The sequence below is a fragment of the Chelonia mydas genome, chromosome 4 (assembly GCF_015237465.2).
Source record: "Chelonia mydas isolate rCheMyd1 chromosome 4, rCheMyd1.pri.v2, whole genome shotgun sequence".
NCBI classification, from domain to species: Eukaryota; Metazoa; Chordata; order Testudines; family Cheloniidae; genus Chelonia; species Chelonia mydas.
Genome location: NC_057852.1, coordinates 35,739,103 through 35,800,050, shown reverse-complemented (window position 1 = coordinate 35,800,050; position 60,948 = coordinate 35,739,103). Strand labels below are relative to the sequence as shown.

Here is a 60,948-nt window from a genome sequence, read left to right as displayed (position 1 = left end):
ATGTGTGGCTGTTTTAAAGATACTCTTCTATTCTTTTAGAAATACACTAAGTTGTTTTTTTCTCCCACAGAGCAAAATAGTGAAAGTAAAACAGTAACAACGGACATTACAAAAGCTTTGTTAGAGATCTGAAAGACTCATGGAATCTCCCTATCCTTGTCCCTAACGACTGCCATAAGCCCCTTGAAGGAAAGCTTTGCCCTACATTTTTGGCTTAGTAATGCAGAAACACAGGGGGGTCCATATGACTCTTTCTTGAGTCTTGTCTTGGTTTGGCTACACTGGTGATTGCAACATTAAGAATAGCAATACTGAACACTTTTGAGTGCTAGCAGCCTTTTAAAATCACTACATCAAACAACTTCGCTCACATGAAGTCTAGTTTCAGAGTAGCAGCCATGTTAGTCTGTATCTGCAAAAAGAAAAGGACGACTTGTGGCACCTTAGAGACTAACAAATTTATTTGAGCATGATGAAGTGAGCTGTAGCTCACAAAAGGTTATGCTCAAATAAATTTGTTAGTCTCTAAGGTGCCACAAGTCGTCCTTTTCTTTTTATGAAGTCTAGTTGACAGTGCTGAATATGTCCAGCGCACGTGACCAGTGGTTTAATGGTATCTGTGGGATTTTATGAAAGCACATAGCATAAGCCTTTTGAACGGAAACTGTTTGTTTGGTTTACTGGTGGAATTGCTTGCATTATTCTGCGCAGCAACTTGACCACAAAGTGACACAACTGATCCTCTGTCCTGATGAGGCTGCCTGGGTGGTTCTACAGTAAAAATCTACCACCTTTGAACCACCAACTAAAAATGGTCTTCAAAAATTGGGGTGGTGGTGATCATTTGCAATCACCTGCGCCCTAACTTATTGAAAACAAAACTCCTCTGACTAAAACACTAATCTCCAACATAAATTCTTTCAGGCAGTCACCTAAGTCAGTGAACCTGACATCCTACTGAGAAAAAACGTAAGGACAATGTGATATTTGCATCATGAGATCAGGATTATCCACCCGTTTTGGCTACTTCTAATCCCCTGTAATAGCAGAGATGACAGCTTTTGGCAGAATTTAGTAGATCAGACAAATGGGAAGGGGTCAACAGTGAATTTTAGCAATTATGAGACGTATTAACAGTGACTAAAACAAAGGAACACTGCAGTCTAAGATTGTGCATGTTCCCTCTTATTGCTCTACTACTGCATCTTGTTAGACTTTCCTTTCACAAACAGCTCTCTCACTATGCGGGGCAGTATTGTCCAATAGTTACAAAAGGAAATTGCAAGTCAAGGTGATCGTGTATCATCACTGCTCTACCGCTGTGCAATTTTGGGCAACACACTAAAATCCCTCTGCTTTCTTAATCTGCAGTGGCTAATTTACCTACAATACTTCCTGCAGGAAGAAGGGTGAATCTTGAAGAGACACTACTAGTTCAAATTTGACTCCAAGTTCAGGACTTCTATTAGAAATGTTCCCATTACAATAAAAACTCATGGACACTTTTTTAAAAAAACCCCTACAAACTATTAGTTGCAACCTTAAGTTTACAATATTGACTAGTTTTTCAGTTGTACAGTAAACAGTGCATGTTGACTTGAAATAACCTATAAAGAAAGAAGTGAAAAGCGACTTTACTTTCATTTTCCAAATTGAGCGGAAACTCCCTCCCCCGTTTTTTACCCAAAGCCCATATATAAAGATGACTTTGGTAACTTACTCAAACAAAAAGAACTTCTCTTAAAAAAAGCAGAAATACATTAACACTTGATCAGCTTCTCTCTTAAAACAGAGACAAAAGGAGGAAGTCGGTAACTGACATGATGAAGTAAAGATATTTCCATCCTTCAAAAATCAATTTTAAATTATACTTGTGTAAATTTATACAGTTTCAAGGGTGTGAGCATACATATTGCAGAGCTGTTTCAATGGCTGTTTAAAAGCAGTTTGTCTCATTCAGCAATCTTTCTTAAATTATTTTAAGAATAATACTGACTCCACTGTCATTTTTAAGTCAAAATGATTGTGACTCATTTAACTGTGAAAGTGGAATGCTACTAATAACCATGGTTAAAAGTATGTGTGTCACTATAATAAAATAATCTGTAGTCCAAGTTATATCTTCCCCTTCTTGCTGATTTTCTACTTCCTCAGCAATCAAGACCCTTTGTCATCAACAGTAGTTCTCTTGTGACCACGGTTTGCAGAACAGGGTTTTTAAACAGAAGAAAGTGACAAAGGTTGTGTGGGTTAGTTTTCATGTAAAAAAAAAAAGTTTATTTACAGCTTGAGAAAGTTGCCCTTCCTTAGAATTCAGTATATGAATATGTCAAGAAAAAAATTACACAGTAGTTGCTTACACCAAAACAAAAATATACATTTGATGTGTACAAACTCTTAAAAAACATATTAGAGGCATTGCAAATGTAGATATTACATTAAAATATTTCCAACAACATAGCTACAACTTAAATTAAGAAATGGAATGTTAAATACATTAAAAGATTTAGCTGTTTCCTAAAGTGTCATTGTATGTACATATTTAGTCAAAGTGTCTGGTATTTTAATTTTAGATAAAAGGCATGAGGAAGATCAAACTGCCATGAACCTGCCATATTATAGGGGCTCAGATATCTAAATGCTTTAGACACTATATACTTAGTTATTTCTGATGATGTAGCTTTTTGTAACTTTGAGGAAGTGCATTGCCTTTATGCTAAAAATAAAGAGCCACACATGAAAATCCTTATTCAGAAAGACGCTAGAGAGGAACATACAATTTACATTAGGAGAGTAAAGCTTTACTGCTAGCTCAGGAAAAAACACATTTACAGTTGTGCTTTACACAGTTTCTCCAGTTAGTTTTTGTTTTACATAATTCATAATCAAAATGTAAGGGGAAATTATGCATCAGATTCCACATGGTCAGCGGTAACTGAAGGCCTGCTTAAGTTTCAGCCCATATCAGCGGTGGTAACTATCCAGTTACAAAGCACAGGAAAGCTCGAAAAGTTCAATGTACTGTTTTGTAACTGGAAAGGATGTGTATTCCTGTTTGTGTTAATATAGCCACGGGAACTCTGTTTTAGGATCTCTTTCTTTCAAACCTAGCAGAGAAGTGATTTTTTCCATATACTGACAGGTTTCAGAGTAACAGCTGTGTTAGTCTGTATTCGCAAAAAGAAAAGGAGTACTTGTGGCACCTTAGAGACTAACCAATTTATTTGAGCATAAGCTTTCGTGAACGAAAGCTTATGCTCAAATAAATTGGTTAGTCTCTAAGGTGCCACAAGTACTCCTTTTCTTTTTCCATATACTACAAGTCTGTTCACATGATGCTGCCTTTAAGAATTATTCATACAAAGCTGAAGAAATTGTAAGTATTCCACAAGTTAAAAATGTCTCTAAACACTTTGGTACTAGCAGCATTTGATGAGTTGCAAGTGAAAAAAACTGAACCTTTGGTCCTCTAAATTTTCCTTTAACTTTCAAATTTCAAAATTTTCTGTTAAAGTACAGAAAAGCAGCTATAAAAAATCTTTAGGTAGCATACTTTCACTAAACATAATACATCATTTTACATGACAAATCTTGTAAAAAAAATTTCTATTGGATATGCCACTGGAATCATTATGTTTGGTACAAGAAAATAATTCAAATAAAAAAAAGGTAAGAAATAAGTTGAGGTAATAAACCAATTGCAAATAGACAATTTCACATGTGATAAACTATTGACTCTGCCTCCCTATGTTAAAGAACAAATCAAATACATAATGGAAAAAGGCAATTTATAAAAGTAATCTCTCACCGCTTTCACATTCTCAGACTTTAAGGTCAGAAGGGACCATCATGATAATCTAGTCTGACCTCCTGCACATTGCAGGCCACAGAACCTTATCCACCACTTAATACATTCAAATATTAAGATAACTTATGTAGCATATTTATTTTCAAGATAAATATTAGCCCAATGACAACATGTAAAACAAAATCAGGAGAAATATATTGAAACAAAGTGGTTACTTAAAATATAGTTTATGTCAAGCTGAGAATCTTAAATTAGTGCAGATAATTTTATATGAATCCCAAATTTCCAGAAATATACAAGACAGAATCAACCCAGTATTTTCATAAACATTATAAGGTAGATGATAAAATTGCACTTAATTTCTGAAGTAACTCAGATAACCAATCATTCCAATTCCTTGCTAAAGAGCATTACAATATGGTTTCCTTCCTTTTCTTACACAAGACTCAAATTCTGTACACTCCATTTAACTTTAAACATTTTGCCATTAATAACAGCCACACAATTTCACTATCTGTCTTGTTGATCAGCATCGGATTTATTTATGTCTGACACAGACAGTTCTATTACAGGATTCACAAATCCAGCATACTCTGAATTGCCATTATCATCCATCTCAGCACTAACAAAATCATTCTCCCACTCCAAGCCATTTGAATCATCAGAAGCTGAGGCTGGATTACTTCCTGTCTTCTTGCTGCTAAATTTTAGTGCTGCTCGGAGTATATCTTCTTCTGTTTTAGAGCGCTCTCTCAATGGAATCATTCTGTTCATGCCTGCAATTTAAGATAACTTTTTAAGCCATAACTTTATTTTTTTGGGGGGGATGGGTTTGGGGGAGGGGGGGAAGGAAGAGAGACAGGACACCATAGGAAGAGGAGAATGTGTCACCACATTTTTGCTAAAATATTAAATGCTAACAAAAGCACATTTAGAGCCAGATTCTGATACTTTTGCTCTTACTGACTAGTACCTCACTCTGCAAGCAGTCTTGTTCATGTCAATGCAAGTAAGGGCATCAATACCTTCTTTAGTCGTTAATTGGCCAAGGAAATTGATTACCTATTTGATAATGAAACTATTTTCTAGCCTTTTTTTTTAAATTAAAGAAAGCAGGAAGAATGGCTAAATACGATCAGGTTTTGTTGATAGTCTTTCCCACTAACCAATCTGCTGCCCTTTCTACTTGACAGGTATGTATGTATTCTGAACACATACAAACATATTAAAAACTTTCTGGTTCCATGAAATTTCTGTGAAAGCTACTAACTCCTATTAAATCATATGATCTGTAGTAATGTATCTGCTTGTAGCTTCCTGACACAGTGATATCAGAAGAAATCTTCACCAAGTGAAACAGATTCTGAAGTTCAGAAATTGTGTTTCCCTAGACACAGATACCATTTTGCTTTGTACAAAAAGGACACATTCAAGATACATACACAAACTAAGCCAAGTTGATCAGAAATCTGCATAACATGTTAGAGATTTTTCAAAAGAAAGGGATGTTAGCAATGCTGAATCATCTCCAGAGGTGTATAAACTGTCTCCTCTGCCAATGGAAAGAAGTGAAAGCTTGAAGAGGCAATAAAAGATTTACTGTGCCTCCGTTCTCATTATGGTCAGGTTTACGCTACCCTCCTACTTAAATCCCTCTCATTTTAAACTTGGATTACTGCAGTGATTCTGCTTCAGTATGCTATTTATATAATAAACATCCTTTATCACTTGAGATTCCAGGAAAAAGTTTACATCCACTCACTGGGTACTTGTGAAGTTTAGCAATATTTCAATGTGTTTGTTCCTTTGCTACTGATACTTCACTGAAGGTGTCATCAGTAAAGATACACAATACCCTTTAACAAGTTATACTGTTAACAGGGTGAAATGACAGTGTAACTTTATTGCAGTTCCATGTTAACTGTATATGATAACTTGTTTACCATAAAGATATTCAGAGCAAGAATAGAAAATATCAGTAAATTCATAGATTCCAAGGCCAGAAGGGACCATTGTGATAATTTAGCCTGACCTCCTGTATAACACAGGCCATAGAACTTCCACAAAATAATTCCTAGATCAAATCTTTTAGAAAAACATCAAATCTTGATTTTAAAAATATCAGTGACGGAGAATCCTCCAAAACCCTTGGTAAATTGTTCCAAAGGTTAATTACTCTCACCATTAAAAGTTTAGCCCTATTTACAGTTTGAATTTGTCTAGCTTCAACTTCCAGCCATTGAATCATGTTATACTTTTCCCTGCTAGACTGCAGAATCCATTATTAAATGTGTGTTCCTCATGTAGGTACTTACAGTCTGTAATCAAGTTACCCCTTAACCTTCTCTTCGTTAAACTAAATATATTGAGCTTCATTATCATGGCTCTTCTCTGAACCCTCTCTAATTTATCAATATTCTCCTTGATTTATGGACACCAGAACTGGACACAGTATTTCAGCTGTGGTTGCACCGGTGCCAAATACAAAAGTTATTTTACATCTATACCCCTACTTGAGACTCCCTTGTTTATGCATTCCAGGACTACGTTAGCTCTTTTGGCCACAGTGTCACACTGGGAGTTCATATCCAGCTGATTATCCACCACAACACACAAATCTTTTTCAAAGTCACAGGCTCCCTCTGAGTCCTAGCTTCCCAGAATAGAGTTCCCCCTCCCATAAATATGGCCTATGTTCTTTGTTTCCAGATGTATACTGTGACGTTATTGACATGAACTGTGACCGTATAGATTATTGCAACCAGGGTCTTATGATTGCACCAGGTCTTGTACAGAGGAGGTCAAGTGGGGTGTCTATGGAAAGGTTGTAGTTTGCTGGTTATGATTATGCTGTCTGTATGCGTGTCATTTTTGTATTTGAAGTTATGAATATTGGCTATGTACTTGTATCTCAATGTGTTTGATTCTAAGTAGCCTCAATGAAGCATTTGGTCAGCTTCCTGAGAAAAGACTATTCTCAGTAAGTGCCCTATCAAGAAACACTTAACTGACAATGGACTTCGGGAGACGTCAATCCACATCTGAGCTTTCCTGAGAACATTCAAACTAACATGTAAACAATGGCGTCGGACTGCAAAAAGCTGAATCATTTATGGACACGTGACTTGCCCAGGTGGCTACAAACTCCATCTTGTTGCTGTGACTTTGCACAGAAGAACAAAGGGGTTTCTGGCCACAAGAGAGAATATAAAAGGCCCTGGAAGCCTCTCCATTTTGTCTGCAGCTGGCTCAAGAGATGGCCTCTCCACCCCCAAGAGATGCCTGAAAGAAACTGGAACAAAAGACAGTAACTATGGGGGTGAGAGTGATTGCTGGACTCAGACTAGGAAGGAGTCCAGTCTGTGAAAGAAGCTTGTTGGGACATCTCTGAGGGTGAGATTCACCTGTATTCAGTTTCCTACTGTATTAGGCTTAGATTTGCTTGTTTTGTTTTATTTTGCTTGGTAATTTACTTTGTTCTGTCTATTTCTTGGAACCACTTAAATCCTACTTTTTATACTTAATAAAATCACTTTTTTCTTATTAATTAACCCAAAGTAAGTAATTAATACCTGGGGGAGCAAACAGCTGTGCATCTCTCTCTATCAGTGTTATAAAGGGCAGACAATTTATGAGTTTACCCTGTATAAGCTTTATACAGAGTATAACTGATTTGGGGTTTGGATCCCATTGGGAGCTGGGTGCTAAAGACAGGAGCACTTCTTAAGCTGTTTGCAGTTAAGCATCAGCTTTGGGGCATGTGGTTCAGACCCTGGATCTGTGTTGGAGCAGACTGGCATGTCTGGCTCGACAAGGCAGGGTTCTGGAAGCCCAAACTGGCAGAGAAAACAGGCTCAGAGGTAGTGTCAGCACATCAGGTGACAGTCCCAAGAGGGTTTCTGTGATCGAACCTGTCACATATATTTTGGGTTTTAATATGGCTATATGTTATTGTTTGCTTGGTAAACTGGCCTCCAGCAATCCAGATCACTCGTAATCAGTGACCTGTCCTCCTCATTTTTTACCACTTCCCCAATCTGTGTCATCTGCAAACTTTATCAATGATGATTTTATGTTTTCTCCCAGGTCATTGATAAAGATGTTAAATAGCATAGGGCCAAGAACCAATTCCCACAGGACCCTACTGGAGATATACGCACTCAATGATCCCCCTTTTATACTTACATTTTGAGACCCATCATTTATCCAGTTTGTAATCCATTTAATGTGTGCCATGCTAATTTTATACCATTCTAGTTTTTTAATCAAAATGTTGTGCGATACCAAGTAAAATGCCTTACAGAAGTCCAAATAGATTACATCAACACTATTACCTTTATCAACCAAACTTTGTAATCTCATCAAAAAAAGATGTCAAGTTAGTTTGACAGGATCTATTTTTCATAAACTTATACTGATTTGCATTAATTACATTACCCTCCTTCAGTTCTTTATTAATCGAGTCCCATATTAGCTACTCTGTCTTGCCTGGGACTGATGACAGGCTGATGGGCCTATGAATACCTAGGTCATCCCATTTACCCTTTTTAAAAATTAGCTTTCTTCCAGTCTTCTGGAACTTCCCTGGTATTCAAAGACTCATTGAAAATCAACATTAACAGTCTAAAGAGCTCCTCAGCATGCTCTTTTAAAACTCTTGGATGCAAGATATTTAGACCCGCTAATTTAAAAATGTCCAACTTTAGTAGCTTCTGTTTTAACAGCTTCCAAAGACACTAGTGAAATGGAAAGCGTGTTACCAGCACTGTATACACCTGGGAGAATTCCGCAACACTGCACTCATGCAGAATTCATGTCCCCTGCAGAAAATACATTCTGCCGGAGAGACACTGCAGTTACATCTTTCGTCTACCGGGGCTGCTGTGGCACCAGAACAAAGGACAGCCGGCTCACTGGATGTAGCAGGCAGCAGTGGATAGGAAGGCCGAGAGGCTGCGTTCCTCACAGTTCCCTGCCTGTGGGGCCAGGTGAGAAGGCATGGGATATGGGGGGGGACAGGGACACATGGGGACAGAGAAGATGTGCTTGATTGAATGGGAGAGACTACAGGTCAGTCAGGGTCTGCACAGAGAACGATCCTCCACTCCCTAACATTCCCTCCCCTCCCCCCCCCTCCCCCCCCCCCCCCCCCCAAAAAAAAAAAAACCCCCATTCCATACTTCTCCCACCCACACCCAACAACATTCCAGGTTCACTCCAGGCTCCTTCCCAGCAATTACTTCCATCTCTATCAGCTCCTCCATTACCCCGACTCCCCCTAAGTCTTTGCACTGCTTCTGAGGGGTCCAGGAAATAAGTTCCTGTATTGTAGTTTAAATGAATTACTCAAAAGTTCTGTATTAATATGTGCAGTAAATCTATTTGTCCAAAAACATTTCCTGAATCTTTTTTGTTGTCTGTATTATTACAGACATACTTGCTGACAGGTATTTTGAAATAAATTACCAAAATAATTGAAACTAGTGTGATTATATTGTGTTATTTTGACAAATAAAATATGCAGAATTTTAAAATATTGTGCACAGACTTCTTAATTTTTTGGCACAGAATTCCCCCAGGAGTAACGTTAAGATGAAACTGCATCATCTGTTTCCCCCCAAAATTCAGAACAGAAATATTTCTTGAACACTCTGCCTTTTTGCATTATTACTGATAATGCTACCATTTCCCTCTAGTAATGGACTAATACCTTTGTCAGGATTCTTTATATATTTTAAAAAACTCCTTATTTTCCTTAACTCTGCTGGCCCTGGATACAAGGAGAAATTTCATACCTTTCCTTATCAAATTTTCTACAATTCCTAATTTCTGATTGTAGCCATTACTATGAACCTCCCCCTTTCTTCCATTTGTTTTAGATATTTTTTTTATAGCTGCCTTCACTTCTCCATTAAACCACGCTGGTTTTTTAACCAGGACAGCCTTCTTCCTCAGTTGTGGATTTTTGAGCATCTAATAAAGTTCTTAAATGACTCCCAATCATCATTCACATTTTTCTAATTAAATTCTTCCTTCCAGCAGATTTGGCTTACAGTTGTTTTCAGCTTTGTGAAATTGGCCCTATTGAAGTACTAACTAAATATATATATGTGTGTGTGTGTGTGTGTTTCTTATTTTTTACTAGACTGGACTTTCTTCTGTTTGCACATTATAAATGTGATCAAGTCATGATCACTTGTACCTAAGCTGTAAACTTTTACTTCTGAGATCAGTTTCTCTTTATCTAGAATTCCCCTGTGTTGGCTGCAACACTTTACCAAATTACTATACCAAACAGGATTAAATATGCTGCAAATATATACAGTGATACCACAACTTTACTATATTGTCTATTCTTCATGGTACTCATCTGATTTATGATGTATCCTCATCTCCTTCCCTTGGTCTACTCTTGGTCTATAGGGCAGGGATTCTCTCTTTTGTGTTTGTAGCGCACCCAGCACAATGCTGCCCCAATCCCAATGGGGGTCTTTGGGCACTATCATAATATAAATATTTACCACCACCACTAATCATCTAATTTGAAGATGAAGTAAAAAGGTATATAGACAAACTTAGACATTTCCAGAAGCCTTAGTTCAGAGCTCCCTAACTTGGAAACTTCTTTTGGTCACGCAAAGTGTAATTCCCTCACAAGGTTTATTCTAGTTAGGTGGCCACTAGGCAGAGACCCATTTTAAAAATTGGTATACTTTTGGTCTACAATCAAACAATCCCTTGTTCATTAAGAGCAAAAATGTATAACCAGATCATATATAAGAACTTGAGCACGCAAAGTTTTTCCCATACCCTTCTAACTTTTCTGGCTTTTTGTGGTATGAGATCAAATCTCTTCCTTACACACGTCTTTTGACAGCACCCATGAACACAGTACCTAAACAGCCTATGCGGGTCAAATGGACAGATATCTTTGCTGATACTTCTCAGACATTCATCCACACTGCGTCAGTGGTGCTGACAACTGAGAGACCTGGACGGGGTGGATAGAATCCATTCAGATGGTCATGCTCAGTCTTTTCTAATTGTTTTCAGGGCACTGAAACTATGCCTTCTCCCCTGCAGGGATTTCTCAAGGATCTACCTTGCCATTTTTTCTATTCAAGATTTAACATGCCTGGGGAGCCCATGCGATGATATGGGTTGCAGTGTGATCAGCCATCACATTCAACTTTAAATATACGCTCCCTTTTCATATGTTCCAGATACCACCATTGGCAGAATCACTCAATGACTGGCAAAAAGTGGGATCTCAATTATAACTACTTGAATACTTAGTTTTGAATGTTGGCAATTTTTCATCAAATTATATGTGAATAAATTTTCCATTATTTAGCCAGCTGGCTAGAGATCAACACAATCAAAATGGAAGTGATGTTTCTGGCAAGGGTCGCAATAAAATGCCAGTTTAATCTGTAACTGCTTTATCAGTTGAAGACTGCCAACCATTGCAGTCCACAAGTTTGTGGTCTAGTTAGATTTATTGCTTGGAGATTGCCAACATTTTTTCAGTCACCACAACAGCATTTCCCCCCTCAACTATAGCTGGTGAAAACTGCACCTCCCCTTCAGATGTAACCCACCTTGTTCATCTATGCTTTTGTAATCACTTGGTTGGATATAGCAGTGGGCTTTACCAAAGACTGTAAAAGGAACCCAGAAGCTTGAGGAAGTCCAAAATGCAATTTTCCCCTGCCTTCTGTGTGGGGCAGGCCAAGGAGAGCAAATAAAATCTACTCTCCGCACTGGCTGCCAATCCACTAATGGATGAAGTTCAAGGTACTTAATACTATATACAAAAAAATCATCATCTAGGCTCAGGTTACTTCAGCAGAAATTCCCCAATACAGAAATATGCTCATATATGAACCTGGATATTTTTAGAGAGCTCAAAGAAAATTCTGCCTTTCAAAAGTGAATTTAAGACCAAGTCGTAGATTTTCTCCAGATCACTACATTTTTGGGTTGTGTGTGAAGAATGGAAACCCCACGTAAATGGTAAGGAATATATTTACCTTTAAACAGTGCATACCCGTGTGCCTACCCGTTAAATTAATTATTTTTACATCCTAGGTAGTGTAACAACAAAAGCAAGCAGCAGTAATAGATTCCTGATGCTACTTGCTCACAAGGGGGCAGTATTTCTTTACTGTTATATTTTGTTGCAGGTTTACTACTAATAAGGTTACCATGCAATGTTGAAACCTGAAGCAAATTTGCTAAAGACTCTAAGGAACTTAGTTTTCATTGCTCTGACAGGTGAAAATATTAGAGTTATTCTAATAAACTTGTTTAAGCTAATCTTCCTATGACAAAATCATCATCTTCACCAACAGTGTGATCTTAAAAGAGAATAAAGCACACATTTAAAAAAGCATGCTCAAAATGTTTTAAGCCATTTTCTTCTTTAGAAGAAACAGCATTTTTTGGTGTTGTCAAACTGCATACAATGCATAAGTCACTGAAATGGTTAAAGTTTTTGACCTATATAAGAGTGTATGACAAACACTACTGTATGATAGAGTAAGTACCTTCTTCATCTTCCCACTCTAAATCTAGTGAAGTGCTGTCATCATTTCCACTTGTTGATTTTGTTTTGGTCATTAAGTCACAGCTGCTCTCCGTGTTTGGTGTCAGAATGGTAGCATCAGATGAAAGTCCTACATCAAGAAGGTGTTTTTAATTCAAATACATATTTGGGTTCAAGATTTAATAGCCAAAACTATCACACATCCACAGCAACTTTTACTTAGAATCTAAGCACCTTGCAAACTAACTAAAATTGAGCCTCAGCATCACTATTCGATGAATCACTTCCATCCACCAATGTAATGAAATGTATCCTCCTTTGGGAGGGCATACAGCAGCTTTTTAACAGTTCACAACATTAAACAATTAAGGTAGGACAGTGAAGAATACTGTATCCAATTAAAACTACACAGGGATTTAGATGTAGAATGCAATTATCCAAGTTGGAATCTGGCCAGGGTTAACAAGGATTTCTAGAGTTCTACGGGATCCTGAATTACAAGTAGCCAGATACTCTTTTAATACTTCAGAGACTGCGCTTCCAACAATGCAGAGCCCATTAATAAGAAGGGGGTATTGGGTCAGAACTGATTCAAGGGTGAGAGTACCATATACAGCAATGGCTTTCAACCTTTTCTCATTTGCGGACCCCTAAAAAATTTGAAACGGAAATCTTAGATAGTCTGCAGACCCTCAGGAATCTGCAGACCACAGGTTGAAAACCACCGATATACAGGACCTTCTCCTGCAACACCTAGGTGTTCTCTGGATGTCTCTGTGGGACACTGCTGCTTCAGTGCCTAGAAAACCCTGGAGAGCCAGCAGAAGTCAGCCTAAGGAGCTCAGTTTGGGTGCTAGTTCAAAACTCGTTTTATTAGATGAAACAACTTTGAGTGCTGGGTACAGTATAGGCACCTGTCTGAAGGGTATATGAGGTACATCTCCAGATGCCTCCACAGATCAAAAATCCAAGAGGAACAGAAGTTCCTACCTTGTCTTATACAGAAATATAGACCCAAACATGGGAAAACAAGGAGATTTTTCTTCGGAGAAGGATATTCAAACACAATTTGCTCCACAGTTAATTATAGAACATCTAATTTCAAAATGTATTTTGAAAATCACTTACTGCTACTTCGAAAAGCTTCATAGTGGAGCTTTATATTTCTCAAAGAACAATCAAACTCCTCCTCTGCCACTGAGCTGTAAAAACAACATTTTGCTTATTACCGGTACATCCAGAGGTATGTATCAGTGAAAAAGCCTAGCATTTACAGTTTTCTAGCATATTTATAGGTTCACCATTTTAAAAAGTCTATATGAATTAGCATCTTTCAATAGGTTCTCATATCTCACTTTTCATGGGGATCTCACAGAGCATTGCAGAGGGCACCCTCTTGTTAACCTTAGGAAATCATGTCTGCTCACACAGTTTTAGCTGCCATCTTTATGCAGATGAGTTGCAAAATTACAACCATTCCATATTTGTCTCCTTCCTTCCAATCCTGCATCCCTGCTCTCTAACATCTCCTTGATAATTTGCAGGTAAGTAACATGGCTAAAACTGGACTCCCTGAACCTTCCTCCCAAATCCACTCCTCTTCCCTCATTCTCTGTCACCACCTTCATCTCGGTCATCTCAGACCCATAACCTGGCAGTTTATCTTTGACTCCTCCCTCTCTCATTTACCCTATACATCCAGTATCCAAATCCTCATTTTCTTCCTCCATGGTATTTCAAAAATCCCCACTCCTGCACCCCATGCACAAAACTAAAACTAGTTCAGGCCTTCTTCATCTCTCACTGTGATTACTGCAACCATATTCTCTCTGGTCTCCTTAACAAGTATATAATTCCCCTCTGATCCATTCAAAACGTGGCTGCGTGGCTCACTTTCTTTGCCCATTTGCTCCCAATATTGTTTCTTTGATTTCTTCCACATACCTCTCCCCAAACTAGTGCTAATAAGAAACAAAATGTTTTGTGACAGCAGAGAGCACAAAGCTCTGACACCATTCTATTAATGTTTGATTAACTTACATTTATAATGCAGATTTCAAACTTGAATCATGAAAGACATCAGAGAAAGGGATAACTCGCATAACTCTAGACTGGAATAGCATTTTGAATGCATTATTCCAGTAACTCCAGAGGATGGCAGTAGGAATGCAATCTATCCTTGCTATATGGCGTGTAAATATGATGACGACATGCAAGAATGGCTACTTTTTAGTGGCGAGCGGAAAACAGCATTTTCAGAATTAAAATATCCCCTTACTTGAAACAGCCAGACATCTTGAAGCTCTGGAGAAGAGCGCAAATGACATGTTTGGGGGAAGATGGGAAAAAATACGCCCTCAGATGCTGAAAACTCCCCCACTACTAGTCATTAATAAAAAAACCCAGTATTTTGTTTCACATCTTACCTTTGATATTCTCCATTATTAGCTGCTGGTGCTCGCTGCATAATCCTCTGTACTCTATGTGGCTACCAAACAAAGTGTAAGTTATTATATATCAGGAAGTTTTCAAGAATCACTCTGAAAAAATAGACTTAATACCCTTCGTATCATCGTTAAAAATATTAAAACAAGTTTCAACCTCCTGGGATTGACTACGTCCCTGTTGCAAGGCCTAAAAATGTTATCCCGGTTCCCTCAATTCAGCTGTGAAAGAGACAGGACTTTGATTATATTAATACAGATTCTTAAGTAGGTGAAGTATTTGTTAGATAAAAATAACTTTTTCTTTCTCATCTCAGAGGATGAATATATTCTCTCCACAGCAGTATCAGTCCCTTCTAACTGGAAGGGAAAGAGCCTTCTTCATTTTAACCAATTTTGCACACAAGAAATGTGATCATGAGGCACCATCCTACTTGCAAACATGAATATAGCAGTGGTTATTCACCATAGCGTCTTTCCTTCTTAGTTATTCTTATCTCAGCATAGTACTTTCTAAAAGCAGTTGAGATACGATGATTTGGATGTTTTGTTCAGTCCTTAGTATGTGTTCAGTAGAAAACATCTTTAATCTGACAAAGAAAATCTTCTTTTATCTCAGCACAAGGAATATTGCCACATATATTTCTATACCAGGATAAAGTGTTTGATTTGCATGAACAAAAACGTTACTATTTGTTGGTTCCTTTAAATTATACAGTTTAAAGCCTTCCTTGTATCCTTATGTGTAAACAGATTGAGAATGAGATACAACCTAGTAATAGGATTCCTTTTATGGCCTCAAGATGTGTATGTTATGGGCATAGGGTTTCACCATTTTTGAACAGTTTTTGGTTTTAAGATGACTAACATCTCCATCCCCACAATCCCAGAGAGAAAAATTTGGGGATAAAAATGTAAGGCCATCCAGGTACCTGCTGGGCAGTTTCATAACTGATTTAATTAAATTAATCTGTGTGACTTCACTTTGATTATATTGAAAGCTGAAACGAAATGAGCAAGTTTAATTTTTAGTAGCTAGAGCCCTGGTGTGTAGCAAATATATTTTCTCAGGTACATAAAGGAGAGAAAAAGGACAAAAAAGTGCGAGTAGTAAAACAAAAGATTCATTCAAGCACCACATGGCTATAGCAGAGCTCCTTCTGAAGGGCTGAATGGGTCTAGTGAAAATTTTTATTTAATACAAAACTCCAATATGACAATGCCTTTTCTTGGCACAAAAGCATTTTCCCACTGTGGAGTATTTGGAATGTAATGTATTAGCACAACTAGATTCTGAATGCAGTGATGAACTGGGAAGTTACGGAGAAAGTGCATTTCTTATTGGTACTTGGTGAATGAGAGAAAGTGGATTGAAGGAAGGAAAGGATCACATATATTAAGCCAAATTGGATGTTTGGTTTCTACTTTATGAAGTAGATCCATCTTTAAACTTATTCTATAAATTAGAAGGTAAGTCCCAGGATATGCAAGTATTTCAAAATTATTGTTTTGCTTTGCAGAACTCGATTATGTCACCTGTTCTCAATTTAGTACCTTAGCCTCTATTTCTATTGGAAACAAATGAACTATAAAAGATGTATTTAACATAAGCAACAGTGGTCAAAATCAGGTTCAGATGTTGCCATATTTCCAATGATTCACCTGTTTGTTGAATTAACAGACTGATGCCTGGCGCAAGCATGGAGTTTCAGGCAGGCAGAGTTGGATTGTGAATTTTATATAAATGAATTCTAGTTTATTTGGACCATGTCAGAACTTGAGCTCATATCCCTGAAATGTGCTTTTAAGATGGCTAAAACAAGATTAGAACTCTACTGTTTTCTTCTAATTGTAGCCACATGACTATATTTTTAAATAAAAAAACAAAAATAAGATTTAGAGACTTTTTGAAGAGTAACTAATTTCCTCCCCATCTCCACTCCCCGTTGATTAATGTCATTCAACCTTTTTCAACAAGGTAGTCTGTTTAAAAACAAAAAGGTATATTATATATGTCCTAGGATCTGGATAAGAAAGACCAGTTTTCAGAACAGGGCATTTGGTAGGGTTTCTCCCAAAGAACTTTTACAGTCCTATGCATAAAACAAAATTACTGGTGATGACCTGAAAGAGACCAAATACAGAAGAATAAGAAAAAGCAGAAGGCGAGAAAAACCCATTGAGAAAGAACAGAGAACACAATAATAGGAAAAAAAAGAGAAAAGAAATGCAGAACAGAAAGGCATCTTGAAATGATCTGGGAACATTTGATATTGGAAGAAAACTAAATCTCATCTTTGCCCTACAGTGTCCCATGCACTGTGAGCTGGCCATGACGGTCATGTCAGACTCTTGCTGGTAACACTGTTCATTTAGTGAGCTACTGCATTAACTTTTCAATAAGAAAAGGTTGAATGGTAGTTAGTCCTAAAATGGGCTCCGACCTAATATCTTGTTGACTGCAGGGATTAATTTTTCATAAGTTTTACTTTCTTCAGAGAGTCTACCGAGGGGTTTTTAAAACTGTCTGTAATTAACATGTACACTGTGTTTGGGAAGTTTTGTTCTCTTGGGCATACCGTAACCGCTGCCACAAACAGCATTTAAATGGTTGTTGAAAAAAGTTAGACATACAGTTCTAAGTGTTCTTTTAAATTTGCAGACACTTCATATAATTAGACAATTTATACTCATCTTTTAGCTAAGGAATTGAGATGAAAAATATATGTACTAACACTTATGGGTTAAAATACAGTATTATTCATATAATCACACTTGCATGAAGAAGTCAAAGTATCACAGAAGACAGACCAGCAACTGTCTACTGGATAAACAGAAAACAAAAAGCCATTTTTCTTTTTTAAGGTTATCAGCTGACCCCAATCTCAATAGCAACAGGCACTAGGCATTTAACACTGCTACTATTCACAGGCACAAATGTTTTATGCAACACATGCGCTACTCTGCTATAAAAATACTTGATACTAGACTTCAGGGACTATGCATGAAAACAGACACTACTACAAACCAAGCTGCATCTCAGAAATTACTTCTGAGAAAATAAATGAAACTATGACAGTCTGTGTACAAAAAAATATAGAACAGAAGCTCTGATATGTATTGGGGTCTTTTTCCCCTCACCTCCAAGAGCTTTTTCTGCTTTGCTGCCCTGGCTGCTTCACGCTGTGCAGCATATAAAGCCTCTTCTTCTAGTCTTAACTTCTCCTCTTGTAAGGCTAACTGTATATGAACAAAATAATAAGGGTTAACAAAAGCAGAACCTATCTATCTTCCTATGAATAAAAACATAAGTTTACCAAATTAAAAGAAAAAGTTACTCATAAAAAGACAAACAAAAAGCAAACTATCAGACTGTATAGTCAGAAACCATTTTCTTGATCATAATTATATGCAAAGTATTGCGAGTCTGCAAGTTTCTTCTTTCAAACAACTATTGAAATTGAGTCGGATATACATTTCCCTATTAAAACAAAGACTCCTGGGAAAACAGTGAGCTGTTTTAAATAAATAAGGGCGTTTTACCGAGGACCATATAAATTATATAAATAGTTTTAAACATGAGATGCATTTGTATTTAAAGAGGTGTTTATCTGGAAGTGATAATTAATGGGATATGATATGGAAATTAGTGAATGGGATATGATGTTAAAAGCAGACATGATGAATTAGGTTCTTTCATTTAAAAAAAAGTTTTCGCCCCTCTCCACGAAATAAGCTGAATAAAATACATAGCACATTTTTCCTTTCCAAAGGAAAAAGGCTGGCATAGTTTGAATTTAACAGCTCTCTATAGAGGACTATCTACCTTATTTATTATATTTTCCATTTAATTAAGCAGTAAAAGAATTAAGTGATCATCTTCCATACACATTTAATTGCACAGCTACAGTACCTGGACAACTAAAAATCCTGTTAACTGATAAATGCAAGAACAATGATTTGCCACAAGTTAAAACTTGTTTTGCTTCATTTTTAAATAGGCCATTATTTGTAATCATAAAATTATCCAAGTCATAGAACCATCACAATTATCTACCTCTGACTGAAGTTTCATATCAAATGCTCTCTGTTTTTCAGCAATGGAATCATAATGTCTCTCTCTCAGAGCAGCAATTTCTTCCTCCGTCAGAGGTCTGAAGAGGGAGAAAAAACAGAGGCACTCTTTAGTAAATTATTAGTTAGACTGGAAACTAATAAGACAAGGCTAATAAATGGAAGTACACTAATGAGGCAAAGAAGGAAGCAGTTAATTTAGAATTCTAAATTGTTCAGCCAGCCTTTTGACCTGAAGTTCTAACTGGATTGGCCAGCCACAGTTAATCCAAACACAGGAGCAGGCTGAAAGTACAGTTCATATCTAAAACAAGGTTTAAAGTTACAGGGCTTACCTAAACAAACAGTTAATGCACAGCAAACTGGGGTGTAAATCTACCTAATACTAGTATGCCATGCACTAACTGTCATGTGGACCCTGTTACTGTGCATTAAATCTTCCCTAGTGAAATGGGAGTAGATCAAAGCACACTCTAGGGAACTTTTAGAGTGTGGTCCACACAGACAGTTAATGCACAGCAAGGTACATTTACACCCCAGCTTGTCAAGCATTACTATTTATCTCTACATACACAGATATATTCCCCACGAAAACACATTTTATTGAAGGCAATGTGATTTAAGTGTATTTAAATGAAATCGCGTTCCCCCAAAAAAGAATTCACCCTTTATAAAAATTATGCCCCTTTTAAGAGAAGGATAAAAGCCTCAAAATTAAGATTGAAAGATTCCAACTAATTTCTCAGTGCAGTATGACCTTTCACTCACTGCTGTCCCATCCTATTTAATTATGTCCCCTTTTTCTAATCTCTAATAGAAATATTGGACATATTTTTATTACACATTATTTAATACGTAGTAAAGATTTCAAAAGGAAAGTAATCCCGGGTAACTGAAGTTATATCAGAGCTCAAAATATTCTCTCAGATCAAAGTGTAGGAGAAGCAGAACAATGTTTTTATTAAAGAACTGGAATGGAAGATCTGTTTCATGTTGATTAAAATTATGTAAATGTATGTGCACTTTGTATTATGTAGCAACTAAGCAATGAACACTGTGTTTCACAGGGAGGAAGGTCCCACAAGTTGTTGTGCCAACACAGCGCCCGATGAAGTTGCAGAATCAAGCGATAATGTTGCAGGATATATTAAATGTTATAGCATGTTGGATACGAATTCATGGAATAGAAAGATTTTATAATTTTAGGAACTTGTTATTGTAACTTTTGTATATACTTTTGCAAATATTAGGGGACCAAGTTAAGATTGAGTGAGTGGTATAAGCCTGTAGGATTATAGAGCAGTGGAGAATTCACTGGAACCTTGTCCGTGGTCCAGATTTTCCGCCACAACTAGTGGAATGTTTGTCAATAAACTAATTTTTGTGGGATGTTAGAAGGGGAGTTTTTTTTTTTTTTTTTAAACTGACCTAAAGTACAAAACCCAAAGCTACAGGTTTAAAGAGGCAAGATATTTACGAAAGTCAGGTAAAGGAAATGCAGACAAAGCTTCTGCATTGTTTTATCTTTGTATGCCTAAATAAAGGCCACTTGCTTTTAACTTTGCATCAGTAGTTTAAATAAAGTATATGTTTAATAAACTCAAACATCAGCAATCTTGCTGTATATTATACAGATCTACCTTCAATTAATTTACTAACATGCATTTAAGTTTAAAAATATTTTTATGCATAATCACTGAAATATACTTTTAGAAAATATCTACACTGTGAACAAAGTTGAATACCTGTGAGGAAAAGAAAAGCCAAGTGTCATAGCCTTTAAAAGAAGTTGAAACTTTTAAAATTTAGAAGGATACTTCAGAAAAATCTTAAATATCTTGTTCTAGACTACCGAAAAAAAATTGTTGCTTTATACTGATTTATTTGAAGTCCTTCTATTGACTCAGATGCCAACCTTGCTTTGAGATTTTTTAGGGGTGTTTATGAAAAAAATTAAGGATGTTGCTTGGATCAGCTGCCAGTGCCAAAGGTAAATACAGGTAGGGGGTCGAGCCTAGCACTTTGAATGCTTGTGGTGAATTTTAGATACACTTTTGTGAATGTTAGAGCTATAGGGACTGTCCCCCCACCTCACCCAGAAACTGGGACCTTTCCCTTTCCCCACCTCCAGAACCAGTCCAGGACCTCTACCCCTGCCTCCCCACCTCCACGAAACCGGGACCTTTCTACAGCCCTCCTTATTGTATTCTTTACCCTCACTCTCAAGCATGGAGAAGGGGAGGATCAGTCTTGGGAAAGCTACCTAAGGTCCTTAATTACCTTGGCCAAACCTGGGCCTGGACCTGCTTCCTAGGATGATCTTCCTCCATTGCATTCCCTCTCTGTCCTCTTCTGCCACTGCCTCTCTGGCTTTTCGACCCCCGCAGGCTGTGCAGTGAGAGTCTGACAGCAGGCAAACTCCGGTGACTGACTGCGGAGTCTGGGGTGCTAGATTCAATACTCAAGCCACAGGCTGCCACAATTGCACAGAGCACTCTAAAGGTACACTACTCAGGGATAAAAGAGCCATGGCACAGCTGTGGCTGACCCAGGTCAGCTGATTTGGGCTTGTGGGTCTTAAATTGCTATGTAGATGTTTGGGCTGGGGCTGGAGCTCGAGCTCTGGGACCCTCCATCCTCGCCCATTCAAGATCACTGTGTCTTGCTTCCTATCATCCTCACGGCACAGTCTATTCATGTGCCCCAAAGGCAGTGAAGAAGAACATCCCCCTGTGGTTGTGGTGCTATTTGCTGTTTTAGTCAGATCCAAGTGGTTGTGAATGCCACATAAATGTAAACTTTGCAAAACTAGTAGATTTAAGGTGTAGGTTCATCATTTCAGAATTAAATATAAAAATCAGGTGGGTTACAAAAAATTAGGGATTTATTGTTGACTAAATTCCATTAAAAAGTATTTTAAACTATATTAAAATAAATTACCACTCCAAGTATTAATATCTTGTAAGTGCACAGTTATCCACTGAAGTTGGGTAACTGTCTGGCATTAGAATTTTCAGGCATCAGTTAAGTGAAAAGTCAGCATGAATTTTGCTGGTCATATGTAACTTGACTGACATGGTAGAAGAGGACATAAGCTACTAAAAAAAGCTCTTGAAACACGTCTTACCTATGACTGCTTCCTGGGCTTTCTCCCTGTTAAATTATAAATAAAATTAATGTAATTAAGATAATCCATTACCTACTTCTTAATATACAAACTAACCAATCCACATTTATTTAAAAAAAAAAAAAAACAACACCACCACCAAACTTTCATAGACAAAAGTTTAAAGATCAGAAGCAATACACAAATGTAATTAGAGATCCAACAGAATGAGTTACAAGCATCCTCTTTTTCCATCTTCACCTTTCTCAGTTACAGGCAGCTAGTCTCAGCCTGTCTGCACTGTGATAGAATGCTGGCAGCCTGTGAAAGGAGGGTATTTCTTGGATAGGTAGATCACAAGGCAGGTCCTCTCTTATGGTCTCCAGCTTGTTTTGGCCATTAAAGAGTTTGTGGGATTAGGTTTCTCCCCCAACCCTCTTTTCCCTTTTACATGATAGACAGCAACATGCAGAAACTACATGGGACATACAGATCAGGCTGATGGGCCATTTGTTAAATAGCACAACTTATTACCACCCTTTGCTCTTTATCCAGGAGTAAAACCTGGGCAACTTTGGTACTGTCCATGGATGAAGAGAGCTCCATAGCTGCTGCCTGAAAAACTTCAGATTCCTGAAGACCTCATGGTGAAGATTCCACTCTTCCTAGTCTGTCAGCTTAGCTAGTCTCCCCTTACGTCACCCTTTTCCCAGACGTGAAGCACTCTTGCTGGAAAAGGGTGTTTTTCAGCCCATGTGAAAAACACATTAGTTTCCCTCTGAAGCATTTTGGACCTAGGGACCTCCGTGTTTGTTGACATGACTGGCCAACATATTGTCCATCATCATCAGCACATGCTTGTTCGGAAGCGAAGTTGTGAGGCCTATTTTGGTCCTTTGGAATGGTTTGTGGCTTGAGCCAATTTATGTACAAGCAGGTTGAGAGAACTGCATAAAACTTGAATTGGCATTCCCCCATTGTGTTGCCCAGACAGCAACTTCCATGTTTTCATATTCTGGTCTGGCTTGGATACAGCACCAGAATCTTCTACTCTGTACCAACCAGATCAGTGATATGTTTACCTCATTCTGCGTTAGCCTGGGAGGAGGTGACCTCAGCAACTTGGGTCTTTGTTTCAGGTCAGTCTGCACTATAAACTTAACTTCGTATAACATCATTCAGGGGTGTGAAAAATCCACACTGAGCGACGCAGTTATATTGACCTAACCTCCAGCGTAGACAGTGTTAGGTCAACGGGAGAGCTTCTTCCATCAAAACAGCTACTGCCTCTCATGGAGGTGGATTAACTATGCCGACGGGAGAAGCTCTTCACTAAAGCACTGCAGCAGCACAGCTGAAACTTTTTAAGTGTAGACTTGCCCTCAGTCACTGAAAGGCACACATTTCTGCCTAGGAATTTCATGAGGGAAGAATTGCATCAGAAGCAAATTTTCTTTTTTTGGCTTTTTCCTTTGCTGTTTGTCCAGCATAACACCTTTACTGAGGCTGGGCAGTGAAGCTAACTACTGTAGTACCCCAGGAGAGAGATCTGCTCCAGTCAAAATGGTGTACAAGTTTTGTCAAGTTCTAGGGCTACTAGCCCTCAAGAGGCACTAAAGAACCTATTAGATTAATTTTAGAAAGGTCTATAATTCTTTTTTTAAAAACTTGACAAGAAAAAACACTAAGCCATGCCAGAAGCAGTCCATTTTCCAATTTTCCATTTGAGAAAACTGGTGGGCTGTTCAGAAGCCAGTGACTGACACATGCCACATTTTTTTTTAAAGAACGTTTTTTAAAGCCATTGTGCAAGGACACTTCTAAGCAGCAGTCACAGAACTATCTGCACTTCACAGATGGTTGAAAAATGCCACTTTTGACCTAGTTCCTCAGAACACTTGAACTGTGCTGGTATCCATTATAAACCCACACCTTGTAGATTACTGCTTATGTACAGACAGTGGAACCACAAGGGATGCCAATCCTGTTTACTGAAGGTGCAAAAGAGACCAGTAAGGGTTACTATTTAAATTTTGCACTACCAAAATCTGAACAAGTTCATTCTTAGATAGCAAAAACTAGCAGAGCAAGTGTAGTCTGTATACCCTATATGCAGTAATTTCACTCTTGTGCCATGTCGTCAAATGCATTTTGGGTCACCTGGACAGCGTTCAACTACCTCCAGGTCCCTGAGAAGTTCTATAACTGTACCTCCCAAATGGTATTTATTGTGTCTTTATTTTTATTTTTTTGGAGTTGCCAGGGAGTTGGGAAACGAGGCTTGTTGACACAGAAATCCTCTCTTTACTACTTTCCTTCAAAAACCTTAAGTTGCAATGAAGGATGGACTGAAAGCAACAAACTGTAGCACTGGTGAACTACTTCCTTGTGTTAGGCTTCAGAAATGAAGGGGAGCATTACCAAAGAGTAACTCCAATGCACACATTCCTAGATGGGACTAAAGACACTGACTACAGTGCTTTTACCAGTTCAAGTTAGAGCCTATAACAGTTCAGGTGCCAAACTCAAATTCTCTGTATAAAAGCATGCTGTACTGCCACTACTCAATTTTGGGGAATGTTTGTGCTTTTATCAAAATGCTTTTATCAAAAAGATTACAGTTAGCCAAGTATTCCTACTCTTATGTAGGATACATCTAAAGACTGAATCTTTATCATGTATAATTTTTTTCATAATTCTCATTATAATAATCCTGCACTTCCCTTTGCAGCCCCACTTCTCTTCATCCCCCGCAACCAGAGGAATATTATTTACTACTATCCTAGCGGAAGAAAATCAAGCTCTGATAGCGTCAAAGAAATACCAGCAACTCTTCTATGAAGAGACCAATGCAGAAGTTAGCTGTAGCCAGAAGGGTTAGCAAGATGTGGATCTTGGGACTACAAACAGAAGTGTGAAAGTGTGTTGAATTACTGAGAGCCGTACTGTGAAACCCAAGTACTTACCTCATCACTTTCCACTAGATTCTCAAACTGCAAAGAAAAACAACACAGAGTATACAAGGTTACTGACAAGCAGACATTGTGATACAAACACCGCACTTCAATCAACACATAAAAATCAGTATAATTACAACAGCTTTACCTATTAGGCACATTTTGTGGAAACGCTGCTCCAATTAAAGCTGAAGACAATAATATTCAATTATCAAATCTTCTACTTTGTGAAGAGCTATTGCTTTTGGAGTGTGACCAGCTTCCCTACAAACATTGCTTGTAAGTTGTTTTCTTCTACACAGAATGTAATAATTAAGAGGATAAGAGTTAGAATAAAAAGTTTTGTTGCATTTGATATTATACAGTGCCCAAGCAACTCTGTTGGGAGGATAATTTATGGTTTTATTAGTTAATGACTGATGAATTCTCTCAGTCATGTATTCTGATATGAATAAGAGCCGTAAAACTATCAGTCACAGGCACTACAAACACAGAAGTACTGTATATTAGTATGAAAGTGCACCAAAGCCAAAAGCTGTAATGCAAACTACCTCTAACACTAAAATATTAAAATAAATGAAATTCATGACATGTTTTCTGAAAAATATTCAGAGGGCAAAAATGATGAAGTTTATTTTAACTTATAAAAACAAATAAATTGCCTATACAAAAGCTCTAGGCACTGTTGACATCCCTTAAGAAATAAATACAAGCTTTCCTCAGCCAAAGATGGAAAATCCTCTCTTCCAGTTATGGATCCTAACATGGTCCCAGTCTCCCCTCCCACAACCTGCCTCCTGAAAAGCTGCAGCATAGATGTACCTCTTCCCCAGAGAGACCTTGATTCATCCCTTTCCACTTTGGGGATATACTGTAACAAATTCAGGTGGAATAATCAGTTACTTGAAACAGAAGCCAGGATTCTAAGCAAGATGACAACTTTGCATATCAAGGAATAAGAGCCCATAAAAACATCAGGATGCTTTAAAAAGGGATCTAAGCACAGAAGGCTGACTTCAAAATATATGCAGCCTTATAAGTTGCACAAGCCACTGCAGTAGATTGACCTATCACAAAGACCAAAATAAAACCAACAGAAGCCATCCAGCGCTGTTTCCTACATCTTTAGTGGAGTCAATCTACTAGCATCAGTGGGCAGCACAGCCTGTAAGAGTTCCTATAAGGTACAGAATAACTACTATAAATGGGAAGGGAGAAACTGATCTAAGCCATCTCGGAGGTTAAGAAAAGGACAGAACCTTCTTTCCACTATCAGTCTGCTGCTGCAGGGAACACTCACAGACAGATTTATGCTGCAGAAGGGGAGATTTTTCTGTCCACATAACCTTCTATTTCCCTTGCTGACAACCAAGTAAGGTAGCAATTGTAGCTACTACAAATTTATCCCCAACAATGCCAGGTTCCATCTTTGAGGAAAGAGCTATCCTCAAGTTCTTGGGACAAGGGCATGTGCGCTATATTGACATGTTCTATGAACACACTCAACTCTGTTATTCCCATGAAGCTGACAGATTAGGCAAGTGACAGACTCTGCCCTTAGCTAAACTGATAGTCTTTGATTGTGCAACTACAGAGATGCTTCCTTGCTTGAAAGTCAGGATTTTCCTGTCAACACAGAGTACCCTCCACAGCTGGTGGATCTTGAGAGATCAGATCAGATTCTGTGATCCAGCAGACTAAATTAGGATGCATTTATAATGGCAAAAATGTGATACATTTCACTCCCAGTATAGCAGTAGTGGAAGCTGTAGTAAAGTCAGGACTTGAGAATTTTTGCTACTGTCTCATCTGTTGCTGGACAGGGCACAAAAAACTAATACTTTGATTCCTCTATGCATTATAGTTTAGAATACTGACATGCCTAAGTCTTTTTACTTGACCAAGAGAAGTGGCAAGACAATTGCTATTTCATGATTCACTTAGTGCTTTAGTCTGATATAGTGTTAAGAGGTTCCATTTTACACAAACAATGACAAGTGCCAGAAAGTCTGGTTGGGGTGCAACGTTTAAAAAACGTTTTCCAGGCTTAGGAAAAAAAGTACTTACCTCTATAGTGAAGTGTTCTCCAGTTGAACATGTTCTAAAATACTTTGATCTAGAAAATAAACCCATAATTTCATTGCAGGTTAGTAGTTCTATAGTTCAAATATCTTCTCAAAATATTCTAAAAATTATTTATGACACAATGAAATCAGGTCTGATAGTTACATCAGTACCATTTTAATTACAAAATTAGAAGCGGTTCAAGAGCAAAATACTTCAAAAGCCATTGTGAGTTCATTTTAATGTTAAGGCTTAAGCCAATTTATTATCGTCAATTATTAATTGAGCTATATATTAACTGATGCACTATATTACAGGGGAGACAAACTGGAGTGTGAAAACTACTTGCGTCTGAGGATGTAAAAATGTTTTTTTTCAAATTGGAAGGTGTAAAAAGAATTACTCCTTCACTGGGAAAGGAGTTTATGTATCAGGATGCTGATCGCTTTGCATTTGCTGCCATTGAGCATTTTTATTTTTAAACTGTGTTAACCAGTTTTAGTACATTTTGCCTATTTCCCTCAAGACAGATGATTCTGGACAGCCTCTGAAAAACTCATTGCTCATGGTATGACACATTATGCCTGCTAGCTGTGTTCTATGTAACAAATGCCAGCTTGTAGAGTGTCATTCTTTGACTGTTTACTGATGTAGTAGGGGGCTAACATTTTATATCCCTTGTTTTTGCAGAAAGATAACTGATTTATCCAAAAAAGCATCAAGAAACAAGTTGATAAACCAGCACCATTTGACTTGCCAGTTCTCCATGGACCACAGTTTGGGAACCAAATGACATTTTTGGCAGACGGTGGTTGCGCATAGCAACTACAGAAACGCAAGCCTTTCTCTGATTCACTGACTGACTTAAGTATATCTTAAGGAGGTTCTCCACTCCAAAGTAATGAGTCAGGCGAGTATAATTTGAAGTTTATCCAAGACTTTCAACCAAGACTTTTTTTTTCAGGCTATCACCCCTTAAGTCAGAATATAGGCTCTCAAATAGCAGACCACTGCTGATTTAGGTATGGTTGTATCAATATATTATAAATTCTAGCACAGGCGTAAATAAAAACTACCGTTCTGTCCAGAAATAACTTCCAGGGTAACCCAACCATGACTGCTCTTATTCATTGTTAGAGGAGCTTTTCTAGACCTTCAGCTCCCAAAATGTTCTGCACCACAGAGAAAGAGCACATGTGCACACACACCACACCTTTAAAAAAGAAATGGTGAAATTAAGAAAAGAAAAATTTAGGCTGACACTAGGAAAACTTCCAGACTGGTGAGATGTACTAGGCTATGGAATGGTCTCCCAGGGTTGTGAGAAAACAGCTATGTTACAGCAAGCCCAATGGACTGTAACAAGTCTGGGAGGGCCCAAAGAAAGCCCAGTTCCTTGAGTGATGTAACTGGGTTGGAAAGAACAGACAATATGCTGCAGCCCAGAACTCCACATAACCCCACTTTTTTTTTTTTTTGCATACAAAAAAAAGTGTAATTGATCCAGCCACCCCCACCCCCAGCTCCCACCCATGAGTGCAGCCCTTAAGAGGCAGATTCCTCAGCCAAGTATCAGCAACATAACTGTCACGTTGACCACACTGAAGGCAGAATATTGAAGGAAAACAAATTAATTAGGTTACATGCCTCCATCAGGGTTTGCAGTTAGAAATCAATGGGCCCTAAGTTACTTCAGTGACTTTGAAAATCCTTATATGCCTAACTTTAGCCTTCTGTTTTTGAAATTTTCAGCCTGTGTGTTTAAAAAAGTTCACATTAAGTTTAACATTGAAGTCTAAATAACTTTTCATAGTTAACATGGAAGCAATTTTGTTTTGAAGTAAAAGATTTTATGCCACTAAGGAAGTTTTTTTTGTTTAACTAAAAATACAATGTTTGCCTTGATGCTGTAAACGCTCAGGCACAAGCTAAACTTTAAGCACAAGCAGGCCGACTGAAGTCAGTGGGACTATTCATGAGCATAGTCATGTACCTGAAGTGTTTCCAGAATCAGGGTCTTAATTTTCAATTTTGATTTCTGCCAATACCAACTTTGCAAAATTCAAGAAACATACCCTACCAGTAGTGGCATTTTAAAAACTGTATTTATGATTCAGTTCATTATTATTTAGTTTGTTAAGTTTTAATCTAAAGTTGCAATAGCACAAGTTTCCAAATAATTTTTAAAAAGACTCAGATTAATGATTTGTTTTTACCAAAAAACCAAAAGAAAACAAAAAATCCCCCAAGCCATTTAAATTGCTCCCCCATGTTGCTTTCATTTTCAGCTCACAATAGCAGCATGTTTGAAAACGGTCTCCAGAATGCATACCTCCTGTTTTAAATTGAATAATTGTCTAAAGCAGTGGTTCCCAAACTTGTTCCACCGCTTGTGCAGGGAAAGCCAGCATGTCCCTCGGCCCGCGCCGCTTCCAGCAGCTCCCATTGGCCTGGAGCAGTAAACCGCGGCCAGTGCGAGCAGCGATCGGCCGAACCTCCGGACGGGGCAGGTAAATAAACTGGCCCGGCCCACCGGGGGCTTTCCCTGAACAAGCGGCAGAACAAGTTTGGGAACCACTGGTCTAAAGGGATGGATAAAAAGCAACAGAAGAAGCATCTTGTGTCACTTGGCTCTGTTGCTCCCTCTTATTTACAGAAATGATAAGTGTGGGCCTTAGCCTTTGAGGAACTCAGTGCCCTGAAATCCCACTAAGGTTATGGACGACATGAGGGCACTGGGCACCTCTCAGGGTAGGGCCCAGAGTGAACAAGGAAGGAGTGGGGAAAATGTTGCTTTCATCACCCCTTACCATTTGTCTCACTTGAGCTGAAATTAAAGAATAGATTAGTACATCATTAGTGTGCATATGTATATTATGTTATGATATTCTATATTTAAATACGGATACTTTTGATTATTTTCTTGAAAGAACTTTTAAAAGAAAAGGTTACAGTATTGCTTCACTTCTCCATCTCTTGCAGCTCATACAAAATCATGACCTTTTTGACATTACAGGTTAGCCAATTAAACCTTTAAAGTTGACAAAACGCTGTATGGGAAAAAGACATACAGGGTTCACATTTACACTCCATAGAAGGAGTAAATAAGCTAAATACAATCCTATTTAAGTACTGATGCAGGGGGATTTTTATATTAAAATCTTGTTAATAAAATTAGATATGCAAGAACATGGACATATGGAAAGTTATTCAAAAAAATTTAAACTGATTTTGTTTTTTACATAAGTGATAAAAATGTTTATACTTTAATCTTATCATGGAAATGACAGCAAAAGAATGCCAGGAGCTCCAATTATACTTATTCCCCACAGCTGCCTTTTATGAACGATGTGATCTCTCTAGGAGCAAAGAGAAAAAGCTTATGATTGAGGACAGGGACAAACTAGACCTGACCTATTTTTTAATTACAGCTGGAGGCCACAGACATTAAGTTTTATTTGAAGAGCAATATTAACAGAAATTTGTTTCAGGACACAATTAAAAATGGTAATTTTAAAAAGGACCAAATTCTGTAGCTTAGCAGGCAGCTTAAGCAACCTTTCTTGTTGTTTCCACTGAGAATTCAATTACTACAGTAATTCATATAGTAGACATTTTGCTAAAAAGTTATTTTAAAATTTCATACAATTTGCAATTTCATACAAAGAAATTCAAATAAGATTAGTGTCTGTGAAGTGCTTTGCAAGCCTCATATATAAATGCACTAAAGTGCAAAGTAAACAGTATTACAAGAGATCTCTCCAATTTTATAGTTAGAGACCTCACTGCATACAACAATGAAGGTGAAGCACTAATTTCCTCAGAGATGCTGAACCTTCTCCCAGAAGTGATTACCATTACCTTCAACGAGAGCAGCATCAGATCCCATAAGTATGGATCTGTGTACATTAACAGTATGGTTTGGAACCTGGGATTTCTGCCAATTTTATCAGTTAACATTCACTTTACACAGCATTTGCTACAGAGGTCTTCAGAATTCCTAAACCTTCTCAACTTATACCATAATATTCTCTCTCCCCACCCCCAGTTCTATGAAACATCTACAAGATTCACAACTTTCTAACGTCTTTCCCTTTCTCAGTTGCCCATATCCTACTGGAAAAAATAAATCTTTCTAGACTGAAAGCTTTCATGTTGGATATCAGCAGAGAGGTGATTATTTTTAATCTTTGGGCAAAATATTTGTTCAGCATATACTAAAGGAAAATATTTATTAAATATCTATAGAAATATATTAAAGACCTTCCCCCACAGACTACACTTAGATTTTTACAGATGTTAATTGATTCATATTTGGCTTACGCTGCAGATATCAAGACCCCCAAAAGAACACAAATTTGAACAGTCAGTTTATTAATTTATGAACTTTTTTCTAAATACAAGCACAGTAGAATTTTTGATCAACCAAAAGCCACAGTTGTTCAAAATGTTGATAAAAACATAAAATGTTTTAACTTTTGATCAAGCTAAACTCCAAGTCAGTTTAAAGCTATTGAATTTGGGGGAGTGTGCGCGCGCATGCACAGGTGTGCATGCCCAACCTGTTCTTAAAAAAAAAATAAAAAAAATCCAAGGATGGGGATTCCACAACCTCCTTTGGAAGCCTATTCCAGTGCTTAACTATCTTTATCGTTAGAACATTCTTCTTAATATTTAATCTCCCTGACTGCAGATTAAACACATTATTTCCTGTCCTACCTTCAGTGGCCATGGAAAACAAATGATTAACATGCTCTTAATAATAAAATAATAATAATAGCCCTTAACATATTTGAAGACTTATCAGGTCCCCCTTCAGTCTTCTTTTCTCAAGACTAAATATGTCTAGTTTGTTTTTTTTTAAACCTTTCCTCAGAGGTCAGGTTTTCTAAACCTTTAGTATTTTTGTTACTCTTCTTTGGACTCTCTCCGATTGATTCGTATCTTTTTTAAAGTGTGGTGCCCAGAATTGGACACAATACTCCAGCTGAAGCCTCACCAGTGCAAAGTACAGTGGGACAATTACTTTCATGGGTAACATACAACACTTGTTAACATGCCCCAAAATGATATTAGCCTTTTCCACAACTGCATCACACTGCTGACTCATTCGTGATCCACTAGAATCCCTCTAGATCCTTTTTGGCAGTACTAGCCAAAGTTATTCATTTCATAGTTATGCATTTTATTTTTCCTTCCTAAGAACAGCACTTCGCACTTGTCTTTACTAAATTTCACCTGGTTTAATTCAAATCAAACCTCCGATTTGTCAAGGTCATTTTGAATCCTAATCATCTCCTCCAAAGTGCTTGCAACGCCTCCAAACTTGGTGTCATCTGCAAATTTTATAAGCACGCTCTCCCCTCCATTATTCAAGTCATTGATGAAACTATTGAACAGTACTGAATCCAGGACTAACCCCTACGGAGTCCCACTAGATACATCCTCCCAGTTTGACAGTGAACCATTGATAACTACTCTTTGAGTATGGTCTTTCAACCAGTTGTGCACCCACTTTATAGTAATTTCATTAGACTTCGTTTCCCTAGTTTGCTTATGAGAACATCATGGGGGAACTGTGCCAAAAGCCTTACTAAAAATCAAGATATATCACAATTACTCTTTCCCCTGTCCACTAGACCAGTAACCCTGTCGAAGAAGATTAGGCTGATTTGGCATGATTTGTTCTTGCTGACTGGCTATTCCTCATAACCCTATTATCCTCTAGGTGCTTACAAAGTAAGTGTTTAATAATTTGTTCCAGTATCTTCCCAGGTACCAAAGTTAGCCTGACTGGCCTATAATCCCCCAGGTCCTCATTGTTCCCCTTTTTAAAGTTAGGTTTGTCTTTCTCCCGTCCTCTGGAAACTCATCCATCCTCCATGAGTTCTCAAAGATAATTGCTAATGGTTCTGAGATTGCTTCAGTTAGTTCCTTAAGTACAAATTTCATCAGGCCTCCCTGACTTGAGTATGTTTAACTTATCTAGATATTCTTTAACTCATTCTTTCCTGATATTGGCTTGCATAAACGTTAATTGTGTTTAGCATCTGTTTATCATTAACCTTTTTCACGAAAACTGAAACAAAACTGGCATTAAGCACCTCAGCATTCTTGATGTCATCTTGTATTAGGTCTCCTTCGAGCCTTAAGTGGAGGACCTACACTTTCCCTCATCTTTCTCTTGCTCCTAATGTATGTAAAGAAGCTCTTCTTTTCGCCTTTTACGTCCCTTGCTAGGTGTAAGCACTAGTGTAGACAGGCTCTGAGTGCTGGGAGCTAATCCCCTTGTGGAGTGGATTACCAGGAGCGCTGGGAGAGCTCGCTCGCGCACGACCATACTCGCACAGAGCTTTGAAGTTTCCAGTGTAGGCATACCCCGAATAAAAGTGGTATAACTTGTTGTGCAGAAACTTGTCAGTGTAGACAAGGCCTTATTGTGCCTTGGCCTTTTTTTTTGTTCTGAGATGCTTGTGCTATTCTTTTATACGTCTCCTTAGCAATTCATCCCTAGTTCTACTTCTTATAAGATTCTTTTTTGATTTTCAGTCCATTAAAGAGCTCCTGATATGAAAAATAGTAAAAAACCAATATGTCTAAAATGGCTGTCTCCCTGGTTACTTCCTCCACTTTCTGAAACAAAAAACTGCCCCCAATGCATTCCAAGAATTTACTGAAAACTAATGGTAGCTGTGCAGTCAAAGGGGCACTTGGGAACTATATGTCAGAATGCTAAATTCACACCCTCTCTGGACACTGCTAAATCACCTTTACCAGAGATTACTTTTATTCCCGGGGTCATAATTACTGTAGGAGAACAAAGGATTTACCTTGTGAAAATACCAGAAGGATCCAATTCCCAATAGAAAGTTTTCAGTTTAATTTCATAAGTAGCATTAGAGTCCTAGGGCTAATTTACATTAGAAAATAAGATCAACCAAGCTACATTGCTCAAGGGCATGAAGAATACACACCCCTGAGTGGCATAGTGAAGCTGATCTAAGTCCCTGTGTAGATTGTGCTAGGTCGATGGAAGAATTCTTATCGCCTCTTAGGGAGGTGGACTACCTATACCTCCCTAAGGCGAAGCCCTCCCATTGGTGTAGGTAACGTCTACAATGAAGCGCTACAGGGGCACAACTGCAGCATCTCAAATGTAGACAAGCTCCTCAAGCCTTCCACAAGGTTTTGCTAAGACTTCAAGTTGAAACCGTGGGTGTCAAGTTCTCCCATTACCTCTTTAGAGGAAGGAGAAAACCAGCCAGCTCAAACAAGAGGGAACCGAGGCTCACACAAGTTAGGTGAGTTTTAGCACCCCTAGGTATGATAGAGGCTTAACAGACCAGCCAGCTGGTGGCCGTAAGAAATGGTTTCACTCAGTGGGATTCTGTCCAGGCTGGAGGCCCTCGGCATGGTGCGGGGTCACCTCCCAGAGCTTCCGCCAGGCCACAGCGCCACCTGGCACCTCACCGAGTCCCCTCCCCTCTCCCCCTGCAGCCTCCCTCTACCCTTCCCAGGTACACCCCGCCCGTGCCCGATCGCGAGCCAGCCCCGCCCGTGCCAGGCCCCGCGTCCTGCCCTGCCAGCGGCACATTTGCCCCCCCCGGCTCAACCCGGGGTCGGCCCCACCTCAGGGAGGGAACAGACCAGCCCGCCCAGCGCCCTCCCCTCTGCCGGCAAGCCGCCGTGCAGCTGCCAGGCCCTTCAGCCCCGCAGGGTCCCGGGGGTGGGAGTGCGGGGTAACGACCGCGCCAGGGCGGAGCCAGCCCGGTGCGGCGCCTCCCCGCCCCAGGGGGCTGCTCCTTCCGCCTTACCCTCCGCCTCGCTGGATCCGCCCCGCTTCTCTCCGCAAGAAGAGGCCGCAGCACCACTGCGCCCAGCAGTTCCCCATCGCATACTGGGGGCAGCCCCAGGCCTCGGCCCGACCACGGGCAGCGGCCGGTACCGACAGTTACCGGCCCGGAATCAAACGGCCCCTCTGCGGCGCGCGCCACCGCCGCCGCCCAACGGCAGCTGCATCAATGGCCGGGGCGGGGGAAGGGACGGCTCTGCCCCAAGCGGCGGCTACGCTCACTGCGGAGGGGGAAGGAGCGCCCGGCTGGAGCTCCCCTCCGCCAGCCCCATGGCCCCGCAGCTACCACTCCCCAGGCGCGCAGCCCCTAACAGCGGCCTGGTGCACCCGTCCCCTGAGTGCCGCATGCGACCCGCGGCGGAAGGAGGCGGCAGGTGCGAGCATGCGTAGTAGGGAAAGCCTATTCCCTACGCCCCCACCTGCTCCTCCCCTCTCCTCATCCTATGCAAGGCTGTCTCCTAGCGCCTACCCATCCCCTTCAACTCCGCTCCTGCCTGGATCCAGGCCCGGGGACTCTCCGCCTCCCTGCTCCCTTCCCAGTCCCTTGGACCCTCTCAGGCGCTTTCCCCGCCTCCCTGGCGGAGGCAGCACTCTCACCCCGAGCTAGGTAACTTGGTAACTCTCCAGGATTGTCCTGGAATCTCCAGGAATTAAAGATGAATCTTTAATTAGAGATTGTGTCATGTAGTGAAACCTCCAGAAATACATCCAACCAAAACCGGCAGCCCTACTCCAAGCCTTCAACAATTCATGAGTTAGGGCACGAGACAGGCCTAAAACCACCATGAGACTTTTAAAACAATAAAATACATTTGGCCTTCCTTCAGATTAGCTGAGTTCATGGTTTCAAGCTTTTTCTCTCCAAGGCTAAGGGCAAGAACCCTTTTGAAATGAAAAAAGAGGAGAGTCTCAAACGCCACATTGTGAGAGGTGCACTGAAACTGCGAGAATTGACAACGATGCAAAGGTGACCTTCCTAAGTTTCAAGGAAATAAAGATCCACTATAAAAAATGCATCTTTAAGAGACTATACCCTGGATGCTTTATTCATAGTACAAAATCACACTTAGTGAATGAACTTTTACATTGTTGCATTGAATCATAGAATATCAGGGTTGGAAGGGACCTCAGGAGATCATCTAGTCCAATCCTCTGCTCAAAGCAGGACCAATCCCCAATTTTTTGCCCCAGATCCCTAAATGGCCCCCTCAAGAATTGAACTCACAACCCTGGCTTGCTGAGACTCCAAGTTGGATAAAGGTCATAGGACAGCCGCCATCAAATATGGAATGTCACTTACACAAGGGGTGGTCACAGCATTTGGGATCATCCTAATCACCAGTGATTGGTAATCCTAGTCTAAAGCATTCCCCTGAGAGTGCCTGGGTTTCAAGATGAAGCCTCAGCTATACTGTGCCAGTCAACTGCAGATGAAAGTGTGTGTGTGGGGTGGGGAAGGAAAATGTAGGAGAAAGGGTCTCTCTGGTAGTACAGGCCTCACCTATTGAATGCTTCACAGATCAGGACCACTGCCTAGGACTTGATCCAAATGTGGAAGAGAGTCCAACGTAGGCTGCAGAGTAGTGATACTTTCTTTGGATTTAGCAGGCTGACTTCTCTGGCGTAGACAAACTGCAGTTTTTGTGTGGTTTTAGGTTTTAATCTCAGGTAGAGGAGTAGTTAAGTGTGGAGGTAACGGGCTGGGTCATTATGACTAAAGCACTGCTGCACAGGGTGCTGTTCTCTTGCGAGGTGAAGCTGGAAGAAGGCAAGCTTACTGATGTTGCAAATAAGCATCCAGGAGAAATGAAGAATCCAACACTACCCCAAGGCTGTATGCTACTTTGAGCACTGGTGGGCAAATGCCATTAATTATATAATTACAAAACCAAAATTAAAATAGTTGTATATGTTTGTCACCCTTTAGGTCAGGGCCCTAGTTTCTTATGTATTCATGCAGCACTTTGCATGATGGGGACTCAATTCTGATTATGGCTTCTCTGCTATGAGGCTATGATACATGTTATTGCTCCAGCATGCTTTCTCCTTCCCAATAGTACCTCCTATATCTTTCCCAGATTTGACTCTAACTTGCTGTCATTCCTAGGTACCACTAGGGTGACCAGACGACCCAATATTAGGGGCTTTGTCTTATATACATAACTATACTTCCCCTCGTCCTGATTTTTCACAGGTGAAATATCTGCCGGGGAAACAGCAGCTGTCCATCGTGATACTTTGGCATCTGTCAGAGAGAAACAAAGAAACCAGCTTATTACAACACTGACAAGCCCTACAAGGTCCTGGATACAGTGCAGCAACACCGCATTTAAGTATGTGGCAATTCTTCAAAAAGGGCCATAATTCTGGAGTTTAATGCATCCAACCTAGACATTCCCACATCATATATAATTTGAAAGCTCATTTTGTTTACATTTAGATAAGGTATGACATAGCACTGTCAAGGGTTGCCATAAACCTGTAGGCAAGGTGAAATAATGGTACCCAAAATGAGAAAGTGTCACTTTTTGCAAAGTTCCAGAAATATTGCAGCATGGTTATCACTACAGTTTTACTGTTTGAGTTAATGTGAACATCTTATTGTGGTATGCATGGGTCAAAGCTATCAAACAACAACATATTAAAATATTTTTTACTGGTTTTGCTTGTCAAGTTTTTTCCCCCAGAAGTGATTAAGCTGTTTAGCAAGTGGCAAAAATGGCAAATATCAACATTTTGCAATATATTAACATGGAACATTTTCACATGGCATCTTTTTAATTGTCAAAGTATCTCAGAAAACTATTATAATCACTTCTATAGTTTCAACTGAAAATTGCTGACCAAATCAGTATCACACTGAAGGCAGTGCAGCATAAGCAGAAGATTACCTGCCCATAGTTTGTACTGTATAGTGGGTAGATATAAATGTACATGAATTTCCAATGTAATGCTTCTCCAGTTGTAAGCTTTTGTACATACCTGGTAGAAGGTTTTATTTGTAATTTCCTATGCATGCAGTAATAACCTTTGAAATATTCCAGAAAGTAGCTTTTTAATTCAGTGACAGTTATGAACAGGATGGTATTAGTGTTAGAAATGACAATATACAGCTTCATACTGGGCTCCAATCAAAGTACTCCCTAAATAAAAATGGTGATTTTGATACTAACATATAGATCTAACTTAGCACACGACTATCTACTTGTGAAGGGTGCTGGTAATGCTAACAATATATTTTGGGAATTAACCTCTACACGGAAGCTATAATGTATGAAAACTTGAAGGATACAAGCCCCTTGAAGCTTACATCAAAGCACAAAGACACTCCACAAAAATATTTGTCAAGAAAATCAAAAGAATGCAAAGTTTTCAAAAGCCACCAATGTTGGACAGAATTTTGTGATGCTGGCAGCAGAAGCCAGGGGCGATTCATTGTACTGGGGGCTATTGAATGAGTTTTCTGGTTTAGACGATGTGCTACCAATACTCTACCACAGTGGTTGCTTTCAGACATACAAAAGGAAGTTGAATTTGGCACATCTCAGATTTGTATTGAACCCAGGAAAGAAAACAGACTCAATCTGATCAGAGAGCATCATATTCACCTTCTTCTATAGCTACCAGAGCAAGCACACTGTCCAGCGTTTGGTCTTTTTGCTTTGTTTGCTTGCGGGGGTGGAGGGGGGGAGAGGAAGGGAGGGAAATAACTCACACACAAGACAAGAAACATCATAAAATAGAAACATTTGGAGAGCAACCAATCTAAGGAAGGCAGCACTCAAAAGAGGAGATAACATGTGCTGAACATCTGTGGAAGACTTGATTGATAAGGATGCAGATTATCACTCAACATGCCTCTCTTCCTACTTGAGTATAACAACCCTTAAAAGAAAACCATCTAGTTACACTGCACCAGTACAGTCATCTTATGACACTGCATTTTATCACCTGACTGAAGAGATAGACAATGATCTTTTGTACAAACTCTTTTCCTGTCCAAGTTACTACATAGAAGTCCTACTTTCTTCAGATGTAGGAACTGCAAGCTATTCCAGTAGCAAGTTACAGGAAAGATTAGAAAAACACGGTGGCTCTCCAATTTCATTCCATGCACAGTGTGGACAAGGCAAGTCTACCGTTATTCTATACAGCACAATAACATTAGCAGCTTGGATACCATCGGCTAGTGATCTGAAGCAGGAACTTAGTCATCCAAATGTTTTGTGGATGTTCTTCTGGCAAGTGAGCCTGATGAATAGCTTTCAAATGAACAAGTGTTTTTTGTATAATGCCGCTTCAATCCTTCAGTCTGAAATAGTCAAAAAGAAAGCCTCAGAATAGTATCTAAAGGCCAGTGATTATAGTTTACAGAGATCAGCTATTTTTGTGCCCCTATTGATGCAGGAGTTTGTTGATAAAGAGGCATATAATTCAGCCACAAATGAGACAACCAAAGGAAGTGCCTTCCAATTCCAGAGTGAATAGCATTTTAACAGTTCCAAAATTATCACACCACTGCAAATAAGCGTTGCTGCACAGCTACCTTGTGAGTTTGGGTCTTGCAATTTAATTGACATACTACACCTTCATAGAGTCTGATTCTGATGAGGTGAGGCAGTTTATCACTAGGGCTGCAAAAAGTGAAGTAGAAAGACTCCAGTTAAGTGTATTTATTCTAAATACAACTGTACCACTTCATGCTGGTGGAAATTGCATCCATGAAAGAGAACAATCTTTCCCACACAGAACTATGTACATGCCAAGGCAATGAAGACGATGACAGAGATTATAATGATGAACAAGATGATGATAAACATGTTGACCAGAAATGTCACCAGAGCTTTCCATTGCAATCATACCAGTACAAATTTATTATTAGATTTTGTTTTACCCTTTCACTTCTTGTTGTGATGCTTTGAGGTCACAAAGAAATCCAATTTTATATCTAGAAATAATACATAGTCATTAAACTAACAAATGAATGCAACTGTATCAAAGTGGTCATTTTAACATGTTGATGGTGTCATTTTTATTCCCGGTTCTGTGGTAACAGCACCATTTGTCAGCTTCACATCATACCATATCACCCCAGGAAGGGATGAGGAGATAAAGTTTCTTGACACCTTAAATGACTGCTTCTTGGAGCAGCTAGTCCTAGAACCCTGGAGACGCAATTTTTGATTTAGTCCTAAGTGGAGCACAGGATCAGGTCCAAGAGGTGAACATAGCTGGACCGCTTGGTAATAGTGACCATAATATAATTAAATTTAACATCCCTGTGGCAGGGAAAACACCACAGCAGCCCCACAGTGTAGCATTTAATTTCAGAAAGGGGAACTATACATGAGGAGGTTAGTTAAACAGAAATTAAAAGGTACAGCACCAAAAGTAAAATCCCTGCAAGCTGCATAGAAACTTTTTAAAGACACCATAATAGTGGCTCAATACTTAAATGTATCCCCGAAATTAAAAAACATAGTATGAGAAGCAAAAAAGAGCCACCATGGCTAAACAAAGAATAAAAGAAGCAGTGAGAGGCAAAAAGGCATCCTTTAAAAAGGGGAAGTTAAATCCTAATGAGGAAAATAGAAAGGAGCATAAATTCTGGCAAATGAAGTGTAAAAATATAATTAGGAAGGCCAAAAAAAGAATTTGAAGAACAGCTAGCCAAAGACTCAAAAAGTAATAGAACATCTTTTTTTCAAGTACATCAGAAGCAGGAAGCCTGCTAAACAACCAGTGGGGCCACTGGATGATCCAGATGATAAAGGAGCACTCAAGGATGCTAAGGCCGTTGCGGAGAAACTAAATGAATTCTTTGCATTGGTCTTCACAGTTGAGGATGTGAGGGAGATTCCAAAATGTGAGCCATTCTTTTTAGGTGACAAATATGAGGAACTGTCCCAGATTGAGGTGTATTAGAGGAGGATTTGGAACAAATTGAAAACTAAACAGTTATAAGTCACCAGGACCAGATGGTATTCACCCAAGAGTTCTGAAGGAACTCAGATGTGAAATTGCAGGACTACTGAGGGTATGTCTACACTATGAAATGAGGTCAAATTTATAGAAGTCGGTTTTTTAGAAATCGTTTTTATATATTCGAGTGTGTGTGTCCCCACAGAAAATGCTCTAAGTGCATTAAGTGCATTAACTCGGCAGAGTGCTTCCACAGTACCGAGGCAAGCGTCGACTTCCGGAGCGTTGCAATGTGGGTAGCTATCCCACAGTTCCCCCAGTCTCCGCTGCCCATTGGAATTCTGGGTTGAGATCCCAATGCCTGATGGGGCTAAAACATTGTCGTGGGTGGTTCTGGGTACATATCGTCAGGCCCCCCGTTCCCTCTGCTGATGAGCTCTGCATGGTCACCTGTACTGATGAGCTCTGCATGGTCACCTGCAGCTTGCCATGCTGGCCAAACAGGAAATGAGATTCAAAAGTTCGCAGTTCTTTTCCTGTCTACCTGGTCTGTGCATCTGAGTTGAGAGTGCTGTCCAGAGTGGTCACAATGGAGCACTCTGGGATAGCTCCCGAAGGCCAATACCGTCGAATTGTGTCCACAGTACCCCAAATTCGACCCGGCAAGGCCGATTTAAGCGCTAATCCACTTGTCAGGGGTGGAGTAAGGAAATCGATTTTAAGAGCCCTTTAAGTAGAAAAAAAGGGCTTCATCGTGTGGACGGGTGCAGTTTTACATCGATTTAACACTGCTAAATTCGACCTAAAGTCCTAGTGTAGACCAGGGCTAATGATGTCCTGATGAATTGGAATTAATTTGTAAACTGGACACCCTTACATTATGTTTGAATAAAGACTGGGAGTTGATGTGTCATTACACAAAGTAAAACTATTTTCCCCCTGCCTACTGTTCCTCACATGTTCTTGTCAACTGCTGGAAATGGCACACCTTGATTATCACTACAAAAGTTTTTTTTTTCTCTCCTGCTGGTAATTGCTCACCTTACCTGATCACTCTCATTACAGTATGTATGGTAACACCCATTGTTTCATGTTCTCTGTGTATATAAAATCTCCCCACTGTATTTTCCACTGCATGCATCCGATGAAGTGAGCTGTAGCTCACAAAACTTATGCTCAAATAAATTTCTTAGTCTCTAACAAAGGTGCCACAAGTACTCCTTTTCTTTTAACTGTCCTCTGTAACCTATCATTTAAATCAACTTCTGTGCCAAATGACTGGAGGACAGCTAATGTGACACCAATTTTTTAAAAGGGCTCCAGAGGAGACGCTGGTGTCACGGCACGAGGGGGAGTCAGGGCCCTGCACCCCCACTTCCTGCGATTCACCGTGACTCTCAGCCAGCCAGTAGAATAGAAGGTTTATTACAGATGACAGGAACACAGTTCAAACCAGAGCTTGCAGGCATAAACAGGATCCCTTAGTCAGGCCCTTCTGGGGGGCAGGGAGATTAGACCCCAGCCTTGGGGCTCCCTCCTCTTCCCCAGCTAACTCCCCAAAACTGGAAACCCCTCCAGCCGTCTCACCCAGCCTTCCCACAGCTCCTCCTCCAGCCTTTGTCCAGTTTCCCAGGCTGAAGGTGTCACCTCGCCCCAACCACCCTCCTGGCTCAGGTTACAGGCTCAGGTATCTTCCCTAAAGGGAAGTCTCCCATCCACAATGAAACTCCCCTGCAACATTCCCAGGTCAAATCCGCCCCACTCCCTGCTGTGTCACAGCCGGCAATTACAGGCCTGTAAGACTGACTTCAGTACCAGGCAAACTGGTTAAAACTATAGTAAAGAACAATATTGTCAGACACATAGATGAACATAATTTGTTGGGGAATAGTCAACATGGTTTTTCTAAAGGGAAATCATGCCTCACCAATCTACTAGAATTCTTTGAGGGGGGTCAACAAGCATGTTGAGAAGGGGGATCCAGTGGACATAGTGTATTTAGATTTTCAGAAAGCCTTTGACAAAGTCCCTCACCAAAGGCTCTTAAGCAAAGTAAGTTGTCATGGAATAAGAGGGAAGGTTCTCTCATGGATTGGTAACTGGTTAAAAGGTAAGAAACAAAGCATAGGAATAAATAGTCATTTTTCAGAATGGAGAGAGGTAAATAGTGGTGTCCCCCAGGGGTCTGTACTGGGACCATCTTATTTAACATATTCATAAATGATCTGGAAAAACGGGTAAACAGTGAGGTGGCAAAATTTGCAGATGATACAAAACTACTCAAGATAGTAAAGTCCCAGGCAGACTGCGAAGAGCTACAAAAGGATCTCTCAAAACTGGGTGACTGGGCAACAAAATGGCAGATGAAATTTAATGTTGATAAATGCGAAGTAACGTACATTGGAAAACATAATCCCAACTAGAAAAGGAGTACTTGTGGCACCTTAGAGACTAACAAATTTATTTGAGTATAAGCTTTCGTGAGCTACAGCTCACTTCATCAGATGCATTCAGTGGAAGATTTCTTCACATCCGATGAAGTGAGCTGTAGCTCACGAAAGCTTATGCTCAAATAAATTTGTTAGTCTCTAAGGTGCCACAAGTACTCCTTTTCTTTTTGCGAATACAGACTAACACGGCTGCTACTCTGAAACCTGTCAATATGCATAATCCCAACTATACATATAAAACAATGGGGTCTAAATTAGCTGTCGACTCAAGAAAGAGAGCTTGGAGTCATTGTGGATAGTTCTCTGAAAAATCCACTCAATGTGCAGCAGCAGTCAAAAAAGCAAACAGAATGTTGGGAATCATTAAGAAAGGGATAAATAATAAGACAGAAAATATTAAATTGCCTCTACGTAAATCCAAGGTATGCCCACATCTTGAATACTGTGTGCAGATGTGGTCGCCCCATCTCAAAAAAGATATATTAGACTTGGAAAAGGTTCAGAAAAGGGCAACAAAAATGATTAGGGGTATGAAATGGCTACCGTATAAGGAGAGATTAATAACATTGGGACTTTTTAGCTTTGAAAAGAGATGACTAAGGAGTGGGATATGATTGACACGTGTGGAGAATCTAAATAAGGAAGTGTTATATTCTCCTTCTGATAACACAAGAACTAGGGGCCACCAAATGAAATGAATAGGCAGCAGGTTTAAACCAAACAAAAGGAAGTATTTATTCACACAATGCACAGTCAATCTGTGGAACTCGTTGCTGGAGGATGTTGTGAAGGCCAAGACTATAAAAGAAGACAAGACAAAAAAGAACTAGATAAGTTCATGGAGGATAGGTCCATCAATGGCTATGAGCCAGGATGGGCAGGGATGGTGTCCCTAGACTCTGTTTGCCAGAAGTTGGGAATGGGCAACAGGGGATGGATCACTTGATGATTACCTGTTCTGTTCATTCTCTCTGGGGCATCTGGCATTCGCCACTGTCAGAAGACAGGATACTAGGCTAGATGGACCTTTGGTCTGACCCACTATGGCCGTTCTTATACCTCACTGGAAAGTAGACATACATTTTCAAATGATGTATGATGTATGTTTGTGTAGAGTGGGTACATTAAGTCGACCAAATTGGTGGTCTCTGCTACCTGCTTACATAAACAGCTGTGTCAGTTGGTCTGAATGTTTCACCTCTGTGTGTGACAAAGATAATGGTTATATTGTGCAATATGTATTTTGGTACACATACAGTACAGGTTGTACATAGTATATATTGTAATAAAAACCACTGAAGTTTGTGAAATATAGCCATTTTCTAAATTAGATATCTTGGTGATTTTAAAAGATTATCCAGGCACCAACCCACTTCATCCCTAACTTCTGCAACTGATTGAAGATTTACTTACAAAAAATACTAAAACTGAATAATTAGTTCTGGGATTCATTTTTAAAAACTGTAAGATCTTTGAGGCAGGGACTATCTTTGTCTTGTTCAGCACTGAGCACAGCAATGCTTTAAAAGATTATGATGTTCATAGATGACATGGTGTTTAAATAAAAAATCTCCTGCAAACAAACAGGAATCATAAATGAGGTTGCAACTGAAATTCTCCAGAATCAAGAGCAACAAGATGAGAAGGGCACTTAGCTCAGGTACAAGCTATTTAGCATATCAACTAGGATAGAATCATAACATGTTTAAACAAGGTTATTGCCTTGTGTTCAAAGGATCCCAAATCCATAGCACTGGCTGGAGTAATCTCCTCCCTGCGTGGTTCCATCAGGTGGAGACATGGACCAACTGTAGCTTCAATTACTTTTCTCTAAAAAAACTAACCCTCAAAACTGGTGTGGGAAGAGGGTGGCTTTTCCTATACCCAGTGACATGGTTTCCAGATTGCACAGGTGAGAGGAATGATTTTCAGTCTTAGGGAGAAAAATAGCATTATCTTCAGGCCCTCAGCATCTGTAATATTCTTCACTGGCTTGACAATGACAGTCACATATCTGTTGAAAGTTCTGCATTTGGCAGTATATCCCAATTTTCTGAATGTGATGCATTACATCATCAATATATCTTGTGCATTTGTGCATTGCCAACCAAATGCATTAAAAATCATGAATGAGGGCCCACAACCCAAAATACAGTACAATAAATCAGGAGACTGGCTTAAAAACCATGAGGTTTTAAAAAATAAAAATAAAAATCTTGGTTTGGGTTCTTTTTATTTGCCTTCTGGTTTCTGAACATTTGTGAACACTTCTGAACATTTCTGAACACTTGCTTCATATTTTTAAGCTTTTCTCTGCAATTACAAAGACTGGAAACTTATTTTTAAAATGAAATCCAAAATTCTAGCAACCAGGGTTTTAAGAAAAACACTAAGTATCATGAGACTCACTGAAACTAGCAAGAGCTGGAAACACTGGAGTTTGGGTCCATTCCGCTTTCCACTCTGCTCACCTATTGTAGGTGTAGGAATAGAACACTGATCGGAGAGAGGGGTGTGAACCTGGCTGTATGAGAGTTCCATACTCAACGCTTGCCTACTGTGCTTGAGGGTAGAGAAAGAAGGGACAGAAAACAAAAAGCATGAGGGGGCATATGAGAATACAAAGGAGGATAGGACAGAAGTGGATGGTGTGATGTTTAGTAATTCAAGAATCATGCATGTCAGGAAAGGAGGCACAACAATTTAACTGCAGTAGCAGTCAGATCAGTCTCTCTCTGCTCAGTCTGGAAACATCTAGCTCACACTGTGAATGCTTAGAGGCTTCAAGCTATTAGCATATTTATTTAGATTTTAAACTAACTAAAAAGCTGTCTATCCAAGGCTCTAGTCACTAACATCAAAATTTAAATCTCAACAGCATTGAAATGATCAGCAAAAGCTCAGCCAGCTAGCCACTGAAAAATTCTTGTAGGCCCTTTATAATCCCTCTCAGCATTCTCCAAAGTCCTTATCAAACAATGTGTGGTATTTTTTCCAGCATGCCTAGAAGGTCACCAATTTCAGATTATCAGACTGAGTTCTAGAGCCCTCCCAGCCACCCCTTCTTTTATAATGAAGGGGATCCAGCTTGAATGGTACTGCTGGCTACACCTTTGGCATTATGGCATGGGGAGAGACGTGGTCCCTCAGGTAGGCTGTTCCAGGCCATTTAGGGCTTTCTAGGTCATAACCAACATGTTAAACTCCACCTGGTGTCTCAAACTCCAACAAAAAGCCCCACTGAATAAGCAAACTGCTGCATTCTGCACCAGTTTCAGTCTCTAAATGATTTTGTGATGTAGGCCTACACAGACCACTTTTCCATAGTCTAATCTTGTGTTAACAAATTTCAGAATAACAGTGGCAATGTCTGCATCCAAAAGGAACAATTGCAATCTCCTAACCAGCATAGATGGTATAGAGGTAACTGGGTTACTCCTGTAAGATGATCATCAGATGGTAACTGTATATCACCTCCTACATTGTGAACACTTCTAATTAGTGGCAAACATACTCCCTAAATGAAAGGGAATTATTACCTCCACCATCTCCTCTGGTTGCTTTCACCAACCCATCTTCATCTCAGTCTTGTCTGGGTTTAAGCTTCAGCCAGCTTGCTCCCATGCCTCTACCTCAACCAGATAGCAGCTGACATGCTGAATCACATCACTTAAGTTGGTCAAAATGGAGATATACCAGCATGTGTCCTCAGTTTATTGACAACACTGTATGACATGACTCTGCACTAACCCTCCTAACAGTTCCATACATGTCAAACAGGAGGAGTGACAGAATGGCATCTTGTGGCACCCAACACTTGAGAACTCTTCAGGAAGAGGAGCAGTTGCACAACTACCTACTGAGATCTCTGAGAGAGAGAGCAGAACAAAGCTGCTGAAGCCCCATTCACTTCTGCTAGGGTCTGCAGAAGAATCAGCATAGTCACTCCCATACTAATTTTATTTTCATAGTCACTCATACTAGTAACTTTATACTTACAGGCAGGGTCGGATTAACTCTCCTGTGGGCCCGGGGCTATTAGATTTTGTGGGGCTCCTGGGGGTTTGGAGTGGGGGTGTGGGCTCAGGGCTGGGTTAGGGGTTTGGGGTGTGGGAGAGGGTGCAGCTCCAGCTGGAGGGGTGGGCTCTGGGGTGGGGCCAGGGATGGGACAGAGGGTTGGGGTGCAGCAGAAGGTTTGGGGCGCAGGCTCTGGGTGGGAGTTTGGGTGCTGGATGGGGCTCAGGGCTGGGACAGGGGGTTGGGGTGCAGGTGAGGGTGTGGGGTCTGGGAGGGTGTTTGGGTGCAGGAGGGGGCTCTGGGCTGGGGTAGAGGGTTGGGGTGCAGGAGGGGGTTCAGGCTCTAGCCGAGAGGTGCTTACCTCGGGCAGCTTCTGGTCGGTGGTGCTGCAGAGCTAAGGCAGGATCCCTGCCTGCTCCGGCTCCACGCTGCCCTGCTCCCCGAAGTGGCCGGCTTGTCCGGCCCCTAGGCAGAGGGGCCAGGCCGCTCTGTGCTGTGCATGTAGGATTCATACAAGGTTCATGCGCTTGGCAACATTCAGGGCACACCCGGAGTGTTGTGCTGGACCTGTGCACACACAGCTCCTCTCAAGGGCATCAACCTTGGAATCTCACCCAGATGACATGAACCGTGGGAAGCCTCTCAGGACTGGGCTCAAGGCCCAAGAGCAAGGAATGCGGTAGATAGAAATTGGTAAATAAGAATGTTAAACAAAGCCAGTGTATTCCTTTTATCTGTTGGAGAATGTAATGCGCGGGGGGAGAGAAAAGAATAAAGGAGAGGGTGGAAAGCTGACAGGCAGAAGCCTGTTAGCAGACCAGCTTGCTTGCTTGCTAAAAGCTGTGTTCCGTCTTGTCATTGAACCGCCACACTGTGCATGCTGCCCATGCCCGCAGGCGCTGCCCCCGCAGCTCCCATTGGCCGCGGTACCCGGCCAATGGGGAGCTGCGGAGCCAGTGCTGTGCGCAGAGATTCACTGAACGCCCTTCACCCAAGGGCCACAGGGGCATATCGGTGAGCCGGTGTTTACAGCTACAGCCCCGGGGGGTGGGTGCCGAGGCTCAGGGACTGGTGTCCGGCCCATGGCACAGAGACTTGCCATGGGCCGGATGAAAAGAAGCAGTGGGCCGCATCTGGCCCATGGGCCTGCGGGGCCCCCCTTAGCCCAAGGCCCTGGGCTGCAGCCCGTAAAGCCCCTGCATTAATCTGACCCTGCTTATAGGGATATAGTGTTGATGGGATATAGAAACAGAGAAAGTGGGGAAAATATCATATCTATTTCCGAAGGTCAACATCTCATCGTGACCCACATTTTGGAGGTCTCAAGGCCTCACTGCTCCATTCCCTGATTATTGCTCAGTAACACAGCCCCATATTAGCATGCAAAGAGCACACAATGCTCAGCCTCCCTCCCAATATCATTACCATGAGCCACTTTGCCATTCTGTATGGCAGTAAAGCAGGGCAGAGTGACTCAGCACCAGGGAAGGAGGGTTGACAGGAAGTAATCTAAACAGGCATTACATGGCTGCTACCGAATGGGAAGTACCTTCTTAGAACTGAGAGCAATTGTTTGAAAGATCCACAGCATGCCTGTGAGCCCACAAGTCACAGATAAGGTTTTTTTGGCAGGACAGTACCTATCATATTTTTTCTGATGCCCAACACCAAAAGCAGCACCTGATATTATTTTCTGCCAGGAATTAACCTTTTCAGTGCTGCAGGACATGCCAAGTACATCCACAAAATGGGCTTTTCAAATCAGGCTGGGTATATGGTCTGCCAGTTAACATATGCTCTAGCATTTCATTCATTTGAATGGTTGTTCTCTTAAGAAGCCAGTGTTTCTTAAAAAGAAAAGGAGTACTTGTGGCACCTTAGAGACTAACCAATTTATTTGAGCATGAGCTTTCGTGAGCTACAGCTCACGAAAGCTCATGCTCAAATAAATTGGTTAGTCTCTAAGGTGCCAAAGTACTCCTTTTCTTTTTGCGAATACAGACTAACACGGCTGTTACTCTGAAACCAGTGTTTCTTAAGAAGGATTAACTGGTTGCCAAGTTAGCTCTGTCAACACTGCTGAGCAGAGACAGAACTCTAGGAAAAGAACTTGCTACCATAATGATGAGCAGTAGAAGGTGGGAGGAATATAATAAATAATGACAACTGGTCCCTGATGCTTTTTTCCTAGATATATGAGTCAGCCTTGATGGTATATTATAGTGATTGCATACAAAAATGAGAAGGGTGGAAGAGAAGGGGAGATGGAGAATGAATTAGAAAAGATGAGACATCAGCATGACTCAAGAGAATTGTATGGTAGATTTCAGAAGGGATTGTTGGAATTTACCTTCATGATGATATTTTCTGTGGAATTAGCACTTTACCATAGCATAGACTAATCCTCTGGAGAGAATTTTAGTAGTAAGTCAAAACTGAAAGGCATTTATAAATTGTAACCAGTCCTCAGAAAACTGGAGAGTTAATCTCTTGTAGTATGTCAGAACAGAAGCATTCAGTTTACAATCATGCAACAGTGCAACTCTATTTTGTATAGCATCAGTCATACTGTGACAACTTCATGGCCTGTGATGACTCCATTGCTATCATTGTCTTGACATCTTGGCCATTCAGAACTTGACAGTAACATCAGGATTAGAAGTAAAAAAAGGGGGATTAGAATTTCCTGCTCCAAAAATCATAACCTCCTGCCATTTGAGCCAAATAATAATGCATTAGCAGTATGGGGCCTGTGACATACAACCAAACAGATCCAATTCCATCCAGTAGGGCAGTGATATAAATAGAGCCAATTCAATACAAATGAATGTTTAATGGCATAAAATATCATTACAGAGATGTGTGCCAGTTGAGAGAGAGAGGAATTAAAAAGGTACAGGCAAAGATACATTTTCAGCTGAATTTAAGATGAGATGAAGAGCTGATTAGCAAGAGAGTTTAAAATGAATATAATGATAAAGTATTGTAAAATATAATGGAGTTGACCTAAATCAGAGAGGAGGGTGGATATACATTTCAATACTCTGCCTATTCATATAAAGGCAGAGCAAGGGAATATCACCATATACAAGGTGAAGCTCTTCAAATGTCATTTCCAAATATCCCTGCTCTTTTTGATGCACCACTTCAGCAGAAACAGGAATATGCTAAAGTGCACTGATGTTCCACTTAAAGAACTGAACTTCCTCTTTAAAACTGAAACGGATGGAATGCAAGCCCCACTACTTTGTACTTAATTACACTGAGCTAATGATGTGTAACTTACTAATATCCTCCTCCCTGCTGTGCTCCTATCCCCTCATCAGTATTCTGTTGAAAACAATGGAATATTTAGGTTATCTCTGGCACATTCAGCAGCTGCTCCGCAGGTGCTTTCTAGCTGAATATTCCTGGAACAAGTATGACCTATCATATTCAGTGGTAAAGTTAATTAGTATTATTAGGACTGAGCCTAATAATTCAATACTGTTCAGAATTAACTCTTTTTAAACAGGTTTCAGAGTAGCAGCCGTGTTAGTCTGTATTCACAAAAAGGAGTACTTGTGGCACCTTAGAGACTAACAAATTTATTTGAGCATAAGCTTTCGTGAGCTACAGCTCACTTCATTGGATGCTCAAATAAATTTGTTAGTCTCTAAGGTGCCACAAGTACTCCTTTTCTTTTTAAACAGATTCTTCCAATTCTTAAAACCTACTCCTAAAGTGTGAACCTGCAGAAAAGCATAAGCATGGGGCACTATTATTTGACGGGCAAATGGTCATCTAGTTAAAGGCATTGGCCTGGGATGCAGGCAACTGGGGTTAAAAATGCCCACCTCTCCCACAGACTCCCTGTGTGATGCTGGGCAAGTTACTTAATCGTTCTGTGGCTTAGCTCCTGCTGGAACAAAAGAGAATAATAATACTTCTTTTCTTCTACCTTTTGTCTTTCTCAGCTTCTTAGATTGTGAGCTCTTCATGGCAGGGACTGTTTCTTACTATGTGTTTTTACAATGTCTAGCATGATGGGGTCCCAATCCCGGGTCTGCTAAGCACTACTGTAATATAAATAATTATTAATAAGAAAGAGGAAGGATATATAGTTCAGGTTCCATGTCCTTCTAATCCTGTCAAATAACGCCAATTGTGATGGTTATTTTGTTAGATACACGTCTGCTCATTAAGAACTGGACTTGGGCCCATCCAGTTCATTCATATAGATGATAGTCCTGCAATAAGACATCAGATGGTAACATATCTGGTTCCCAAATTACTTGGATCAGATTTGAACTGGTAAATTAGAAGTGAAAGACTCTGTATTGTATTATACAAAAAAAAAAAAAGAAAAAAAAGGAAGAATCAGTAGATATTAACCAATTTCTTTGTTAAACTAAAAGGGTAACTTATTTGCGTTATTGTCCAAACATTTATTAGTTTTTATGTTCACAAATATTTGAATGTCTGAAATCCAGGATACTTGAAGTACATGACTGTAATATACAATTGACTGAGGAAACTGAAGCAGACAAACAGAATTTAGCAAGAACTTGACTTGAAGTATATAATGCTTATGACTCTAGTCCTCCTTATACTTGAATCACACTCTTACAGATCAAATCAATTAGATTGCTCAGTAGAAAGTATTATAGCTCTTTTTTTATGTGCCTCCAAGCTGGAGAAGTCAGATATTGGGAAATAGATAGAGAACAGTACTATAAGAGAATTACAAACCATAACAGATAGGCAATGAATCTGCTAGTTAAACCAGCCAAAATGAGAGTGCAGAATGAGGTTGGATAACCTCTTAGCAGAACAGAGAGTATAGCAATGATTTAACAATTAGAAGAGGACACCAAGTATAGTTAGGACAGTAAACTAGCAGACACTGAGGGCCAAATTCTGCACTAATTTACATTGCAAATTCCAATGAGTTCAATGTATGATGTACAGGCTGGAAGTCAGCACAGAATTTGACCCTAGGTAGATATATTTTGCAATATGAAACTAGAATAAGCACTTATAAAGCACATCTGGGAAGTCTCAAACATGTGATCTTCATAAAAGTGAAATTAGCATAAAAACCTCCTATTAAATCCCAAAATAAAAGTCTGGGCTTATGTCAATTAACTCTAACTCTGTTCAAGAGGTAAAATATGAACCTTGAGGGATAAATATAAATAACTGAAACTTCCAGGAAGTGCTGAAGGGAGGATCTTGGAGTGACAATTGTGGGAAACAGAGTTTAAAAAACAAAACAAAATGACAAAGGGGACTTCTCAATATGAATATCAAAAGCCTATTATTAGCAGTCAGCATGGAATTCAGTGGACTTACACCAGCTGCAGATCTGACCCTCTATATTCAAAAGTGGGCCACTCATCACATAATTAACTTAAATTGTACCTAGAGTTTTTGGAGGTCTCAACATCCTGCAATGCTCAGTCCTGTTGCATATTATTCCTTCTAATTCTAAGGAGTGTCCCAGTACAGACTATACAGGTGACTTCATACCAACCAACCATGGAACCCTTCTCTGAAGTATACAGCTGACTTCTATAAGTCAGGATGGTATAGCCATATTTTTGTATGGTACAGTGCACATAGTATTAAAAACATTTTGCAAAAATGTATATTTTTGGAGAAAGCATGGATTTACCTAATGTACAGATTTCAGAGTAGCAGCCGTGTTAGTCTGTATTCGCAAAAAGAAAAGGAGTACTTGTGGCACCTTAGAGACTAACAAATTTATTTGAGCATAAGCTTTTGTGAGCTACAGATCACTTCATCGGATGCATTCATCCAATGAAGTGAGCTGTAGCTCACGAAAGCTTATGCTCACTTCATTGGATGCATTCATCCGATGAAGTGAGCTGTAGCTCATGAAAGCTTATGCTCAAATAAATTTGTTAGTCTCTAAGGTGCCACAAGTACTCCTTTTCTTTTTGCTAATGTACAGAGACTCCAGAAGAATGATGTGGTTGGCCAATATATCCCCAACATAGCATATATTGGGGCACAGCTCAAAATAAAGAGCTGGTGCTCTGTTGTAAGACTGGACATAGGATTTAAACACACACAAATTAAGTATTAAGTTTAATTACATGCTGAATGTCAGTGAAGGCTCTTCAGGCAGGTAGGATAGACCTAGCAGGCCTTGCCAATCCTATTTTAGGTCACACACTGTTGATTTTCCTCCCTTGCTCTAACCTGGCTCTAAGCACAGTTTCAAGGTCAGTTTTGCTTCCTTGCTTTCAGGTGTCATCAGCTACCATTGCAGAATGCCCTCTCCTCCTGATCATTAGTACCATTCAACACATATTCGTAATCTTGGTATGTGTTTTAGTTTTACATTTGCAAGTCACCTTTCAAGAAAGAGTTTGCATTGCTCATGTATTAAAGAAGTTTTTGGACACAACTTTTATAATTATAGTTACCCTGACTGGAACTCCATATAATTTTACTACTTTCCATCATGCTTCCTTCCAGGCTGAATCAGATGCCCTCGTGAAGTCAGTGAAAACAGCAGATATCTTTACTCCCCATCATTTAATTCTCATCAGAATCTGGGGGGAGCATGGGCCATTATAGTAGAGATGAGGGAGAGATAAGAAAGAACATGGGGGGAAATCAAATCAGTATCTTAAATGTCTGTTTGCTAATGCAAGAAGTATGGGGAATAAACAGGAAGAACAAGAAATGCAAGTTAATAAACACAACTACAACATAACTGGCATCAAAGAGACTATGTGGGATAATATACATGAATGGAATATTGGTATAGAGTGGTACAGCTTGCTCAGGAAAGACAGGCAGGGGGAAAAGGAGAAGAGGTATTGCCATATATATAAAAATGTATACACTTCGACTGAGGTTGAGATGGAAATGGGAGACAGACTTGTTGAAAGTCTCTGGGTAAGGATAAAGGGGTAAAAACCAAGGGTGATATCATGGTAGGGGTCTACTACAGACCTCCTAACCAGGAAGAAGAGGTGGATGAAGCCTTTTTTAAACAACTAACAAAATCATCCAAAGCACAGGACTTGTGGGGAATGGGGGACTTCAACTACTCAGACATCTGTTGGGAAAATAATACAGCAGGGTACAGATTATCCAACAAGTTCTTGGATTGTATTGGAGACCATTATTTTTTAATTTCAGAAGGTAGAGAAAGCTATTAGGGAAGAGGCTGTTCTAGATTTGATTTTGACAAATAGGGAGGAACTGGTTGAGAATTTGAAAGTGGCAAGCAGCTTGGATGAAAATGATCATGAAATGGTAGAGTTCATGATTCTAAGGAATGGTAGGAGGGAAAAAGCACAATAAAGATAATGGATTTCAAGAAGGGAGACTTTAGCAAACTCATGGAGTTGGTAGATAAGATTCCATGGGAAGAAACTCTAAGAGGAAAAACAGTTCAAGAGAGCTGGCAGTTTTTCAAAGAAAGATTATTAAGGGCACAAGAGCAAACTATCCCACTGCTTAGGAAAGTTAGGAAGTATGGCAAGAGACCACCCTGGCTTAACCAGGAGCTCTTCAATGATCTGAAACTCAAAAAAGAGCCCTATAAAAAGTGGAAACTAGGTCAAATTACACAGGATGAATACAAACAAATAATACAAGCATGTAGGGGCAAAACTGGAAAGACTGAGGCACAAAATGAGATTAAACTAGCTAGGGACATAAAGAGTAACAAGAAAACATTCTACAACTACATTAGAAGCAAGAAGAAGACCAAGGACAGGGTAGGTCCTTCACTCAATGTGGGGGAAGAGGGGAAACACTAATAGAAAATGTGGAAATGGCAGAAGTGCTAAATGACTTTTTTGTTTCAGTTTTCACCAAAAAGCAAAGTTTCTACTGAACTTAGCGATTGGATATCGAACATAGTGAATGCCAGTGAAAATGAGGTAGGATCAGAGATCAAAATAGGGAAGGAACAAGTTAAAAATTACTTAGACAAGTTAGGTGTCTTCAAGTTACCAGACGCGGATGAAATATACCCTTGAATACTCAAAGAGCTGACTGAGGACATATTTGGACCATTAGTGATTATCTTCAAAAAGTCATGGAAGATGGGGAAGACAGGTGGTTAAGCACTGGAATAAATTGCCTAGGGAGGTTGTGGTATCTTCATCATTGGAGATTTTTAAGAGGTTAGACAAATATCTGTCAGGGACGGTCAGGATAATACTTAGTCCTGCCATGAGTGCTGGAGACTGAACTAAATGACCCTTCAAAGTCCCTTCCAGTCCTATGATTCTGACTTTTCTCTCCATCACTTGTCAAAGAGCAAATATCCGATCAATGCAACTTTGTCCTTGTCTGAAGCCATAGTACTCCTTGCCTACCATTTCCTCTAAAACTTGCCTTAATCTGTTGACAATTACTTTCATAATGATTTTTTCCTGGTATTGATGATAAGCTTAAACTGCTACAATTATTTGGATCGACAGGATCTCCTCTCTTTAGGATTGGTACAACTATTGCCTTTAGTTAGTCATCAGGTACCTCCTCCTGCTCTCATACCTTATATATTTTTCTTTAATGCTTTGACAGAGCTTGTCCCACCACATTTTAGCAGCTCAGCTGTTATATTGTCTATTCCTGTAGCTTTCCCATTTTTAAGTGCTTCACTGCTCTTTCTATTTCTTTTTCTGATGGTGGTTCAGTGGTGATAACCACTTCGCCTTGCACTGTTCATCTAGCATGTCTAGACTGCTTGCATCTGGCGAATGGCAGGGTTCATCACTTGGTCAAAATGCTACTTCCATACTTCCAGCACCTCTTTGGTATTTGTTGTCCGTTCTCTGGTAGTCTCTCTTACTGCTTGTATTGCTGGTCTGACTGTGTTTCCATAGAACTTTCTGGTACATTGTTTTAATTTTTTTTCTTGACCCTTCCTCTAGCTCTTGAACCTCTTTCCAAACCTTTTGCTTGTGCAATCTTTGTGATTTCTTCATTGCTTTATGCAACACTTTCATTTCTTCAATCTTTCCAGCAGTCTTGGATTGTTTACACTTTTCCTGTAATGTTCTTGTTTAATTACTTGTCTAGCTTTTCCTTGTTTGCTTATGCCTTCTAATAACTTCCTCCACTATATTTTGTATTGTTTCCTTGAACAGTACCAATCCAGTCAGTGGTGAGATTTCTTTATCATTGCAAATTAATGGACCGAAACACCCTCGAAGCATCATTCTTATATACCTCCCTCAGAGAGCTAGCCTTTAACTTATGACGATCAAATCTGGCTCCAGTTGCACCTGTCTTTTTCTTGGACTTTTTAGTTAATCTTTCCCATTAGTAGCTCATGATTGCTGCCACACTCGGCACTCCTATAGACTCTAACATCCAACAGTGACCTTCTATGCCTCTTACTGCTAATAATATGGTCAATCTGGTTTTTGGTTGACCACCTGGTGAATTCATGTAACTGTGTGCACATCTTTGTGAGGAAACACAGTATGCCAATAATCAGACAGTGCATCTCACAGCAAGTTCTTAACCTTCTCCCATTCCCCCCTCCTGTAGTGCCATAACAATTGGTAGAAATTAAGCAATTGGTTCAAGTCAAAGTTTGGCGTAAAACAAGGAGGGTTTTCATCATGTTCTTAAACTGGACATTAAGAATGGTAGACAAATTGGAGGGTGTGACGTTGGGTGATCTAGAGTTAAGCTCTTTAGCTTATGCATCTGACATCTGAAATGTTTGAATTTATTATGTTGCTCATTGGTCCCTTGGAAAATGGGTGTAGTCAACTTGGACTTACACTAAATGACAAGAAAACAAAAGGGTTTGCATCTTGGAAAAGGGACAATAAATAAATGTTGAAATGCAACATAGGTGAAATCACAGAACAAGTAAAATCTTATTTGCATCGAGGAAGACTGATCAGTGTTGGTGATTCCATCAAGTATGAGGTTTAAATAAGATGGGCTTTAGCTACAAGTGCTGCACAGAAATTAATGAAATTATGGACTGATAAAAAATTGTTTGGTTCCAAAACGAAAAGTTATCAAACCTGGTACTAACGATATTACTCTATGGTTTGGAAGCAGTTATATTAAATGAAACATCAGAAGGCAACAAAATGATTAGGGGTCTAGAGCACATGTCTTATGAGGAGAGGCTGAGGGAGCTGGGATTGTTGAGTCTGCAGAAGAGAAGAATGAGGGGGGATTTGATAGCTGCTTTCAACTACCTGAAAGGGGGTTCCAAAGAGGATGGCTCTAGACTGTTCTCAATGGTAGCAGATGACAGAACGAGGAGTAATGGTCTCAAGTTGCAATGGGGGAGCTTTAGATTGGATATTAGGAAAAACTTTTTCACTAAGAGGGTGGTGAAACACTGGAATGCGTTACCTAGGGAGGTGGTAGAATCTCCTTCCTTAGAGGTTTTTAAGGTCAGGCTTGACAAAGCCCTGGCTGGGATGATTTAACTGGGAATTGGTCCTGCTTCGAGCAGGGGGTTGGACTAGATGACCTTCTGGGGTCCCTTCCAACCCTGATATTCTATGATTCTATGATTCTATGAAGGCTAGAGGCAGTAGAGAGGAGAGTTCTTTGGATGATAGCGGGTGTAAAGTGGAATGATTTTTTAAAAAGAGGTTAGAAAGAGAGTATGATGTGAAGTCAGGATATGGGATTGACTGCAATGGAAAATATTATGAGGTGGGGACACTGTAGAAGACAAATAGATGATAGGATGCCAAAGAAAGTAATGCAAATGCAACCAAGGTCAGTCAGACCTAGAGGCTGACTACTGACTAGTTATCAGGACATCATCTGTAGGGACATGATCAGGCTGGGCTTAATGGACAGGAACGAATGGTGGTGCTGTACTTCTCCCTGTGTCTGTAAAGATGCTTTGGGATGAGAAGATGTATTAAAGGAGCTGTGTGCAGGCCCAAATTTACAACTGGGGCGAAGCATTTTGAATGAAAAACTAGGAAATGTGGTGCACAGATGCAAAAGCAGACATATTATTTTCAACACATAGGAGGCAAGTAGTAAGATCCTACATGAACTTTACAAGATATTTCACACAAATGGTATTACATTTTAAGCCTTGGTGAGCAAGTAGGAGACATTCAGAATTGAGAGCTAATGTGTCAACATTTCCAATATCACAGTGGTCTTGATTTATTTAAGTCAGTTTGGGAGTCCATGGAAACAAAAATCAGCAACTGAGCCTTTTTTTGGGGGGAGGAGGGAGAACTGCACCAAAGTTTTGTGTCCATGATAAAAATATAACAATTCATTTTCTAATCACAGCAGCCATAGCTATATTATAAATCTGTCAATTATAGAGCTAGAATTTTGCACACCTCAGCTGATAAAGTTATTGAAGAAGGAATAAGTATACAAAGATAATGATCAGGATGCATGGCAGAGAGCAGACTACCCTTGAAACATTATTAACCCTTAGCCAGCAGTTTTGATTTTTCCAGGGGGATGCGCTAATGCAGTTTACAGTTGTGCTAATGGCAGGAACTCTTGCCCTGATGGTTTCAAGGGACTAAATATATACAGCGATATTCAAAAGCCACAACATGACATCATCAGGAAACTGAACTATGGCTCCAATTCCAGTCCTTAATGTGCACAATGGAGACCAGCCACTAGAGTATTATTTCCTGCTATGGTCAGTTTTATTTTGCTATTTAAGCTTAGTTATTTGTATTTACACTGTCAACCCTTATGCTTATGCAATGAACATAGGAAAATTGGGCTGAAATCACCTGGCGAAAGGAAGCAGGGCACACAGAGGGCAAATGTGATTATAACCCCACTGGGAAGCACCAACAAGCCTGCTCTGGCAACTGTACATTATCTTGGATAATATGTCAACTACAAGAGGTATGGATGGTGAGAGCAGTGGGGGAACAGCAGTTTTGTGGAACATGTTGCCTCCAAATTCCAGCATATGTTACAGGATTAAAAACATGAGTTAATTCTTCTCTGATCAGACCTATGTGCCATGTGAACCCTACTGGAGGAGTCATGTACATACCTTTATCATTAGCGGAGCCAATGGCATCATGGGACTGTAGCCTGCAATGCTCTCAGTGAAAGTTGGGAGCGGAACACAACCTGTGTGAGTACCTATGTTTGGCCAGAAAGTCATGTGGTTTATGAAACAATCTTTGACTGTTATATAGTTTCCATGCCATGCCTCACAACTGTTCCATATCATCAGTGAGCCCAGTGACTCCAAGGTACCATTGCAGTCATTTTTAGCTGCTACATAAGCTATAAAGTTTTTCATTTACATTTTTCTTCCTGAAGAAACGGAACATATGGTAACTTGATTTTTGTTTTATGAGGCTGCAATAAGCCCCAGAGCACTTAAGCATATACACAACAATATCAGAATGGAGAAGACCAAAAAACACAGATGAAGGCTTTTTACAGAAGTCAGAGAGGGCAAAAAATCAAAGACATTTCCACTGCTCATGTCCTTCCTCAGGTTGAGATTACAACCACAACAGTGAAATGGTTTTTGTACTCTTTAAAATGGTAGGCCTTGAATTCTTCACTTAGCTACCTGACATTCTACATCTGAGTCAGTGAAGTTATTACTAAAACTTCATCCAGATCTTTACACAGTATCTTCAAGGTGAACTGCAAAGTCATAATGAAAAAACAGAGTTGTGCTACTTACTGCTTCTTTATGACAACAGAGAACTTTAAAGCTTAATTTTTTACTATTCAAGATTATTTTGTTTTTTTTTTTACATTAGGAGTATCAGGTCTTGGCTTTCCTCTTCTTGTGGGTTGACTTTGGCAGTCTTTAAAGGACAAAAAACATGACATCACAGGACACTGAAACCTGAGCTGCACCTCACACAGTCTCCAACTGAGGAGACGTGGATGTTGAGTCAAGCTAGGAGAGTAATCGCTAAATAAAGATAAGTGAAAATCATAATTTCCATTCCATCTGATATTTCAAATGTTTTGGGGGATAATTTGGTATTCAAGTAATTAATTCACACATATTCCAAGATCATATAATAGAAATAGAAGTTGCTGTATAAGTACTAAAAATTAATATAAAAGACACTCAAAAGTATATATGAATAGATGCATAAAAAACAAATCTAATGACAGAAGAGATCAAATATGACATTTCAAATTACCTTAGAACAACTCAGCAATTAAAAAAAATTTTTTTGGGGACGATTTCAAAACTGAAACCGGTTCAGAATAAATTCTATGTGGCCTTCTGGGGCACTCAGGCCTCAGAAGGCTGTGCAGTGAGCTGAATTAGCCTAGGCTGTACATGACTAATACTAATAACAGACCTCTGCAGGAACTTGCACAGCTCAAAATGGGGTGTAAAACTGTTGAGTGAGGGTTGGGGTGGGGCTCCCAGCATAGGGAGACACCATCTTCCTTCCATTCTCTTTGTGTGTATTCACGTACCTCTTCAGCCCAATGCACCCCATCTTTTCTCTCTAAGGTGAGATGCTTTTCAGAGTCCAGCAATGAAATATCATCTTTGCGCCACAAGGCCCATTTAAAAATTGTCAAGGCAGGTGCAGCATCGATCCAATGAGCCTGTTTGCCATGAACTGGGTATAGAGACTATGTTTGGGACACCTGGGATGGACACAGACTTGGGAACCCTATAAATGCAATTATTTGGCCTTATCTTCTGTCATTTGGTAAGAGGTGAGAGCCTGTAGCTGTGTAGCTTTAGAGGCTCT

General features: G+C 39.8%; 1 protein-coding gene across 2 annotated transcripts; it reads right to left on the bottom strand.

The window, feature by feature from the left end:
* Positions 1 to 2,244: 2,244 nt before the first annotated feature.
* On the bottom strand, positions 2,245 to 35,369 carry AP1AR (adaptor related protein complex 1 associated regulatory protein). 2 transcript variants are annotated; one of them, XM_007054424.4, is made up of 10 exons: positions 34,816 to 35,369; positions 27,005 to 27,053; positions 24,947 to 24,973; positions 22,002 to 22,027; positions 18,858 to 18,954; positions 17,942 to 18,040; positions 14,783 to 14,844; positions 13,485 to 13,558; positions 12,358 to 12,486; positions 2,245 to 4,584 (listed from the first exon to the last, which is right to left on the bottom strand). In XM_007054424.4, exons 1-10 carry the CDS (start codon positions 34,890 to 34,892, stop codon positions 4,319 to 4,321), a joined length of 906 nt encoding a protein of 301 aa, XP_007054486.1. In that variant the 5' UTR covers positions 34,893 to 35,369; the 3' UTR covers positions 2,245 to 4,318. The 2 variants fall into 2 exon arrangements, with proteins under 2 accessions (XP_007054486.1, XP_037752980.1); XM_037897052.2 differs by lacking the exon at positions 17,942 to 18,040 and having other exon boundaries at positions 34,816 to 35,368.
* Between the last annotated feature and the right edge of the window lie 25,579 nt (positions 35,370 to 60,948).

Bases quoted from the DNA above. Each gene is read 5' to 3' on its own strand.
- AP1AR (XM_007054424.4), bottom strand. From the start codon at position 34,892: ATGGGGAACTGCTGGGCGCAGTGGTGCTGCGGCCTCTTCTTGCGGAGA. The intron at 22,028-24,946 runs GTAAGTACTTGG...ATAATTTAACAG, and splicing joins ATCTAGTGGAAAGTGATGAG to GGAGAAAGCCCAGGAAGCAG. The intron at 14,845-17,941 runs GTGAGGGGAAAA...TTTGTTTGGTAG, and splicing joins AGCAGAAAAAGCTCTTGGAG to CCACATAGAGTACAGAGGAT.